The sequence below is a fragment of the Notolepis coatsorum genome (genome assembly GCF_963971535.1).
Source record: "Notolepis coatsorum genome assembly, chromosome: 9".
Taxonomy (NCBI): domain Eukaryota; kingdom Metazoa; phylum Chordata; class Actinopteri; order Aulopiformes; family Paralepididae; genus Notolepis; species Notolepis coatsorum.
Genome location: NC_140173.1, coordinates 104,261,650 through 104,333,738, shown reverse-complemented (window position 1 = coordinate 104,333,738; position 72,089 = coordinate 104,261,650).

The window sequence follows — 72,089 nt, the reverse complement described above, 5'->3', positions numbered from 1 at the left end:
CGTTGGAATAAATCACAGCAATCCAGATAGTGTACACATTAACTCCTCAAAAGTCCACCCCATGACATGTTCATTGTGTTCCACATTTGCTGACTGTGGGTATTATTTTGCATCACATGAGCTTCAATGTGCACATTTGATCAGAGTTTTTTGCAAATGTGTTTTAGCAAGACAAAATGTATTTAGAGTTATGAGAAAAGTTGAGTTTTGTGAATTGTGTCTACAGGTGAAATGTGTTTATGGTTTTCGCAAATGGTGGATAGCTTTATTAATGTGTTTAGGGAACTTGGGTTAGTGCAGTGGTTCTCAAACTTTTTACACCAAGTACCACCTGAGAACGTAGCTGGCTCTCCAAGTACCACCATATGACCGGTGTTAAAATACAGTCTATTCAGCTATGCACAGTTCACGCAGGAGGCAAATGTATTCCTAATACCATTATTTATTGTTAACTTTTGTCAGACACAGCCACAATATACAAAGGGATAGCACTAGAACTAGCAAACTCTTCCACACAACTCATACAATGCAAGGGGCATTGAGAACATAATAACTAACATTCTCACATAGCAAGTGATAAAATTAAGAACAACTGTATTTCAGCAAATGTACTTAATTCTCTCTCTCTCTATCTCTCTCTCTCTCTCACAGCAAGCAATTGTCCTTCATTCTCTCACACTCACACACACACACACACACACACACACACAATTATTTTGTTACAAAAACTTAATTTCCTGAATTCTGGTGCAGGCATTTTTGAATGTTTACCCTTTAAATGCCAGTGTTTGTGATGGGCATCACAAATTATTGTAAAAAATAAAAGAAAACACATATTCAATACATTTTTGAAAATGTACCCTTTAAATGCCAGTTTGTGTGATGGCATCACAAATTATTGTTAAAAAAAACACACATAAAGTTAAATATTTTCAATATATCAAATGCAAAGTACATTTTTCTGGCGGGGGGTTATTACAGGCTAGGCATGTGTCAATGATTAGCAACAACACAGATTTTGATGGATTTTTTGTAATGTCAGATTTAACACCAACTCTTTTCAGAAAAGTGGAAGTATTTCATTTTTTATCTGACATTACAAAAAATCTAAAAAAAATAAATGGTTATGATCAGGGCTGAAGTTGAATTAAAGATGTATGACTGTTTAGACTGCATTACTCTCTGTCACAGTGATCTCCTGGTTGTTCCCCACTTAGGTTATCTAACTATCGCACCGCCGCAACCAGAAACACTGGCCTGGCCTGCTTCTAAGTTCAGTGGCCTGACTGCAAAAAATATATATATATATATTTTTTTGTGCTTTTTTGTAAATGTTTTCAAGTACCACCAGCAGTACCACCAAGTACCACTAGTGGTACGCGTACCACAGTTTGAGAACCACTGGGTTAGTGTATTGGGTTTTGGGTTTTAGCAAATTATGAAAAACTGTAACAGGGGAATACCTCTGAAAATCAGGATTCACGAGACTACGAGCTATATATATGTGTATAGCCTATGTGTCAAAGCACATCTGACGTCCCCACCATGTGCTGGCAGGGCGACATCCGTTTATACTGGTTGAGCGATGCGTTCGCCTGCCCTAAACGATCTGCCTGTCGCTTCGCCCCACAGGAACTGTGTTTCCGCGTTGCCATGGCAGCATGTATACCTTAGGGTGGTGAAATGCATTCCAGATGGATAGGTGAAACCAAAACATGCAACAGGAACACACATACTCCCACAACACCACCTCCACACTGCTTACTTTGGATGACTGAAGACACTGATGATGTCCAGGTTTTCACAACAGTCGTGCTTTGATTTCTGGAAAGCTAGACCGCCCTCTTTTTCTTGGCTTGCTGTTACTCCTACGCTGACATGGTTGGAGTTTGTGGCTGCAAGCAAATAGGATGCGCAGTGGAGCCAGGCCCACCCACACCTGACAAACTGCCGTGATATCAATTAAAAGAACAAGACGTACGGAAAAAGGGCTGGATGTGCTGTAGTCGGGCGTCACATTACCACACTTATTCTAGAGTTATATAAGCCATTCTGCTCACCAGACCTACACACTGTCTTGGCTGAATGTTACTTAAAGAACTGAGCAGTGATGTGCAGCTTGTGAATATTCTTTTTTATTTGAACTAAACATTTATTTTAATAATAATTTCAGAATCAGAATCAGAAAGGTCTTTATTGCCAAGTAGTTTTCACATACAAGGAATTAGATTTAATCATTTTTGGTGCAACATTAACAGACAGATTTGTCTGAGTGATGTGTGAACGAGAGTGATGTGTGAATGAGAGTGATGTGTGAATGAGAGTGATGAGTGAACAAGAGTGATGTGTGAATGAGAGTGATGAGTGATGAGTGAATGAGAGTGATGAGTGAACAAGAGTGATGTGTGAATGAGAGTGATGTGTGAATGAGAGTGATGTGTGAACAAGAGTGATGTGTGAATGAGAGTGATGTGTGAATGAGAGTGATGAGTGAACAAGAGTGATGTGTGAATGAGAGTGATGAGTGATGAGTGAATGAGAGTGATGAGTGAACAAGAATGATGTGTGAATGAGAGTGATGTGTGAATGAGAGTGATGAGTGAACAAGAGTGATGTGTGAATGAGAGTGATGAGTGATGAGTGAATGAGAGTGATGAGTGAACAAGAGTGATGTGTGAATGAGAGTGATGTGTGAATGAGAGTGATGTGTGAACAAGAGTGATGTGTGAATGAGAGTGATGAGTGATGAGTGAATGAGAGTGATGAGTGAACAAGAGTGATGTGTGAATGAGAGTGATGTGTGAATGAGAGTGATGTGTGAACGAGAGTGATGTGTGAATGAGAGTGATGAGTGAATGAGAGTGATGAGTGAATGATGAGTGAATGAGACTAAGAGTGATGTGTGAACGAGACATTCAGTTAGTAAACAGTAAAGTTGAGAGACATGTCAGATCAGCTGAGCGATACTGTTGTGAAGGATCAGATTAAACCGAATATGTATATTTATTTATATATATATATTTAATTGTATTTGTATATCGTTTGATATCCCCTGTATATTCCTTGTACAATATGCATTGAATATCCCTTTAGTCTACTAAACAGCCCATAATAGTTTCATTCTACCATTGGACGAGAACCTGGCGCCAGGTTGCCATACCCCCTAGGTCCAAGTTCAATCGTGCCGCCTAACGTGTCGAGGCAAGCCCCGGTTCCGCGCAGGAATATGTCGGGCGAGGTACGAATGGTACTATTTGTTCATAGCGCATATATATATGGCGCAAGTAAAGTAGAACTTTCTTTTAGTCCAGTTCTTTACCCTCCAACAGAGTGACAGACGCAAAGCCTCCCCACGACGCACGTGCGGTGTAGTAAGGCCTACTTGGCCCAGAATAGGCATTGAGATATCGTGTAGATTAATAGTTGAATAGTCATAGTTTGGCACTATACCGTCGAGTTGGACGTATTCTATTAAGCTAATAATAGTCTATTTATGTATGGTGCATCGTTCGGTTAGAGTTCTAAAGTTATCAGTACCCCCATCGTTCCTGACGTTATCTGGACGCTTAACCAGGCTGGTCAGACCCCTAGTGGTGATTGCATCTGAGGAGCTCCGGGCCAAGAGCGACTGGACCTGTATATTGGATTACTCTACCCGGACGACGGCGAGCCTTCCACGGCTTGGATTATGCTTTGTGTGCTTTGATTATTCCATGGATAAAGGCCAACACTGCGGAGTGTTGGAATTACCCCCCGGAGAGGACTCCAGGTGAGACGGCGCTCTACACGTGAGGTCGCCTCACGTCTCTCCGTTGTGGACCGGCAGATACCGTTCCACAGAGGGTCCAGCTGTATTCGTCTGCGGTCTGAGGTTCTGTGGGCACCGTGTCCAAGACTTTGGATTCTCCCAAGACACCGTCGGCCAGATGGGATACCGCCAGCGGCTTCTCTAACCCCCCCCTCCTACTGTCTTACAACCAGCGGGACCCCCCCCCCCCTTAGTGTATCCAGCTATAATCATTTAAGTACCATCGCTATCGTTTTCCTAAATATTCCAGGTTGTATACTTACTCCCTGCGCAACCAGAGATTGGACATTCAATGTTGATTTACCTACGAATACTCATTTGCCATAAAAGTGCATATTTCATATTTCAAATCATAAATGTAATTAAGTGATCGTTGTATACACCTTTTGCTGTATTAAACCTTCGATTTGGTACATTTGTGTGGATTCGTTTCATCAGGTGGGAAAGTGTTCATCATACTTATATCTTGTACTGGGTGGCCAGAAGTTAAAGTACATGAGGTAGTGGTATTAAATATCATATCTAACAATACAGTCAGGGAATTGTACCCCTCAGTTACAATTGGTCCTTCGAGCCGGAGGGTAACTAGTGTAATATTAATATAGTGTTATTAATATCGAAATGGCCTATGATGAACACTCCACGAAACGATCCTCCTAACCTAGAACGCCCGCGGCGCAGACGACAGACACCTCAGTACTTAGAGGCTTACACTGTCAGTCAACTACCTAGCCTTCGACAAACGGTAAACGCGGTAAAAGTAGAAAGTAAAATTATGTCTGACCTTAACGACCAGGTTTCCCCGACCACAGAGGCCCTAGTAGGTCCTAATGTAACTGACCAAGCTCACGGTGGGGACCAGGAGGGAATTGACATGCCTTTACCCCCCGCCACTACTCAAGAAGTAGTCCCCGACCAGCCCCGGGAGGAAGACAACCCTACAGAGAGAGAACTCTGCACGGAAGAAGAGGAGGAGAGCGCCGAGGAACTAGAGCTCCAGGACTCCCCAACGAGTACCCCCAGGAGCGGCTCATGCAGGAGCGGCTCACCTCCACAACCGCCTTCCCCCAGCGAAGCGGAGAGGATACTACAACAGGCGTTCCCCGTCAGCCTGACAGCCTCTACCGAACGCGATCGGCTCCAAGCACAGACGCTTAGCGAGCGCGAACGTCTCCAAGCACAGGCGACCAGCGAGCGCGAACGCCTCCAAGCACAGCAACGGAGCGAAGAACAGCGCACACGTCTGGAGATGAGACGCTTCCAGACAGAAGAGAATATGGCAAGAGACCGGGCCGACGCCCAGCGTGCCGCTGCCGGTGCCCAAAGAGACGCAGAGCGCGACAGACTACAAGCGCAACTAATAGAGCAGCTGATCAAAAGGACAACACCCTCTCCCTCCGCTAGGGGTTCAAGGAACTCGTCGAGACAACAGTCAAGAGCAGCGTCACCACAACGAGCAAGCGACCCTGAACCTGAACCAACAGACCGAGTCTAGACCCCCCGCAGACCCCCTTCCCATACCGGTCCAAGCGAGACCCAGCTACAAGGAAGGAGCGGCATACACTGCGGAGAAGCTAAATAAACGATTACAGGATCTGGAAGATCTGATAGAGGAAGAAGAGGGAGAAGAGGAGAACCAAGCCCGACGACAGCACAGTACTCCACCGGACCAGGAGGTCCCATACAGTCCAGGCTATACCCCCGCGGCGCTGCGCTACAGACCCCCGACTCTATTCACGGGTGAGCACGACGCACGACCAGCCCCGAGGAACAGCACCTGGACCAGCGGGCCATGGTACCCTGCCAGTACCAGCCCACAGCGAGGCGCAAGAGGGGACTCGCCCAGGAGGTCTCTCCCCCAACGCTCGCCGATGTATCAGCCATCCACGGCGTCATACAATGCCACACCGTCATTCCCAGACTTCGCCTATGAGAGTCGAGCACAGTACACGGAGCTCCGGATGTGCTTAGAGACAATGATGGTGGATGTCGCTGATGAACGCCACAAGTATGCAATATTACTGAAGCACCTGAAAGTACCGCAAGCGCACAATATAGCGCTAGCCTATGCTACCTCTTCGACTCCATACACAGCGGCCCTTGCAGCGCTGGATCAGAGATATGGACGTATATGGGATTACGTAATCCAGGAGATAAGGCACATTGACCGCCTACCCCCAGCCACAGACAATCGCTCACTAGACGACCTGTCAATCAAAGTGCAGTCCCTGGTAGGGATGCTGGGAGCGCAACGGGAGAAGGGCATGCATGAGCTATACGCCAACTCTAACGTCGAGAGGATTTTGGAGAAGCTGCCACCCGCAAGACAGGAGCGCTTTAGGCGGCAGAGGGATTACCGGGATCCCGACGGCCCCGAGCCATCCCTCCTTGATCTGGCCGACTTCCTGGCGAGAGAGGTCAGCAGCTTACGACTGGACACCTTCGGGCGGAGCACGCCAAGCTCCAGAGAGGGACCCAGGAGAATAAATGATGGAAGAAGATCGGTGACTGTTATGCACCAATCAGAGTCAGTACCGAGCAGTAAGAGTCACAGCACCCCCTCGAGAAAAGAGAAGTGGAAGATAGCGTGTCCCTACTGTGAGAAAGAACACTGGCTGTCACAATGTGACTCATTCACAAAGATGAATGCAGAAGAAGTGAGTCAATGGATAAAGTCCAACCGGCGCTGTTATCGATGTGCGCGGCCCCACATGGCAGCCGAATGCCGCCTAAAGAAAAGGTGCAGCCGGTGCGATGGAGCCCATCTAGATATACTACACGATATTAACGGGAGACGGCCTATACCTGCACCACGGAGCGGCACCAAGGCAAGTGTCATGTACATTGACCCCGCCAGCAGCAGCGGAGCCCAAGTGCTCTTAAAGGTAGTCCGTGTGACATTGAGCTACCAAGATAAAGTCATGGACACTTACGCCGTCCTTGATGACGGGTCAGAGAAGACCCTTCTGCTCGCCTTCGCTGCGACCCAGTTGGGACTGCGGGGGAGCAAGAACGAAATGACGATTCGGACAATAAGAAGAGATTTAAAGACGATAAAGGGCGAGAATGTCTCCTTCACCATCGCAGCCAACGGGCAGCCAGAGCGACGGTACAAGATCACAAATGCTTTCACCAGCCAAGAAATAGGACTATCGCAGTACACCTACCCTGTCACCAAGTTGATGGATAAATATGTGCACCTGCGCCAATTACCTATCCCGCTCATAGACGGCGCTACCCCGACCCTGTTGATAGGCTCCGACCATGCAGAACTCATAGTCCCGATTGACCGGGTCCATACAGGCCCCCGAGGCTGTCCTGCAGCAGTCGAGACCCGCCTAGGATGGACATTACAAGGCCCCCTCGCTAAATCTCTCAACCGAACAGCAGCCACTAGCTGCTTCCACTCCAGAACCACAGAAGAAGACACCACTCTCCTGCAGCATGTCGAGAGGCTATGGACCCTAGAGACAATGCCCTTTAAGAACGAAAAGAAAGAGATTCGCTCTAAAGAAGACGTTTACGCCATCAACCTACTCGAGCAGGGGACAAAGAGAGTCACAGTCGGCGGAGTGATGAGATACGCAACTCCACTCCTGAGGCGAGAGGGAATGCCCACCTTTCACGCAAAGAAAGACGCCACGGAGCGCTATCTACTGAACACAGAGCGGCGCCTAGCCAAAGACCCCGCTCAAGAGAGTGTGTACCGAGCTGAGATTGAGAAGCTAATCACAGCGGGACACGTAACAAAGATTGACATTAACGAGGCCGATCAGACGACCGAATCATGGTACGTGCCGCATCACAAGGTCCATCACAACGGCAAGGATCGCATTGTGTTTAACTGCAGCTACCAGATCGGATCCCAAAATCTGAATAAAGAGCTCTTGCCCGGCCCCACACTCGGCCCCTCCCTACTAGGCGTGCTACTGCGCTTCCGCCAGGACAAGGTGGCTATAAGCGGGGATATCAAAGGGATGTTCTTGCAGGTGAGACTAGTAGAGGAGGACAAGCCTCTGCTACGGTTCCTATGGAGAGAGAAGATCGGAGATGAGAACCCATCCATCTACCAGTGGGAAGTACTCCCCTTCGGAACCACATGCAGCCCGTGCTGTGCTACATTTGCACTACAGAAACACGTCACAGAGGACCCAGCAGCAGATGAAGAGGTCCAACACAGTGTGAAGAACAGTTTCTACGTGGACAACTGTTTACAAAGCGTCTCGACCCAAGAAGAAGCCGAGGCTCTCCTAATCAAGTTACGCGCCTCCCTAATCAAAGGCGGCTTTGATCTCAGGCAGTGGGCCAGCAGCGACCCGCACGTATTGCGCAGCCTCTCCTCCGCGGACAAGGCTGCCAGCAGCGAGACCTGGATGGCGACAATCCCAGGAGAAGCCCAAGAAATGACACTAGGACTAGTCTGGCGCTTCAAAACAGACTCGCTCCACTATAGACACAAACCCTTGGCTCCAGAGCAAGGAAGGTCGGCGGCGATACCGACCACCAGACGGAGTGTGTACAGAACACTCGCCAGACAATATGACCCGTTGGGATGTATTCTACCTTACACCACCAGGGCAAAGATGATTGTACGAGCACTATGGGACAAGGACCAGGGCTGGGACGACCCAATACCCGCACACCTTGCCTCAACATGGAGAGAGTGGGAGACGGAACTCCGCTCACTCCCAGGTGTCAATATACGCCGCAGCTACTTCCCATCCACAGTGAGGCCAGAGACATGCGAGATTGAGCTACACGTCTTCAGCGACGCCTCCGAAGTAGCCTACGGATCGGTGGCCTATTTGCGTGCCCAAGAGATGGGAGGAAAGATACACACTGCTTTCATCCTGGCCCGCTCAAGAATAGCCCCACGTAAGCAACAATCTATCCCACGTCTAGAGCTCTGCGCAGCCCTCGCAGGAGCGCATCTAGCCACGTTAATCCAACGTGAACTCACCATTCCGGTGCATAGAACAATCTTGTGGTCAGATTCCACGACAGTACTCACATGGATCAAGTCTGATTCATGCAGATACAAGGTCTTCGTGGGAGTCAGAGTCACCGAGATTCAAGAATTAACAGAAGAAGCAAGCTGGCGGTATGTGGACACCAAACACAACCCAGCTGACGTCATCACCCGGAGAATGTCTCTGGATGACCTAACCCGTCGCAACATCTACAGTGACGGACCAGCATTCCTCAAGCTCCCGGAAGGAGATTGGCCTACGCCCACCCCGAGGGAAGCAAGTAACGAGGAGGCTGAGAACAAGAAACCTATGTTCTGTGGACTGAGCACTGTCGCCTCCACAGACCCCAACATAGATGACTGCATTACCCTAGAGAGTGCGCAACAAAGAACATTCCTGCGGCACCACCCAGAGATTCAGTCCACCACTGACATGTCAGCAGCTGACTACGAAGAAGCAGAACTTCTTCTACTACAACGAGCCCAGAGAGACTCGTTCCCCGATGAGCTAGACTGTCTACAGGGAGGAAACCCCGTCCCATCAGACAGCAGACTGATTCACCTGGCACCAGAGAGTGACGCCCATAATCTCATCAGAGTGGGTGGTCGCCTGCGGAGAGCCCCCGATCTACCAGATGACATTAAGTACCCGATCGTCTTGAACAGCCGACACAAGGTCACAGAGCTGATCATAAAGAAATACGACGAGGATGTACACCACGCAGGAGCAGAGAGAGTCTTCGCGGAGATCAGACGTCGTTATTGGATATTGCAAGGGAGAGAAGCAGTACGGCGCTTCCAGCTAACCTGTCTAGACTGCCGTAAGTGGCGCGCGCAGCCCAGCATACCACGGATGGCTGACTTACCCCCCTGTCGCCTCCGAATCGGCGACAAGCCATTCCACTCCACAGGCATGGACTGCTTTGGCCCGTTGTATATAAAGAGAGGAAGAGGCACCGAGAAGCGGTGGGGTATTGTATTCAAATGCATGACCACCAGAGCGATACATATCGAGCTCCTTCCGACCATGAGCACAGACTCATTCCTTATGGCCTTCCGGAGATTCACATCACGGAAAGGAAAACCGTCTACATTGTTGTCTGTGCGTGTGCATGTGCGTGCGTGCGTGCATGCATGCGTGTGTGTGTGTGTGTGTGTGTGTGTGTGTGTGTGTGTGTGTGTAAACCACTCTGCGATAGAGTTACTCATTTAGACTTTTAAGAATTCACATGAAGTGGATGGAGAGAGAAAGAAAGAAAGAAAGAAAGAAAGAAAGAAAGAAAGAAAGAAAGAAAGAAAGAAAGAAAGAAAGAAAGAAAGAAAGAAAGAAAGAAAGAAAGAAAGAAAGAAAGAAAGAAAGAAAGAAAGAAAGAAAGAAAGAAAGAAAGAAAGAAAGAAAGAACGAAACAGACTATTTGGTTAGTCTGTTGTGGTTCAGGTTTAGAGTCTGTCTGGGGGGGCTTGGTGCAGGTAGAGCCATGACATGCCAAGGTCTAATGTTCCTCCCAGGCTGGAAATATTAAGTGCTCTCACATTTACATGTTACATTGTTTCCAGTTCATTCTTTTCACCTTTTCAAACTTGACAACATAAACATTCGAAATGGGCCGAAATGTGTTCCGTGTTGCAGTGTTTGCTGATCAAGAGCTGACAGGAAGTACACTTGGGCCCAAGCTGTCCCACTAGGTAGGTCCCTAGAGCTGCACACATAGTTATGTTTTATGTACATAATTATGACATATTCACTGCTTGTGCATCAGTGTCACACAACAGATTCTGTGGCTGCTGCTCACGGGACAGTGGACGCAGACCGGTCTATCAAAGGGCATACAAATTATATATTTGAATGCTACAACTTTTTCCATTTTTATCATAATCTGCAGACTCATACCCCCCAGACAACCCACTAGTTCCACAACCGGGGGCATGTACTACAGCCAGCAGTTGGAGACTAATGGTGGCAGAACTTGAGAACTATTAGAAATGTCTGACTCTTAACCACTAAACCCTGCCTGGACTATAATGGACCATACTGTATATTATGACGGATAGGGCATACAGACCCTCATCTGCACCTTTGTGTATGGTGTTTCATTTATTCATATTTTACAAAAAAAATTGCCTATAATTTGTCTTTCATCTATTATTCTGCTCATACCTGTAACTCCCCTCTCCCCTCCCCCATGCTGCTATGATTCCTGAATTTCCATCAATAAAGGAATATCTTATCTTATCTTATCTTAGGTGTTGTGGGCCTAATTGAAAAACACATCCGTGTGGGGAGCTGCCCGAATTATAACCTCACTGCCATGTTTACCTTCCTTAGTGAGACTTGACAACAGCAGATAACCTCAGTACTATGTTTACCTTCCTTAGTGAGACTTGACAACAGAAGATAACCTCAGTACCATGTTTCCTTATTTGAGACGTGACAACAGAAGATGATTAAGTTGCATCTTCTACTAAGGAAGTCCCACCTGGTTCCTTCATTCTGTTCCTCATAGGTCAGTGGAAGCCATGCTGTCCTGCTGACCACACCTGTCTTCTAACAGCAGAACATGTAAAGATCTGAGCTCCTAGTCATCTCTGTGAGATCAAAGTCACCACGATTAGGTCCGGAAGGTCTGAGTACAAAACTATGACCTCAATAACCCTCCCCCTTCCCCTCCCCCTCCCCACACCAATCAGAAATGACTTGTTTCTTCATATCTCGATGACGCTCACCAGTTACAGTGTGTGTCACCAGTTACAGTGTGTGTGTCACCAGTTACAGTGTGTACAGTATGTTACCAGTTACAGTGTGTGCACAGTATGTCACCAGTTACAGTGTGTGTACAGTATGTCACCAGTTATATTTTGTACTAGCTCTGAAAGAATTTAGCTACAATGCACCTGCACCTGTCCAGCCACGCCCACTCTTGCCCATGCACTTAAGCAAGGGGTGTGACCGTACTTCCGCTCTTCCCTAATCTTTCACCACGGAAGTGTTTTTGCTACAGGCACACGTCAGCAGTGATAGTGTATTTTAGTTTAGGTTCTTGTGTTGCTATTTTTTTGTCAAAATGGCATCACCACCGCCTGGGAAACGCCAGCGGTCACTGTCATGACCGCCTCCATACACCACGGGGGCTCCCTAATCCCAGGCTTGTGGCGAGGGGGTGAGCTCCACCGGCATGCAGAGCTGGGTGCGCACCGCCCGGTTGCGGTGCAAGCCCCCCGTTTCTGCTCACTCCCACCATCGGTGGTGAAGCGGCTAGCGCTGGTGGTCTGGCGAGGCTCTTGCAGCGTCGGGGCAGCCCCCGCCTACCAAGTGGGCTCGGCCCCCCGACCACAAGAGATGCGAGCACGGTGGAGGAGAGAGCTCTTTTCCCGAGCTCATGGCAGCAGCAGAGCACCAGGGAGAGAGAGACGGGCAGCTGGACGCACCTCGAGGGGACGCGATACATGCCGTCAGGTAAAGGGGATAGGCTGTTGCCGTATCTCCCCTTTTTCTCCTTATCTATCTCCCTCTGTTGTTTCAATTCTTACGCCTAAAACCTCCATATTCCCCCTCGAAGAATGCAACTGCGTTTCCTTCAATGTAGAGACCCTCTTAGGGTGTTTTTTATTGAAGCAATGTGTAAAAGCTTTCACTGAATGTGTTGTGTATACCTCAAACGTAGAATGAGGGGTAACAAAAGGGCGGGGCTCATGCTCCCTGTCTTACAGTTAACCTCCTGTTCTTCTCCCCACCTCACTAGAGGGGGTGGGGGGCCCGGACCCTCCCCGGTGTTCTGATGGTTGTAGGGGACCTCAGCGGGTGCATTTGTCGGGCTCTCCGCCATGCTCCGCTCTTGTGTCCCACTAAGAGAGCAGAGCGCAGAGCTAGTACGAAATATAACGAAGGTTATCCTATGACCCTAGTTATATGAGTACTAGCGAGTGCTCTGCTCTCACTCACTGAGGACCCCTAATTGTCTTCCTAATAACGGTCAAGACTAGGGAAGAGCGGAAGTACAGTCACACCCCTTGCTTAAGTGCATGGGCGAGAGTGGGCGTGGCCGGACAGGTGCAGGTGCATTGTAGCTAAATTCTTTCAGGTTGCCCTAGGCAACAGTGGATTTCCAACTAAGAGAGCAGAGCGCTCGCTAGTACTCATATAACTAGGGGTTTAGGATAACCTTCGTTACAGTGTGTGTACAGTATGTCACCAGTTACAGTATGTACAGTATGTCACCAGTTACAGTGTGTGTACAGTATGTCACCAGTTACAGTGTGTACAGTATGTCACCAGTTACAGTGTGTACAGTATGTCACCAGTTACAGTGTGTACAGTATGTCTCCAGTTACAGTGTGTGTACAGTATGTCACCAGTTACAGTGTGTGTGTGTCACCAGTTACAGTGTGTGTATGTCACCAGTTACAGTGTGTGTGTGTGTGTGTCACCAGTTACAGTGTGTGTATGTGTCACCAGTTACAGTGTGTGTCACCAGTTACAGTGTGTGTACAGTATGTCACCAGTTACAGTGTGTGTGTGTGTGTGTGTGTGTGTGTCACCAGTTAGTGTGTGTATGTCACCAGTTACAGTGTGTGTATGTGTCACCAGTTACAGTGTGTCACCATTTAGTATGTGTATGTCACCAGTTACAGTGTGTGTATGTCACCAGTTAGACAGTGTGTATGTCACCAGTTATAGTGTGTGTGTGTGTGTGTGTGTGTGTGTGTGTGTGTGTGTGTGTGTGTGTGTGTGTGTGTGTGTGTGTGTGTGTGTGTGTGTGTGTGTGTGTGTGTGCGCGTGTGTGTGTGTGTGTGTGTGTGTGTGTGTGTGTGTGTGTGTGTGTGTGTGTGTGTGTGTGTGTGTGTGTGTGTGTGTGTGTGTGTGTGTGTGTGTGTGTGTGTGTGTGTGTGTGTGTGTGTGTGTGTGTGTCACCAGTTACAGTGTGTGTGTGTCACCAGTTACAGTGTATGTGTCACCAGTTACAGTGTGTGTGTCACCGTTACTAAGTTGCTCAGGGCCAAGAAAAACACGTACCCAATGTTCTGGTGAGATGTAGCAATGATCTAAAATTATGTTTCTGATGCATCTATTCGCAGAACAGATCCGCCCCTTCCTGACAAAAGAAGCCACCCAACTCCTCGTCCAATCAACAGTCATCTCTCGCCTTGACTACTGCAACGCACTGCTTGCTGGCCTTCCAACCACTGCCACCAAGCCTCTTCAACTCATTCAGAACGCAGTTGCCCCAGATCTACTCCTATCCGAGCTCCGGGAGGGTCATCAAAAAGAAGCTGCCTATTCTCTGTCCTTGCCCCACAATGGTGGAACGAACTTCACACCACAGTTAGGACAGCCAAAACCCGTCCAATCTTTTGCAGTCGACTAAAGACACACTTCTTCAATCAATATCTTTTTATTTATAAATAAACAAACCTTACTGTCATGCACTTGTCCTAATATACTAACCTACACTGTAGCACTCAACACTTTGATGAACATTGTTACTCAGCTGATAGAGTTGTACCATTCCTGCTGACTTGTTGTACAAAACTTGTAAGTCGCTTTGGATAAAAGCGGCAGCTAAATGACAAAATGTAAATGTATATGAGCGTGTAACCGATTTCAGCCTCACCCGCGAGAAATGCCCCAATCCACCGGGTCTGTTTATTAACGGCACAAGGGGTACATCAAATCCCGTATATCGATCATTATTCATTAAATTCTACATTACAACAATGATATGTACATTATGGTGCAGGACCATCACATGACAAATATGAAAGGGAAGGGCTTCAGTGCATTGCATCATGGGATGTATCAGCGGTTGAACGGCTGGCGCAGCCCGGTGTTGATGTAATATGGCAGCCATTATCTTCCACAATCTCTGCCAGAGAAGGAATACCCTCCCAAACATCAAGTTGGATCAGGCACTAGGAAAACCACAGTGACTATGAGAGCCAATTTGTCACATTAACATCATATGGCATCAGGACAGCTCCAGTAACAGTCACCATTGCCCTGATTGGCCCCATTATGAGAGGACATAAAAATGAACCGAAACTCCCTACAATCAGACTAATCACACCGATATTGCATTTATTTTTTCCACTTTTTTTATTGTCAGATTCAATTGCAGGGTTGGAGGACTGGATGTGCTCAGTCCCCGGTTCCATGGCAACAGCTTGTAATTCCTGCTGTCAAGTTCCTCAGACATATATGTTTTCTGGGGATTCAAGAGCAGGCGATAGAGTTTAGGTTTGGATGATTGAAGCGTAAGGGATGATGATGTGGTCTAATTTGAACTACAAACCCCAGGGTCTCTGAGTGCAAGTCAAACACTCTTTTTCATTTGAACTACAAATCCCAGGGTCTCTGAGTGCAAGTCACACACTCTTCTTCTCATTACCATTGTGGTTAAAATTGGTTTATACTGTAGAAATATTTTAATGAAAAGGGTATACCATGGTAATAAATTACTTTTACCATGGCAGTACCCTGGTCTAGTACCATGGTACAACTGAAATTACCACCAAACTACCATGATACTATAATTTGTAATATAACTCCAGTAAAAAGATCTATATATATATATTTATCATATATTACCACATAGCACTGTGACTGTATTAGGGCTGACTCCTATTAGTCGAATAGTCGACTAATCGATCGAAAGGAGCCGTAGTCGACTGCCAACCTCTTAGTCGAATACAAAAAAAAAGAGGCACTGAAAGAGGATTTCACCCATCTAATGAACACACTAGACTAGACAAATATCAAGATGTATCCATCAGTGGACCAATTGCATGCTTTTGCAGAGGACAAGAAGCCTTCCGTTGACTCCTTCAGACATTAAGCACCCCCCACAGCCCTAATGGAATGAAAAAATAAATAAATACAAAATAAAAAAGTATACTTTTTTTTTCTCAAATCTTTTTTTTTCATAGTCGACTATCGGCTAATTTCGGCCAATCATAGTCGACTATCCAAATCCTTAGTCGGGGACAGCCCTAGACTGTATACTGTATGTATACTGTATATCATATTACTACATAACACTGTGACTGTATATATATAATATATATGTATATATCATATATTACTACATAACACTGACTGTATATATATATATCATATATTAATACACAACACTGTGACTATATATATATTTAAAGTAACTGTATATCATATTACTAATATCATAACACGTAGGGCTGTCCCCGACTAAGGATTTGGATAGTCGACTATGATAGGCCAAAATGTGCCGTTAGTCAACTTTTAGTCTACTAAAAAAAAAGAAAAAAAAAAGTATAATATATATATATATATTTTTTTGTATCATTCCATTTGGGCTGTGGGGGGTGCTTAATGTCTGAAGGAGTCGACTGAAGGCTTCTTGTCCTCTGCAAAAGCAATACATCTTGATATTTGTCTAGTCTAGTGTGTTTATTAGATGGGTGAAATCCTCTTTCAGTGCCTCTGTGCCTGTTTTCTTAGGCAGTTAGCCTCTGGTATGCGTGCCATTAGCGTTAGCCACGTGTCTATGCCTCTTTTCTTTTGGAAAGAATGATAAAAAATTATTAAAATAAATATATATTTTTTATAATTTTTATTCTACTAAGAGGTTGGCAGTCGACTACGGCTCCTTTCGACTAATAGGGGTCAGCCCTATAACACTGTGTGATTCAATTTTCCCATGCCACTGTCACGATATGGTGCGGTGGGATAGGACCCGGGAGCAGACAAGACAAAGGCGGGCAGAGAGTACAAGGGTTTTTTATAGTGCTGTCAGGCGATTAAAAAAATGTATCTAATTAATTACAGAATTTGAAATTAACATAATACATACATACATAATGCACGAACATAAAAGGCGCAGCCGAGCTGGCACTGAGGGAAAAACAAAACCTGACCAGAAAACGGACTGAGAACTCGAAAACCAAAGGGCAACAAAACAGAACACTAACAAACACTTACTTAGACTGAAAACAACAACAGGGCAAGGATGACGTTGACAGAGACACGACAGGAAACAGGGGTACCGGAGACAATGACGCCACAATGAAGTGAGGGCAGACCACACTTAAACACTACCCTTGATTGAATTACTAACAGCTGGCGAGACCAGACAATAATATAGAAATGCAAAAATAAGAACACACTAGGAAAACTCAACTTGGACACAAAAGGCATAATCACATACAACAACCAGACAGGAGGACGAAATCAAACAAGGGAAGGAAGAGCCCAGGATAACATGAACGAGGAAATCATATCAACCAATTTTAACCATAAACATATAACAGACTGCATTATCTGACGTGTCCGCCAGAGGGCATCAGAAGACCACTGTTCATATTGTTGCCACTATCCCAGCCAGGATAGTGACAATTCTATTATTCTATAATCATATTTCAAATTGCATGTGGGTCCGGATGGCAGAATTCAGTACTGTATCTACAAAACCTTCTGTTTAATCATCTTCCATTTATTCATGGTCAATTTTAGCATGGTGTTATTCACAGTCAAAGATAAAAAAAAATGTCATTGATATTCTCATTTGGTTCATTACAATTTACTCAAGCCTAGTAACAGACACAGTATTTCTGACACTGGGAATACATTCCCTGAGATCCATAGATGTCCCTAGAATCAGATACCAAGAACATGCAAATGGCCCATATTAAAAAAGAGTTAAGAAATGTGTATTCTACGTTCTTATGGAATGAATGAATTTTGAGTTAATTTTCATAACACGATAATTTGCTGTGTAATTAATTAATTTTAATATCATAAGAATAATAAACACAAGAAAAGTAAACTAAACAACAAAAAAACTCAAAAACTCAGTAAAAACTGGAAGAGGGGGAAAAGGGAAAACACAATAACTAACTCTAAATAATAACTACTAATACTAACATCAAACACAGGAAACTTGGAACATAGACTGTGCAACATAGACAGTGCAACTTAGACCGTTCAGTTCAGTTCAGTTATTTTTTATTTCAGGTTTTGGACACATAACAATGGTCATTCCATATATCGGCAATGTTTTACCAGCTGCTATTGCTGACAGTGCCACAGAGACAGTGCAAATTAGACAGTGCAACATAGACAGTGCAACTTAGACAGTGCAACTTAGACAGTGCAACAGAGACAGTGCAACTTAGACAGTGCAACTTAGACATTGCAACAGAGACAGTGCAACTTAGACAGTGCTTGATTGAAAATGTATTGATTGAAAATTGTATTAACAGATTGCAGAATGGGTACAATACAGTACGGCTCAATACACACAATTGTTAAGGGGATGCAGACCAGAGAAAGACTTTCGTCATGTTTCCATCAGGGTCCCCCATTTTCAATTAATCATAACATATATTACATACATGACATACAGATTGTTGTGAAGGGCCAGATTAAACCGAATATATATATTTATTTATATATATATATTTAATTGTATTTGTATATTCTCTAATATTCCCTGATATCCCTTGTATATTCCTTGTACAATATGCATTGAATATCCATTCTAGCCTACTGAACATCCCATAATAGTCTCCATTCTACTATTGGTCGAGACCTTGGTGCCAGGCTGCCATACCCCTCAGACCCAGTTCAAACGTACCGCTCGACATGTACGAACAAGTCCTAGTTCCGCGTAGGAATTTGGCTACCGCACCACTAATGGGACTATTTGTTCATAGTGCGTATATATACTGCGCTACTAAAGTAGGACTTTCTTTTCAGTCCAGTTTCTTACCCTCCAATAGAGTCACAGACGTAAAGCCTCCCCGCGATGCCACGTGTGGGAGTAAGGCCAAGTTCGCCTACCATCGGTATTGAGACATCGTGTATATTAATATTTGAATAGTCATATTTGGCACTATATCGTCGAGTTGGACGTAGTCTATTAAGCTAATAATAGTCTGTTAATATATAGTGCTTCGTGCGGTGAGAATACTACCGTAGTCAGTACCCCATCGTTTCGGGCAGAGAACTGGCTGCTTACCCAGGGTGGTTGACCCTATGTGAAGCTGCACCCGAGGAGCCCCAGAGCCGACGAGCGAGTGGACCTGTATACCGGATTATTCTACCGACGACAGCCCGCCTTCCCAGGCACGGATTATGCTTTGGATACTTTGATTATTCTATGGATAAAGACCCCCGACACTACCGTGTGTTGGAACCCCCCCCCCCTGGAGAGGACGCGAGGTGAGGAGACGCTCTGCAAGACGAGGTCTCTCCACATCTCTCCCCCGTGGACCGGAGAGAGCCGGCCCACAAAGAGTCCACCTGCTTTCATCTGTGGTCCAAGGATCGCCGGCGCATTGAACGGCACTACAGTGGGTTCTCCTGGGATACCCTTGGCCGGACGAGGCAGCTGGATTCTACCCCCCCCCCCCCTCCTACTCCTGTCGGCTTACAAGCGACCGGATTAACCCCATCTAGTGTATCCAGCCTATAATCATTAAAGTATCATTGCTGTTATTCCTTAACTATTCCAGGTCGTATATTTACCACCTGCGCCTTCAGAGATTGGACATTATCTATTGATATACCGACGAATACTCCTTGCCATAAAAGTGCATACTATTTCAATTCATAAATGTAATTAAGTGATTAAGTGCTTATTCTACACACCATTGCTGTGTAGGAAAATAAAGACCTGTTTCTAATTCGTACATTTGTGTTGGATCCGTTTCATCTACGTGAGAGTGTTCATGATAATATATTTATGCCGTGTACTGGGTGGCCGAATATTAAGTACAAAGGTAGTGGTAGTAAGTATCATATCTAGTAATACAGTCAGGGAATTGTACCCCTCAGTTACAATTGGTCCTTCGAGCCGGAGGGTAATTAGTGTAATATTAATATAGTGTTATTAATATTGAAATGGCCTATGATGAACACTCCACGAAACGATCCTCCTAACCAACGCCCGCAGCGCGAACGACGGCTCCCTCAGTACTTAGAGGCTTACGCTGTCAGTCAACAACCTAGTCTTCTACTAACAGTAAACGCGGTAAAACTAGAAAGTAAAAGTATGTCTAACCCCAACGCCCAGACTACCCCGACCATAGAGGCCCCTACGGGCTCTAATGTAACTGACCAAGTTCACGGTGGGGACCAGTGGGAACTAGACATGACTTCACACCCCGCCAGTACTGAAGAAGTAGTCCCCGATGAGTCCCGGGAGGAATACAACGCTACCGAGAGAGAACTCGGCACGGAAGAAGACGGGGAGAGCACCGTGGAGATAGAGCTCCAAGGCTCCGCAAGGAGTACCCCGAGGGAAGGCTCCCCTATACAACCGCCTTCTCCCAGCGAGGCAGAGAGGACCCTACAGCAGGCCTTCCTCATCAGCCTGAACGCCGCTGCTGAACGCGACCGACTGCAGATCCAGCAGCGAAGCGAACACGAGCAGATACGTCTAGAAATAAGACGCATTCAGATGGAAGAGAATGTGGCCCGAGACGGGACGCAGCGCGCGACACAGACAGCAGTCGCAACTAATAGAACAGCTGATCAGACGGACAACACCCTCTCCCTCCGCCAGAGGCTCCAGGAACTCGTCTAGACACACCTCCAGGGCGGCATCCCCTAGCCGAGTAAACAACCCTGAACTTGACCAACAGACGAGGTCTATACCCCCCACAGACCACCTCCCCCCACCGGTCCAAGCGAGACCTAGCAACCGGGAAGGAGCAGCATATCCTGTGGAGAGGCTAAACCAGAGACTACAAGCACTGGATGACCTAACTGAAGACGAAGAGGAAGAGGAGGAGAACCGCGCCCGAAGACAGCACACCACTCTACCGGACCAGGAGGTCCGGCACAGCCCAGGCTATACTCCCGCGGAGCTGCGCTACAGACCCCCGACTCTATACACGGGTGAGCACGACGCACGACCCGCACCGAGGAACAGCACCTGGACAAGCGGGCCATGGTACACTGCCGGTACCAGCCCATACCAAGGAGCGGGAGGAGACTCGCCTAGGAGGCCTCTCCCCCAACGCTCGCCGATGTATCCACAGTCAGCGTCATACATTGGCACGCCTATGGTACCCGACTTCACCCAAGAGAACCGGGCCCAGTATACAGAACTCCGCATGTGTCTGGAGACCATGTTGGTGGATGTATTGGATGAACGCCACAAATACGCCATCCTACTGCAGCACTTAAAGGTGCCCCGCGCACATAATATAGCGCTCGCCTACGCGACTTCCACCACCCCATACACAGCAGCGCTGGTAGCATTGGACCAGAGGTATGGGCGCATATGGGATTACGTGATCCAGGAGATCCGACACATCGACCGCTTACCCCCAGCAATAGACAATCGAGCACTGGACGACCTGTCCATCAGAGTGCAGTCCCTGGTAGGGATGTTGGGAGCGCAAAGAGAGAAGGGGAAGTATGAACTTTACGCCAACTCAAATGTGGAAAGGATCCTGGAGAAGCTGCCGCCCGCTCGTCAGGAGCGCTTTAGGCGGCAGAGGGACCACAGAGACCCGAATGGCCCCGAACCGAACCTCCTCGATCTAGCAGACTTCCTGGCGAGAGAAGTCAGCAGCCTACGGCTAGATACATTCGGACGGAGCACCCCTGGCTCCAGAGAAGGAACCAGACGACTAAATGATGGAAGAAGATCGGTGACTGTGATGCACCAATCGGAGTCAGTACCGAGCAGCAGGAGCCACAGTACCCCCTCCAGAACGGAGAAGTGGAAGATAGTGTGCCCCTACTGTGAGAAAGAACACTGGCTAGCGCAATGTGACTCCTTCCCCAAGCTGAACGCGGAGGAAGCAGGTCAATGGATAAAGTCCAACAAGCGCTGTTTTCGCTGTGCGCGCTCACACATGGCAGCCGAATGCCGCTTAAAGAAAAGGTGCACCAAGTGCGATGGAGCCCATCTGGACATACTTCACGACAGTAACAGACGGCGCCCTTCACCTGCACCATCCAGCCGCAAAGCGAGCGTCATGTACATCGATCCCGCCAGCAGCAGTGGAGCCCGAGTCCTCCTAAAAGTAGTGCGTGTGACACTAAGCTACCAGAATAAAGTCCTGGACACTTACGCCGTCCTCGATGACGGGTCAGAGAAGACCCTGCTGCTCGCCTCCGCTGCGGCCCAGCTAGGGCTGCGGGGAAGCGAAACCCAAATGACAATTCGGACAATAAGACGAGATTTGAAGACGATAAAGGACGAGAATGTCTCATTCTCTATCGCAGCAAGCGGCCAGCCTGAGCGACGGTACCAGATTGCAGACGCTTTCACCAGCCAAGAAATAGGACTGTCGCGGTACACATACCCCGTCGCCAAGCTGATGGAGAAATATGCACATCTGCGCAAGTTACCGATCCCGCTCATAGACAATGCTATGCCGACCCTGTTGATAGGCTCCGACCATGCAGACCTCATTGTCCCGATAGACCGGGTTCATACCGGACCCCGAGGCTGTCCTGCAGCAGTCGAGACCCGTTTGGGATGGACTCTCCAAGGCCCGCTCGCCAAATCTCTCAACCGAAGTACAGCCACTAGATGTCTCCACTCCCGAGTCACAGAGGGAGAAACCGCACTCCTGCAACACGTAGAGCGGCTATGGAGCTTGGAACAAATGCCCTTTAAGAATGGAAAGAAAGACATTCGCTCTAAAGATGACATTTACGCCATTCACCTCCTCGAGACAGGGACCAAGAGAGTCCCGGTCAACGGCGTGTTGAGATACGCCACGCCACTCCTGCGGCGAGAAGGAATGCCTACTTTCCACGCCAAGACAGACGCCATAGAACGGTACCTGCTGAACACGGAGCGGCGCTTAGCCAAGAACCCCGCCCAAGAGAGTGTATACCGCGCTGAGATTGAGAAGCTCATCACAGCGGGACACGTCACAAAGATGGACATTAAAGAGGCTGACCAGACCACTGAATCGTGGTACGTGCCCCACCACAAGGTCCATCACAACGGTAAAGACCGCATAGTATTTAACTGCAGCTACCAGATCGGATCCCAAAATCTGAATAAAGAGTTACTGCCCGGTCCCACACTCGGCCCCTCCCTACTCGGCGTTCTACTCCGCTTCCGCCAGGAAAGGGTGGCCATCAGCGGGGACATTAAAGGAATGTTCCTGCAGGTGAGATTAGTAGAGGCGGACAAGCCCCTGTTACGGTTCCTATGGAGAGAGAAGCCAGGAGATGAGCACCCAGCCATCTACCAATGGGAAGTCCTCCCCTTCGGAACGACGTGCAGCCCCTGCTGTGCGACATTTGCACTACAGAAACATGTAGCAGAGGACCCAGCAGTGGACGAAGAGGTCCGACACAGCGTAAAGAACAGCTTCTACGTAGACAACTGTCTACAAAGCCTTTCAACCCAGGAAGAAGCCGAGGCTCTCCTGATTAAACTCCGCGCCTCATTGATCAAAGGCGGCTTTGATCTCAGGCAGTGGGCCAGCAGCGATCCGCAAGTACTGCGCAGCCTCTCCTCCGAGGACAAGGCAGCCAGCAGCGAGACCTGGATGGCTACAATCCCGGGAGAAGCCCAGGAGATGACCCTGGGATTGGTGTGGCGATTCAAAACAGATTCGCTTCACTACAGACACAAGCCCCTGACTACGGAGCAGGGAAGGCCGGCGGCGGCGCCGACCACCAGACGGAGTGTGTACACAACACTCGCCCGACAATATGACCCGCTAGGATGTATTCTACCGTACACCACCAGGGCAAAAATGATTGTACGAGCATTGGGGGACAAGGACCAGGGCTGGGACGACCCCATTCCCGCACACCTTGCATCCACCTGGAGAGAGTGGGAGATGGAGCTCCACTCACTCCCAGGCGTTAATATGCGCCGAAGCTACTTCCCACCCACGGTGAGGCCAGAGACATGTAAAATGGACTTACACGTCTTCAGTGACGCCTCAGAGGTCGCATACGGATCAGTAGCCTACTTGCGGGCCCAAGACCAAGGGGGAGAGATCTACACAGCATTTGTCCTCGCCCGCTCGAGAGTAGCCCCACGCAAGCAACAGTCTATCCCACGTCTAGAGCTCTGCGCAGCCCTAGCCGGAGCGCACCTAGCCACGCTCATCCAACGTGAGCTCACCATACCGGTGTCTAGAACAATCCTGTGGTCAGATTCCACGACGGTACTCGCCTGGATCAAATCGGACTCATGCAAGTACAAAGTCTTCGTGGGAGTCAGAGTCACCGAGATTCAAGACTTAACCGAAGAGTTAACCGGAGAAACAGAGTGGCGCTACGTTGATACAAAACAGAACCCAGCTGACGTCATCACCCGGGGGATGCCCCTGGATGACCTCACCCGTCGCAATGTCTACAGTGACGGCCCCACATTCCTAAGACCCCCGGAAGGACAGTGGCCCAAGCCTATCCCGAGGGAAGCAAGTCCAGAGGAGGTGGAAATTAAGAAGTCTGTGTTCTGTGGATTGAGCACCGTAGCCTCCACCGACCCTAACATAAACGATTGCACGTCCATAGAGAGTGCACAACAAAGAACATTCCTGCGGTACCACCCGGAGTGCAAGTCCCCCGCTGATATGTCAGCAGCTAACTACGAGGAAGCAGAATTGCTTCTACTGCAGCGAGCCCAGAGAGACTCGTTCCCCGATGAATTGGCCTGTCTACAGGGAGGAAAGCCCGTCCCATCCGACAGCAGATTAATTCACCTGGCCCCCGAGAGCGACGCTCATACCCTCATCAGAGTGGGTGGTCGCCAACGCAGAGCCCCCAATCTACCGGATGACATTAAATACCCGATCGTATTGGACAGCCGACACAAGGTCACAGAGCTGATTATAAAGAAATACGATGAGGATGTACATCACGCAGGAGCAGAAAGAGTCTTCGCGGAAATCAGACGTCGTTACTGGATCCTACAAGGAAGAGAGGCGGTACGACGCTTCCAACGAACATGTCTAGACTGCCGCAAGTGGCGCGCGCAGCCCAGCATACCAAGGATGGCTGACCTTCCTCCATGTCGCCTCCGAATCGGTGACAAGCCATTCCACTCAACGGGCATGGACTGCTTTGGCCCGCTGCACATAAAGAAAGGAAGAGGAACCGAGAAGCGGTGGGGTATTGTATTCAAATGCATGACCACCAGAGCGATACACATCGAGCTTCTCCCGACCATGAGCACAGACTCATTCCTTATGGCCTTCCGTAGATTCATATCACGGAAAGGAAGACCGTCTACCCTATTGTCCGATCATGGGACAAACTTTAAAGGCGGCGAAAGAGAGCTGAGAGAGAGCTTCCAAGCTATGGGCCCAGAACTTAAGACCCACCTCGCTCCAGCACAGGTTGATTTCCAATTCAACCCCCCAAACGCACCCCACTTCGGTGGCACTTGGGAACGAGAAGTGCGCTCCATAAAGACAGCCCTGTACGCAGTACTTGGGGCCCAGACTGTGGCGGAAGAAGTCCTAATGACAGTCCTCACGGAGATTGAGGGAGTACTTAACTCGAAGCCCCTCGGATATGTCTCCAGTGATGTGGCGGATATCGACCCAGTTACCCCCAACACACTCCTGATGGGGCGGCTAGATCCTGCATTACCCCAGACAATGTACCGGCCTGAAGAAGCGAACGGCCGACAAATGTGGAGGTACAGCCAAGTATTAGCCGACAAGTTTTGGAACAGTTTCCTACTGCACTACCTACCGTCTCTACAGACCCGCCAGAAGTGGGTAAAGGAGAGAGACAATTTGACAGAAGGAACAGTCGTCATGATTATTGATCAATCACTGCCCAGAGCTATGTGGCCGGCCGGCCGCGTAAGCAAAGTGATCACCGGTGCCGACGGCAAGGTCCGAGCAGCTGAAGTGCTCGTCCAGGGTCGCACTTACACCCGTCCCGTGGCAAGGCTCATAGAACTGCCTCGACTCCCAGACACAATCGATGATGACCATGACCCTACAACCCTATGACTTTTTGAAGTTGACTGACCCCTACAGCAAACCCTTATGTGTAAATAGACAACGCGATTAATCTGTCTCCGTTTAACTGATTAGGTCTGGGACCTATTCAGGGGGTGGCTGTTGTGAAGGGCCAGATTAAACCGAATATATATATTTATTTATATATATATATTTAATTGTATTTGTATATTCTCTAATATTCCCTGATATCCCTTGTATATTCCTTGTACAATATGCATTGAATATCCATTCTAGCCTACTGAACATCCCATAATAGTCTCCATTCTACTATTGGTCGAGACCTTGGTGCCAGGCTGCCATACCCCTCAGACCCAGTTCAAACGTACCGCTCGACATGTACGAACAAGTCCTAGTTCCGCGTAGGAATTTGGCTACCGCACCACTAATGGGACTATTTGTTCATAGTGCGTATATATACTGCGCTACTAAAGTAGGACTTTCTTTTCAGTCCAGTTTCTTACCCTCCAATAGAGTCACAGACGTAAAGCCTCCCCGCGATGCCACGTGTGGGAGTAAGGCCAAGTTCGCCTACCATCGGTATTGAGACATCGTGTATATTAATATTTGAATAGTCATATTTGGCACTATATCGTCGAGTTGGACGTAGTCTATTAAGCTAATAATAGTCTGTTAATATATAGTGCTTCGTGCGGTGAGAATACTACCGTAGTCAGTACCCCATCGTTTCGGGCAGAGAACTGGCTGCTTACCCAGGGTGGTTGACCCTATGTGAAGCTGCACCCGAGGAGCCCCAGAGCCGACGAGCGAGTGGACCTGTATACCGGATTATTCTACCGACGACAGCCCGCCTTCCCAGGCACGGATTATGCTTTGGATACTTTGATTATTCTATGGATAAAGACCCCCGACACTACCGTGTGTTGGAACCCCCCCCCCCTGGAGAGGACGCGAGGTGAGGAGACGCTCTGCAAGACGAGGTCTCTCCACATCTCTCCCCCGTGGACCGGAGAGAGCCGGCCCACAAAGAGTCCACCTGCTTTCATCTGTGGTCCAAGGATCGCCGGCGCATTGAACGGCACTACAGTGGGTTCTCCTGGGATACCCTTGGCCGGACGAGGCAGCTGGATTCTACCCCCCCCCCCTCCTACTCCTGTCGGCTTACAAGCGACCGGATTAACCCCCTCTAGTGTATCCAGCCTATAATCATTAAAGTATCATTGCTGTTATTCCTTAACTATTCCAGGTCGTATATTTACCACCTGCGCCTTCAGAGATTGGACATTATCTATTGATATACCGACGAATACTCCTTGCCATAAAAGTGCATACTATTTCAATTCATAAATGTAATTAAGTGATTAAGTGCTTATTCTACACACCATCGCTGTGTAGGAAAATAAAGACCTGTTTCTAATTCGTACATTTGTGTTGGATCCGTTTCATCTACGTGAGAGTGTTCATGATAATATATTTATGCCGTGTACTGGGTGGCCGAATATTAAGTACAAAGGTAGTGGTAGTAAGTATCATATCTAGTAATACAGTCAGGGAATTGTACCCCTCAGTTACACAGATAGACAGTACTGTTACATCCAGACATTTATGACACACCAGATCTACAAATATACAGTACTATACAGTACAACGGCTGTCATATAGACCCTGGCGTTGGAAACTCTGATTAATAGACAGAGTTTCTAAGAAGAGAGTATATACATTATATACATTTGAGAGTATATACATTTGAGGGAGAAGAAACTGTACATTGGAGGCGGTTGGGTAGGTGGGGTGGGGGGGGGGAACTGTACATTGGATGGGGTTGGGTTTGGACATTTACAGGGGCCAGTTTCGAATTGCAGCCTCCCGTAGGTGCTCTTTAAGAGCGGTTTTGAAGGTGGGTAGTGATTCACATTCCTTTACAGCTGTGGGTAGGGCGTTCCACATTGATGTGGCATAACTGCGAAACATGTTTAGTCCTTTGTTTGAGGCGAATCTGGGTTTAACATGATTTGTGGAGCTCCCTCTGGTGTTGTGGTTGTGGTATTCACTGACCTTTGGGAAGTATTTTGACATGTACATGGGTACCTTAGTGGTGTAGTGTATCTTGTAGACCAGGCCCATTGCAAGTTGCTGTACTCTGTCTTCTACTCTAAGCCATCCTAGGTTGTCAAAGTGGGCAGGGGTGAGGTGGGTTTTAGGAGTGAGGTTAAGCAGTAGTCTGACCAGTTTGTTTTGTGATGTTTGTAATCTTGTTTTTAGTGCCTTTGATGTGCTTTGGTACCATGAGGTGCAGGCATAGTCGTAGTACCCTTGAATGAGTGCTCCTGTTAGAGTCTTCAGGGTATTCTTGTTTACCAGAGAAGAGATCCGGTACAAGAATCTTGTTCGTTGGTTGACTTTTTTGATTACATTGATTGCCATTTTGTCACAGGAAAGATTTGCCTCTAGGATGGAACCCAGGTATGTCATTTCATCTTTCCTTGTGACAATGTTACCCACTGTAACAGAGAAGCCGTTGGTCTTGCTGAGTTTGTTATTTGATCCGAAGAGAATGGACTCTGTTTTGCCCAGGTGTAATGATAGTTTGTTATCAGCGAGCCAGGTGCAGAATCTGCCGAGTTCAGAGCTGAGGGTTTTTTCAACCTGCAACTTGTCCCTGTCCGAGACCAGCAGTGCTGAGTCTTGCAACATGGACAGTGCAACTTAGACAGTGCAACAGAGACAGTGCAACTTAGACCGTGCAACTTAGACAGTGCAACAGAGACAGTGTAACTTAGACAGTGCAACAGAGACAGTGCAACTTAGACAGTGTAACTTAGACAGTGTAACTTAGACAGTGCAACTTATACAGTGTAACTTCGACAGTGCAACTTATACAGTGTAACTTATACAGTGTAACTTCGACAGTGTAACTTAGACAGTGCAACAGAGAAAATGCGCCGACACAGAGAACAGGAAACAAGGAACTCAAATACAATAATAATAATGCAGGACCTGTCGCAGAGGTCTTTAATTGGCATGCAACGACACTCAATGTTAGCGGCACACAGCGGTTAGTTAGCACACACACACACCGGAACACACACGCATGCATTGTTCGTAGGATAGCCGATGCGATACTCCTCTGCGCATAACCCATCCCGTCCCCCTCCCCCCCAAGGGCAGCCGGGAGCAGACGAGGGCTGTGGCGTGAGCCACACCCAGGGACCATCCAAGTGCTCCTGCCCGTCTTCGTCACGGACGCGACAACGTTAGAGATCTGTTGTTTTGCATGTTTTTCCATTGGGTTTCTCTTATGGGGGGGGGGGACCCTTGCGAGCACGGGGAGAACATGCAAACAGGAACAAATGACAAACGAGAAACACCTGGGATGATTACACTGGAGACACCTGGGAGGGGAAACAGACTGACAAAGAACTACAAGAAAACAACACAATGAACTACAACTATGGATGACTAGACAAACACCAGACACTGGGACAAAACAAGCAGACTACAGACACTAAACGGAGAACCTGATACCAGACAGAGAGAGAGAGAGAGAGAGAGAGAGAGAGAGAGAGAGAGAGAGAGAGAGAGAGAGAGAGAGAGAGAGAGAGAGAGAGAGAGAGAGAGAGAGAGAGAGAGAGAGAGAGAGAGAGAGAGAGAGAACACTAAGGGACAGAAATACAGGGAACACACATACTGGGACAAGAATAGGTACTGTAGAGCAGGGGAGAACAGTCCATGGACCGGTGGGACGTTACACCCACATTGTTTTGCCTCCTAGCAAGTGTTGTCTCTTCCAACATGGAGGACAAACAGGCATTCTCAAGGTAACATTCGGCAGCTGTTTACCGTGGAGCGTGTGTGTGCATAATGAATAATGTGTTCAGTCTACAAACCACAGCTGTGCTCGTAGGAAAAGTCTTCATCTTTAGTTGTGTTTTAAACTGGGTGGATTAATTCTTACGTTGGGATGTCTTGGGTTTGGCTGACGTCTACAGACGAGATAGTTTGAGTATTGAGCAGGGTGCGTGTGTGCAAACGAGTGCAGGAAATAATGAGAGAGACAGAGAGAGAGAGAGAGAGAGAGAGAGAGTGTGCACGTGTGTCAGGGGCGTAACTTAGGCGGGGGTCCCCGGGAAATGTCCCCCGCATGATTTCAGAATAGAGTTATTGTCCCCCCCACGTTTTTACCATCCAAAAACAATGTTACATGATAATAAACGGTGACGCGACGCGGCGCTAACTGCTTGTTCCATCTCTGAGCTCAGGTCTTCATCATATCTATGTCTGTCACTATAGCCAATTGAAATGCTAGAAATGGTCACCTGGACTGGGAGAACCAACGAATTTCAAACAAAACAAACGTCTTTGGATAGCTTCTTTGCAACGGGGAAATACCAACTGATGAGCCAGAAGAGGATAAAGCTTCTTTTAATAAACAGGAGTCATGCTTAAAATACAGGTTTATCGCAACAGGTGACTCTCGCGTGTTGACATGGCAACATGAGGCAATGACACAACTGTGTTCAAGTTGCAGAAGATAAAGTAGTTGCATTCAACGCGAGTGGACATTTGACATCTTTCAAAGTTGGGATTTTGGAGGACCGAAACAATAATAAGCCCAGGGCAGGGCTGCATTATGGTGAGTTGTGTTTTAATAATAATACATTCGATTTATAATACTCCCGCCGAGGTGCTGCAAATCAAATGCCCACCCGTGACCCTACTGATCTGTTCATGTGTTATAATAATAATAATACATTCGATTTATAATACACCCGCCGAGGTGCTGCGCTTTCACTATCATTACAAGAGGCGCCACCAAGGGCGGTTAGGTGGCCGAGCGGAGATTGCGTTCGTCACCAGCCCCGGAGCTGAGCTGGATTTGCCTGTTCGAATCCAGCTCACAGCTCCGGGGTTGTCACCAGCTTGGCTGGCCGTCTGCACTGATACAATTGGCTGTATCAGAGGGTGGGAGAAGCTGGCGGGGTGGGTCCGGGTCGTTGTAAACAGCGACTCCTACAGTTCGGTCGGGGCGCCTGCTAAGCGCGGATTGGACGTGAGGGGGATAGTGTGGTCCTCCCACACGCTACGCCCTCTCAATGAGAATCCGCGCTGCCAGGTGAAAAGAAGCGGTGATTGGCTGGACGTGTGTCGGAGGAAGCACGTGGTAGCCTCCACTCTCCCAGATGATCTGACTGTGGGGGGTAAGTGTGCAGCGACCAGGAAGGGACTGGGAATTGGCATACGACTAACATTGGGATGGGAGAAAATCGGAGGAAAATGGAGGGGGAAAAAGACAAAAAAAAAAAAAAACAAGAGGCGCCACCGCCTGGGAAAATGCATATTGCACACCTGGTATTAGAAAAAAAAATAGGTAGCCTACCCCCCCCCCCCCCCCCCCTGTGACGTCACTGACCACGCCCCCTAATCTGTCCCCCGCACCACTAGCAACAGAGTTACGCCACTGACGTGTGTGTAAGTGTGTGTGTTGTGTGTGTGTATACTCATGTGTGTATAATGACTATAATTCGAATAACTGTGTGTGTGTGCGCGCGTGTGTGTGTGTGTGTGTGTGTGTGTGTGTGTGTGTGTGTGTGTGTGTGTGTGTGTGTGTGTGTGTGTGTGTGTGTGTGTGTGTGTGTGTGTGTGTGTGTGTGTGTGTGTGTGTGTGTGTGCGCGCGCGCACGTGTGATTGCCTATTACAGTCTCTCTTTACCACCCAGTCGTTGTGAAGACTCATCCAGCCTGCTGTACGTCCCGGGGGAATGGGTGGGATGGCGGCTCGTCTTGGGAGCATCCGGAACCTTACCTTGCTGTTGTGATTGGACTAAGATTAAACCTCTGAGGCCACAGACACACATGTAGGTCAGATATGAATGAATGCAAACTGCAACCATATGAACGTGATGGCAGAGAAATGAAAGGAAGGAGAAGGAGCAGACAATGACTGTTCTGTTGTAATGAGAAGCAGTGATAGTCCACTGGGACTGATGACAGGGAAACTGTCTCCTAACAGAGAGAGACACAGAGACTGTCTCCTAACAGAGAGACACAGAGACTGTCTCCTAACAGAGAGAGACACAGAGACTGTCTCCTAACAGAGAGACTGTCTCCTAACAGAGAGACACAGAGACTGTCTCCTAACAGAGAGAGACACAGAGACTGTCTCCTAATAGAGAGAGACACAGAGACTGTCTCCTAACAGAGAGAGACACAGAGACTGTCTCCTAACAGAGAGAGACACAGAGACTGTCTCCTAACAGAGAGAGACACAGAGACTGTCTCCTAACAGAGAGAGACACAGAGACTGTCTCTTAACAGAGAGAGACACAGATACTGTCTCCTAACAGAGAGAGACACATAGACTGTCTCTTAACAGAGAGACACAGAGACTGTCTCCTAACAGAGAGACACAGTGACTGTCTCCTAACAGAGAGAGACACAGAGACTGTCTCTTAACAGAGACACAGTGACTGTCTCTTAACTGAGAGAGACACAGAGACTGTCTCTTAACAGAGAGAGACACAGAGACTGTCTCTTAACAGAGAGAGACACAGAGACTGTCTCTTAACAGAGAGAGACACAGAGACTGTCTCCTAACAGAGAGAGACACAGAGACTGTCTCCTAACAGAGAGAGACACAGAGACTGTCTCCTAACAGAGAGACACAGAGACTGTCTCTTAACAGAGAGAGACACAGCGACTTACTGTCTTAACAGAGAGAGACACATAGACTGTCTCTTAACAGAGAAACACAGAGACTGTCTCCTAACAGAGAGACACAGTGACTGTCTCCTAACAGAGAGAGACACAGAGACTGTCTCTTAACAGAGACACAGTGACTGTATCTTAACTGAGAGAGACACAGAGACTGTCTCTTAACTGAGAGAGACACAGAGACTGTCTCTTAACAGAGAGAGACACAGAGACTGTCTCTTAACAGAGAGAGACACAGAGACTGTCTCTTAACAGAGAGAGACACAGAGACTGTCTCCTAACAGAGAGAGACACAGAGACTGTCTCCTAACAGAGATAGACACAGAGACTGTCTCCTAACAGAGAGACACAGAGACTGTCTCTTAACAGAGAGAGACACAGCGACTGACTGTCTTAACAGAGAGAGACACAGAGTCTGCCTCCTAACAGAGACACAGCGACTGACTGTCTTAACAGAGAAAGACACAGAGACTGTCTCTTAACACATTCCCCGCCAACAACGATTATACTCGTTATTCGGCGTCATCTCTTGAATGCCAACAATGAGTATACTCGTTATTTGATCGTTATTTCTTTTATTCAATATTTCTATTCATTACAGGCACACAGACTTGGGGTTAACATGGGGAATCATCCTGAGAATGCCAAAGTTCAATACCGGCCGCATCCAGCTAGACGGCGGTATCGAGCACCCTTTGTAACCTTATATCTTGGCCTGTACAACGGTCAAATGTCTCCGGGCGCAGTTTTCTTGGTCGGGCCAGTCGAGCAATTCTCCCGGTTGCATTGAAGCGCGTCAAATATCCCCGATCCATATGTTGTGGTTAGGGATGCTCGATATTGGCTTTTTTACCGATACCGATATACCGATATTGTCCAACTCTTAATTTCCGATACCGATATCAACCGATACCGATATATGCAGGGTCCCCCCCCCCCAAAAAAACTAAATAATTTCAGGTAATTAAAATTACATATCTTGTCGTGTAATTAACACAACATTATGCATACTTTGACAATAAATAAAATAATAATTTGTTCTTACTTGCTTGCCTGTGTAAATAAAAGTTAAATACAATTTTTATTTTTTAAACCGATACCGATATTTTCCGATATCACATTTTTATGCCAATATCGGTAGGCCGATAATATCGGACATCCCTAGTTGTGGTGGGTTATGTCGTGAACCAAATGGACATCGGATGTACCAGATGGCGATCAAACAATTGGAATATTATTTTTGGAATACTCCCGATCACAGGTAAGGACTATCTGACGTCAATTTTAGCTTGATCGTGCAATGCATTTATACCAATCGGGCTGATAAGCATTTTTAGTGTTCAATACGAATGCTGTTACTGGCAATCAAATCATCAGAAATGACCCCCCCCCCACCCTTTCATGCATTCATGATGAAACATAATACCTATTATATAGATTTGATTTGGGAATAGTAGCGTGTCCAGGCAAGAAACGGCAACGCTTATAGTAGGATTCACATATGAGGCTATAACACAGCCTTTCGGGAATTACCCCAGACCACTCTAAAACCATACTTATATTCACCACTGTATAACACAGGAACGTATGGATGAATTTTTTTTATTTTTCACATATTGAACAATAGATAGGTGATGTCAAATGGGCCATAGTATTGTATCCATAGCTATAATATAGAATAATAGTTATAGCTCTACAAACAAGGTGACGCACTCCTATCTTTGCATGGCATTGCTACAACGGGCCCCGTCTAATAGCTGGCGCTGAATGAGTTAACAGAGAGATTAATTCATAGTGACATTTATGACATACACAACATACATGACATCATGACATGTATACATGACATGACATGACATGACAACAGCTAATCAGGAGGATCTCACTCTCTCTGTCTCTCTCTCTCTGTCTATATCTCTGGGGGCTTTCTCATTAGGAACGGGTGCTCCGCTCCGTCCTCGCTCTGTCTTTGAGTGCAAACTCCCCCCCTCCCTCTCCCCCCTCTGGTTTGTGTACACACTGCAGTCTTGGTTCGCTCCGGGTTTTGTTTACGGTTTTGCGTTTTGAGCGTGTAAGCTGCCGTAGGCGATGATGTCACATTCGAACGTCAACAACACACAGAGATGGAAACTGGACGCCCGATATAAAGAAACAAATAACCAATAAATATGAAGTTATCTTTGAAACTCTGTTGTCAAGCTTTGTCAATATAACCCACCCCTTTTTTCACGAATGGAACTGGTGTCGTGGAGTCCGCTTTGAGCGTGTTCCAGGGTTAGCGGCTGACGCTAGTTAGCGTAGTCTAGTTATGGGGTAACTTAGTTAGCAGCAAACGTTAGCCCATTGCTCGCGTTAATTATTATATTGCATGTCATTGAAGGTCTGCGCTGGTCTGTGTCTATAATGAAATGAGAGGAAAGCTCTGCGCTAAAGCAAGTCTCATCTCAGCCGCGACGTGACAACATACTCGATGTTATATAAAAATTATCTCGCGGTCTACTTGAAAATCAGCCTGCAATCTAATTTGGGTGGCTGGAGTCTTTGATAATTCTCTTAGCCTTACCCATGCACCGCTTGTTGTAAATGTTCTGGAGAGTGGGAAGCCCCCCTCCAATAGTGCGTTCGGCTGAACGGGCCAGTCTCTGTAGTCTGCTACGGTCTTGCGCGGTGCTATTCCCAAACCAGGAGGTGATATTGCCAGTCAGGATGCTCTCTATTGTACATGAGTAGAAGTTCTTAAGGATCTTCTGACTGACGTAGGCGTTGTCGTGCCTTCTTCACAACATGTGTAAAAAATGTAAAAAAAAAAAAAAGAAAAGTTTAAATTCTGAGGGAGGAGGAGCATAACCGGCTAGACTTCAGAGAGTTTTTAACAGAAAGAGACATATAGAGAGACACAGAGACGTGTGCATGGATACAGGCACATACACACACACACACACATGCAGGCATACATGTGTGCACACATTTAAACGGAAAGACACAGACACAACCACACACAAAGAAAGACACGAAAATACACCCATGTATGCGTGCACACACACACGCATACAGACACACACACGCATACACGCACACACGCGCGCGTGCATACACACACATGCATACACACACACAAATACAAAACTCTGGAGGATTTACTTTTCCTGCCATTAATACCACACTACTTTTAAATACTGAAAAAAGCTTGTACTAAAACTTCTCCATTCCTGCCAATAGCTGCTGCAATTCTACTCTCATGCAAAATTCTAATTAGGCAAGAGGGAGGGTGCATGTACGAGGTGGAAAGGAACTAATTACATTTACTGTAGTTAGAATCAGAATCAGAAAGGTCTTTATTGCCAAGTAGGTTACATACACAAGGAATTTGATTTGGTCATTTGGTGCAACATTAACAAACAGACAATAATTTAGTAGATTTGTAAGATAGCTAAAAATTCCTTTTTTAAGTTTGTCTAAAAGCCTGTACTTGTACATCTACTTGAGTACATTTACTCATACTTTTACTTACATTAACTGTCATTTACAGCAGAACACAGTCATTCCTGTCAGGAGCTTCATTTAAAAAGCTACAGTACAGATCTGGTGCCTGATATTATATCACTATCTATATTATCAGTGATATGATTTAGGTGAACGTTATCGCAGCATGCACAAAATGTTTTAAGATTTTCATTGAAAAACTTTTTTGGGGGGCTGCTTAGGAACTATATATCGCAGTACTCTTTCCACCTCAATACAGACATACAGTATAAGAATGTCACCAGCAAACATCTCAGCTGCTAAAAAGGTTTTTTATTATAGAAAACAGACTTCGCTGCCTGACAACCTCACTGGCAGGAGGGAGATCTACTCCTTGGATCTGCCTCCTAACTGGACATCATCCACTGCTTCCTCAGAGCTTATTTGCTCAATTCCAGCAAGTACAAGGTTCTTAAATGGCGATGGTTTTATTCACTGATGCAGAAATAAACAACGGTAACACTTTAAAATAACACTCAGTTATAAGACCTTTATAAGGTATTTGTAGACTAATCATGAACAAACCATTTATATAAATTTTTTCATCACCTGTTACAAATGTTGTAGACAGCTTTTGGATACACCCTTCTTTGTGACATCAAACAGTGACAGAATTAGGACTATAGATAAATGCAATTTTATTAACATATACAATACATGTGCACTGCACATATAGTGTAACTGGGAGGGCACTAGGACCCAGGAGTACCCTGGCCAGGTATTGCCAGAGCATGTAGAGGAGGTCTCACACGAGTGAGACTTGACTTCACGTTTGTTGCCGTCTGTTTGAATGGAAGCACAATATATATTAGCAGAGCCAAGTTATTCCTGCTGCCCCACGCTTTTAAGGTATGAGCAGGCTAAACACCTTTTTTGTTGGTAAATCTATTTAAATCTAATAATTTCCGACCTACAACTCTTATATTTTGTGTAGACGTACTTGATGTGGTGGGCGCTAACGTTACATTTGAATTATGTGTTCGTTCCTAATGTGTGCTCAGTATATTGCGGTATGTGCTGATGACATGAGGGTAATCATTATTTGTATTTTCAGGCTGTATAGGCGCATGTATTTTATATGTTAATAAAATTGCATTTATCTATAGTCCTAATTCTGTCACTGTTTGATGTCACAAAGAAGGGTGTATCCAAAAGCTGTGCACAACATTTGTAACAGGTGATGAAAAAGTCAACAAATAATTAACTGTATTAGACATTTGTTAATGATGAATAGGCCTCACTTTAGATTAGGGCACACAATAGCATCTGTAAATGATTTATAGATGTTTTATGAATGTCTTAAAGGTCCTGTGTCTTGCTATTCCTTTCACTATTTGGGCAACTTTACACAATTCCTGTGAGTCTATGGAACACATCTGTAAAGTAAAAATTGCATTGTTTTGTATTTCTAATCAAGTACTCTAAAGCAAAATTTTTACACTTCAAGATTTCAAGCTGTTTTGGGCTGGGCTCCGCCCATAAGCGCTTTGAGTGACAGTCACCCACAGTCTGCACTGGCAGACAGAGAGAGACATAGAGAGATTGAGGGGGATACTAATTAATTTCACCGCTGGGGCATAATCCCACGGGACAATGCATTGGTAACTTGTTTCAAATGACAATATATACCCCTGTGAATATTATTGCATGGACGGATTCGCGCGTGGGAGTGTGCACAATGATATTTTGACAGTGATATGCGAGTGCTCCCGACTGCGTGTGTGTTTCCCCGAGAGAAGCTCCTGCCCCGCCTGAACGTGCGGTCGGGAGTGTGTGTAAATGCTCCGTGTCCCTCGCTCTCTTTCCCTCTCTATCTCTCTCTCTCCCTCTCTCTCTCTCTCCCTCTCTCTCTCTCTCCCTCTCTATCTCTCCTCTCTCTCTCCCTCTCTATCGCTCTCTCTCCCTCTCTCTCGCTCGCTCGTTCTCTGCTATCACTGTCGGCACCCATGCACACACAGTCGGGTTTGTGTGTAAATGCTCCGAGACAAGGGAGAGAGAGAAAGGAAAGATGCGTCCCGAAAACACACACACACAGTCGGATTTGTGTGTAAATGCTCCGAGACGAGGGAAAGAGAGAGAGGAGAGATGCGTCCCGAAAACATACACACGCAGTCGAGTTTGTGTGTAAATGCTCCCGTTGCTCCGTATCCCTCTCTCCCTCTTTCTGTCGGCACATGCGCACGTCAACCCGTTTGAGGAAGTGTCAGTATTTTCAATCACTCTGTTGTTGAGCGAATTGTTGATTGTGGGCGGTGACTACAACCAGTGCCTTACTCACGTCAGCAAAACAGTCAAATCAGAATGGCTTAGTTCAGTGAGGGAGGATCTCGTGAACTCGAGAATAGACTGATGAGCCAAAATGAGAATTAGAGACACAGACCACATTGATACAAACCATTGCTAGAAAACAATGCTAAACACTGGAAAATGCCATTTATAAGACAGGGGACCTTTAACAAATCATTTGTTGAACATGAACAAATAAATGGAGGTAGGGCCTACAGTATAGTTGTTTTTTCATATCCATTTTTCAAAGCATCTACAAATGTGTTACCATTAAACAACATTATTTGATGATGAACAAATCAAGTACAAACAATGTTGATAATGAGTTATAAATAATGTAGAACTAATTTGTAAATGTTATACAAATATAGTTATAGATTATTTAATAATAATTTATGAATGTATATAAATGGTTTGTTCATGATTAGTTCATTATCTACAAATACCTTATAAAGGTCTTATAACTGAGTGTTATTATGAAGTGTTACCTCCTAAACAACTACTGGAGCGCTGACCGGGACCAGTGTTTGTTTCAGTCACTTAGGTGAAACACTGGAAAAGCATGATATTACTGTTCCACTGTGACTTGTTTTCAAGATCCAGTTATATCATACCTAATTATTGCATAACATCACATAGCAACCCTTGTTTTGCACCTAGCAACCATTGTTTCTTCCAACATGGAGGACAAATGGGCCTTCTATAGACCTGGGGAGGTAGGTTCCACTGTTCCACTTCTCCCATTACAGTCTCCCAGTAATCAGTAAATACAGCCATACCATATTGTCATAATCTTTGACAGAGGGATCGATCATTTCATTATTTTATAATGTAATCTTTATCTGTTTCCATGGTAACTACTGCAATACCCATAAGCCTTGCCAATCATCGACCAATCACAAGAACATCATTACTCTCACGTTAGTATCCCTTGTCATTCTCATTTGCTATCTAACCATCGTGCCACTATCTCACTATTATCAGGTAATCATGAGCGTGTAACTCCAATGGTGTATTCCGTCTGTTGTCTTGACTATTTTTTTGTATCCACTTTTTCTCCAATTTTTTTTTCTATATTTTCTCCCATCCCAATTTTCGTATCATCCAATTCAACCCTCCCCTGTCACGAACGCTGTTTCTTGCCTCCCACAAGCCGGCTGCAATGTGGACTAAGTCATACATAGCACAAGTCCCCTCCGGTACTTGAGGTAACAGCAGTCGCATCTTTTCACCTGCGCAGCTCGATCTCTCAGTGGCGAGGAGTAACGCGTGGGAGGCTCACGCTGCCCCCGACACTTCCTGATTCTACTGCGCAGGCGCACCAACCGACCTGTAGGAGTCGCTGTTCACAACGCCCGATCCCCACCCATCAGTTTCCCACCCCCTAATACGGCCAATGTGTATTAGTATGAACGACCAGCTAAACTGAAAGCAATGTGGAGCGCTGGGCTCGAACAGGCAAGCCCAGCGTCTCCGTCATTCGTGGCGAGCGCCTTGCCCACTACGCCACGTAGCCGCCCCTGTTGTCTTGACTATTTTGGTTTTGTAGCGTTGGAGGATGGATGGACTGCATAACAGCTTTTTATCTAAAGTGCTTTACAACAATAAGCACTTTGATTTGATTTTTTATTTGATTTTATTGATGGATTAAAACACACAACAAGGATCAAAAGGATAACATGAGAAAGAGTAAGACCCTTAACTCGGACATTCACACAGTGACCGGGAGCGGTTTTAAGTGTCTTGCTCATGGAATGGAAGTGGGAACCTTCCGATGACCGGACGAGCGCTCTGCCTCCTGATGACCAGACGCGCCTCCTGATGACCAGACGAGCCTCCTGAGGACCATCTACCTCCTGATGACCAGACGAGCGCTCTGCCTCATGAGCTGTTGTCCTCTCAGCCACACAGTGCTTGCTCAGACAGGGCTTGTGGTGTACGATGGAACAAAGCTTTGTCCCCGTTACTTAAATCTCATTTAATTAGGCTCGACTCTGCTCCTGTCAAATGTCAGACTTACTAAATAAGTGGAACCATATTAACCAGCTACCTTGAGAAACTCCTTGCAGAACCAGAACCAGGCGGGTCTCAGAACTCTCATATGACCCCAGGTCTATACATTCTGTCAAACGGCCTCTGTTGACATTAAGACGCTCAAGATCACCACTTTAGAATTTAAGCTCACAATCTAAACCTGTTTTTCAGTGATCCAAAGGTGTCTATAATCTGATTCCGGTGTAGGGTACAAACGTAATGTACCGTTTTGTAATCAGATTACTGTAACCCAATCGCGAGTGATGCTTTACTTCCCCCGGCCCTGCGAGCTGGCCTGTTGAAACGCAGCTTGTTAAACATGCTCTCAGCTAAAACAACTGAGGGAAGTTGTCTGATGTGTGGGAATGCAGAGCAGGGGGCAGGCGTGTTTCTGAGGGAGAGCCCGGCCTTGATTTGCCTTTAGTAAAATAAACTAAGTCGTTTCTGAAAAAGACAAGCTTCACTCGTTCAGGTCTGTTCAGCTAAAGACGTCTGCTCTCAGTGCTTTCCCTGGCAGCTGGCAAGCTGCAACACACACCTGGGTAAACACACACATATGCTCCCCTGTTGTTCTGTCCCTCTCTCTCTCTCTCTCTCTCTCTCTCTCTCTCTCTCTCTCTCTCTCTCTCTCTCTCTCTCTCTCTCTCTCTCTCTCTCTCCTCTCTCTCTCTCTCTCTCCTCTCTCTCTCTCTCTCTCTCTCTCCCTCTCTCTCTCTCTCTCTCTCTCTCTCTCACTCACTGCTCTCTCTCCTCCTCTCTCTCTCTCCTCTCTCTCCTCTCGCCTCTTCTCTCTCTCTCTCTCTCTCTCTCTATCTCTCTCCCTCCCTCCCCTCTTTCCTCACCCTCACTCTCTGCCTCCTTTCATTCTCTCACTCTCTCTATCTCTCCCCCTCCCCTCTTTCCTCACCCTCACTCTCTGCCTCTCTTTATTTTCTCTGTCTGTCTATCTATCTATCTATCTCTATCTATCTATCTATCTATCTATCTATCTATCTATCTATCTATCTATCTATCTATCTATCTATCTATCTATCTATCTATCTATCTATCTATCTATCTATCTATCTATCTATCTATCTATCTATCTATCTATCTATCTATCTATCTATCTATCTATCTATCTATCTATCTATCTATCTATCTATCTATCTATCTATCTATCTATCTATCTATCTATCTATCTATCTATCTATCTATCTATCTATCTATCTATCTATCTATCTATCTATCTATCTATCTATCTATCTATCTATCTATCTATCTATCTATCTATCTATCTATCTATCTATCTATCTATCTATCTATCTATCTATCTATCTATCTATCTATCTATCTATCTATCTATCTATCTATCTATCTATCTATCTATCTATCTATCTATCTATCTATCTGTCTGTCTGTCTGTCTGTCTCTTTAATCTATCTCTCTCTCTCTTTATTCTCTCTCTATCTCTCTCCCCCCCTCCCCTCTTTCCCCCACCCTCACTCTCTCTCTCTAAAAGATGAGGCTCATTGGCCCGGCGGCGTGAATATTAAAGGCAACCAACTTGTGTTCAGCCTTTCGTTCAGCGTTTCTCTGATTGGCCACACGGCCACGTGACCGCGCTACCGCGCGGCAGAGAGTTGCGCCTCCCGCGGTAGCGGCCGTCTTCCGTTGTAGAATTGTTTACATCAGGGTGAACGCTGTTGTATTCGCAAATATGAGAGCCAGCAATACGCAGCTCCAGTTAACCTAATTTATACCGTAATGAATCATTAAAAAAATATACCGTTAACTGGAATATGTTGTTCTTTACACATATGTTGGGATTATGTAATTGGTTTGTCATGACAAAACAATAGAAATCGCTACTTTACATCAGGGTGAACGCTGTTACGCTGCCACCACCCACTTCAATGACAGAGCTCTCATATTTGCGAATGCATAAAACTATATCTTAAATTATGGCTATGTGTCTAATATGGCTGTCGCGAAGTCATTGATAAGCGACAGCCATATTAGACACATAATTTAAGATATAGTTTATGCATTCGCAAAATATGAGAGCTCTGTCATTGAAGGGCTTCTACACGGAGCACGGCCGCTGCTGCTGGAGCTGGACCGAGTCAAGCCGGCGGCGGCGCGCGGAAGCCGGGGAGAAACCACCGCATCGCCCCGCTGGCGCTTCAGCAGCCTCCACTGATGGACAGTGACGAGTGAATCTGGTAGTTGGTTTATGACTTTAAAACGCGAAATAACATATAACGTTACAGCGTACAGTTTCTAGTAGCCTCCACACTGATGTACAGTGACACCCAGAGTTTCTAGTTACAGTAGTGACGCGTGAATCGAGATAGTCCTAACAGTGTTTATTATTAAGAGTCAGATAGTCCTAACAGTGTTTATAGTCCTAACAGTGTTTATTAGTAAGAGTCAGATAGTCCTAACAGTGTTTATTATTAAGAGTCAGATAGTCCTAACAGTGTTTATTATTAAGAGTCCTAACAGTGTTTATTATTAATTAACGTCATAAACAGCCTCCACTGATGTACAGTGACGAGTGAATCTGGTAGTGGTTTATGACGTTAAAAACGCGAAATAACATATAACGTTACAGCGTACAGTTTCTAGTAGCCTCCACACTGATGTACAGTGACACCCAGAGTTTCTAGTTACAGTAGTGACGCGTGAATCGAGATAGTCCTAACAGTGTTTATTATTAAGAGTCAGATAGTCCTAACAGTGTTTATAGTCCTAACAGTGTTTATTAGTAAGTGTCAGATAGTCCTAACAGTGTTTATTATTAAGAGTCAGATAGTCCTAACAGTGTTTATTATTAAGAGTCCTAACAGTGTTTATTATTAATTAACGTCATAAACCAACTACCAGATATATTTTGCACCAGGGAACTTGAAGGTTCCTGCCGCGCTCGCGGCAAAAGGGGCGGGCTAGCGGCGTGGGGTCGTGGCCAATCAGAGAAAAGCTGAACACAAGTTGGTTGCCTTTATTATTCACGCGGCTCGGCGGAGAGGCCTTCCGTCTGTCTTCAGTCGGGTGACCGCCAGGGTCGCGGGGGCGCGGGCTCCGACCACATATCCGTCTCACTTCCCCAGCGCTGTCCACACAGACCAGAGACGCCAGCGGCCGACAGGCCCAGCCCCAGAAAATCCCCCCCCCCCCCCCGAAATAATCCTTGTTGTGTGGAGCTCCAGCCCACAGCCATGTGCATTACCTCAGGAAGCTGACAGAGCCCAGCATCTACAACCACCAGCACTCACTGTGTCAGCTCACCATGATGTCAGCCAGCCAGCCAGCCAGCCATCTCTCTCTCTCTCTCTCTCTCTCTCTCTCTCTCTCTCTCTCTCTCTCTCTCTCTCTCTCTCCTCCCTCCTCTCTCTCTCCTCTCTCTCTCTCTCTCTCTCTCTCTCTCTCTCTCTCTCTCTCTCTCTCTCTCTCTCTCTCTCTCTCTCCTCTCTCCTCTCTCTCCCCTCTCCTTCTCTTCTCATCGCTCCTCTCACTATCTCTCTCCCCTTGTCACCCCCCCTCTCTCCCTCTATCTCTCTTACTCTCTCTTTCTCTCTCTCTCCTCATCAACCCCCCTTTCTCTCCTCATCGCCCCTCTCTCTCTCGTTCTCTCTCTCTCCTCATCAACCCCTCTCTCCCTCATCGCCCCTCTCTCTCTATCTCTCTCTCTCTCTTCATCAACTCTCTCCTCATCACCCCCCTCTCTCTCCCCCTCTCCTTCTCTTCTGATTGCTCCTCTCACTATCTCTCTCCCCTCGTCACCCCCCCCTCTCTCCCTCTATCTCTCTTACTCTCTCTTTCTCACTCTCCTTATCAACCCCCCTCTCTCTCCTCATCGCCTCTCTCTCTCTCTCTCTCTCTCTCTCTCTCTCTCTCCTCATCAACCCCCCTCTCTCTCCTCATCGCCCCTCTCTCTCTCTCGTTCTCTCTCTCTCCTCATCAACCCCCCTCTCTCCTCATTGCCCCCCTCTCTCTCCCTCTCTCTCTCTCTCTCTCCCCTCTCCCCTACTCCCTCATGTATGTTTACTGGCAGACTTGCTGGTGGACTGTATCCATATCTATACAGCAGACAGTGATCATTCTCTGAGCAGAGGTGTTTTTGGCCCAACGAGAGACTGAACTGCCAAAAGCATCATGTACAGTGTCTCCATGTTACAAGAACCCGTTATCCTCCCTGATGCTGCACGGGCAAAGATAAAAACCAGGACTCTCAAGAACAGGCAGACGCACAGTATTTTTCCCGGTTCCCGGTTTGATTCCTGCTCCTCCCAGGCAGCGTGTCGAAGTGTCCTTGAGCAAGACACTTAACAGCCTAATTGCTCTCGATGAGCAGGTTGGCTCCTTGTGTGGTCGCCTCCACCGTCAGTGTGTGAGTGTGTGAGTGAATGGGTAAAATGTGAAGAACAAATTGTAAAGCGCTTTGGATAAAATAACTATATAAATACACCACCTCTGTTCATAACCACACCACCTCTGTTCATAACCACACCACCTCTGTTCCTAACCACACCACCTCTGTTCATAACCACACCACCTCTGTTCATAACCACACCACCTCTGTTCATAACCACACCACATCACCTCTGTTCATAACCACACCACCTCTGTTCCTAACCACATTACCTCTGTTCCTAACCACACCACCTCTGTTCATAACCACAACACCTCTGTTCATAACCACACCACCTCTGTTCATAACCACACCACCTCTGTTCCTAACCACACCACCTCTGTTCCTAACCACACCACACCACCTCTGTTCCTAACCACACCACACCACCTCTGTTCATAACCACACCACACCACCTCTGTTCCTAACCACACCACACCACCTCTGTTCCTAACCACACCACCTCTGTTCCTAACCACACCACACCACCTCTGTTCCTAACCACACCACCTCTGTTCCTAACCACACCACCTCTGTTCATAACCACACCACCTCTGTTCCTAACCACACCACCTCTGTTCCTAACCACACCACACCACCTCTGTTCCTAACCACACCACCTCTGTTCCTAACCACACCACACCACCTCTGTTCCTAACCACACCACCTCTGTTCATAACCACACCACCTCTGTTCCTAACCACACCACCTCTGCACAAGAGGCCCCAACATTTGTATTCTTTTCTTTTAACTTAAAATGTTTATTATTTTGGAGGCCCCTCGTCACTAGAGGCCTTTTGGAGGCCCCTCGTCACAAGAGGCCCCAAATTATTAAAAAAAAAATTGAACTCTTATTTTGAAAAAATGTAGGCCCCTCGTCACCCGAGGCCTTTTGGAGGCCCCTCGTCACTAGAGGCCCCAAATTATTATTATTCTTTTTTTTACTTTTATAAAAAATGTTTGGAGGCCCCTCGTCACTAGAGGCCCCAAATATTTGTTTATTTTTTTTAACTTTTATTTAAAAAAAAATTGGAGGCCCCTCGTCACTAGAGGCCCCACATTTTATTTATTTTTTTTTCTTATTTTGGAGATCGATGTCATACTGTGACACTGAAATGAAAACATATTTCATCAACTAAAATATTTAGTCAACAAAAATATTTCATCAACAAAAATATACAGTACGTCACACCCTGCCGTCTGCAAGTTGCTAATCTTGAGTATTTTTTCTCATCTTCATAAGAGTTTGAGGTTTTCCATTTGAGGTAAAAACAGCAATAAAAAGTCAAAACTTGCATCTCCACATCCCAGCCCCGACGCCTGAATACTTTTACCAATGGATTTCCAGTTCCGCGTTCTGATTGGCCACTGACCTTTCTGGTAGCGCCAATCGTGTGATGCCTCTTTCTTTCACCGGTTAAGCTTAGGCACTCTTTCGAAGTTGGTTAAGGTTAGAGTTTGTCTTAGAGCAGGGCGATAGAACACCAGCCCTGATTCCATACTCTAACCTTAACCAACTTCGAAAGAGTCGCCTAAGAAACGTCAGTGGCCAATCAGATCGAAGAACGCGAACGTGGAACTGGAAATCCGTTGGTAAAAGAATAGACACAGCCCCGACACGAATAAGGCAGATTGGGATCATTATTCATGACAGACAGCAGAGACCCGCCGGTGCTGATAGTGGATATCATCGAGCTCCCCCTAGTGACTAGGGGGCAGGCCACGTGAGCGGATCGGCGCGGGCGAGAAATCCGCTCTTCGCTCTTTAAAGCTTGGTCCGCTCCGCTAATCGCTCATGTTGACCCCGCACCCAAGTCGATCTCCGCTCGCTCACCGCTCACCTTGAATCGAGCGCTCCCCGCTCCCCGCGCCACATCGCTCGGCAGATTATTTTTTTTTGGAGCATGGTGTAAATTAGCTCAAACTACAACAGTCTACACCCCCTGGGCCCCTTAACAATTGTTTGTATTGACTTACTTACTTACTTACGCCTATCGCTCCTTTTGGGGGAGCATAGGCCGTCGACAACAGTTCGCCAGGGTCCTCTGTCCTGTGCTTTGCTTTCCAGCTGTTTCCATGTCAGTCCGCTCTGTGTGATGTCTGTCTCCAAGTCCCTGCGCCAGGTGTTCTTGGGCCGGCCTCTCTTCCTTTTGCCTTGGGGGTTCCATCTAAGGGCCTGTCTGGTGGTGCTGGTGTTTGGTTTGCGTAGTGTGTGGCCGATCCATCCCCACTTTCTTCTCTTGATTTGTTCTTCCACTGGTTGTTCGCCCGTTCTCTGCCAGAGATAATTGTTGCTGATGGTATCTGGCCAGTGGATGTTCAGGATCCGCCTCAGGCATCTGTTGATGAATGACTGCACTCTAGTCATTGTGATCTTGGTTGTCCTCCACGTCTCTGATCTGTATAAGAGTACTGGCTTGATGTTGGATTTGAATAGTCTGATCTTTGTCTGCTGACTGATAACCTTGGAGCTCCAGATGTTCTTTAGTTGGATGTATGAGGCCCTTGCCTTGCTGATTCTTGCTCTGACATCTGCCTCCGTGCCACCCTTCTTATCTATGATGCTACCTAGGTAGGTGAAGGATTCTACTTCCTCAAGTGCTGTTCCCTCCAGGTTTACTGGGTCTTTGTTGTTTGTGTTGATCTTGAGTATTTTGGTCTTTCCTTGGTGGATGTTGAGGCCTAGTTGTGTTGAGGTGTCTGCCAGTATGTTAGTCTTCTCCTGCATCTGTTGTCGACTATGGGATAGTAGGGCAAGGTCGTCTGTGAAGTCTAGGTCGTCCAGTTGTGTTGTGAGTGTCCACTGGATCCCGTTTCTCCTCTGTGCTGTTGTGGTCTTCAATATCCAGTCGATGGCCAGGAGGAAGAGGAAAGGGGACAGGATACCACCTTGCCTTACTCCGGTCTTCACTTGGAAGCTTCGTGTGAGCTGTCCGCTGTGTATGACTCTGCAGGTCATACCTTCATAGGAGTTCCTCATGATGTTGACAAGCTTTTCTGGTATGCCGTAGTGTCGAAGCAGTTTCCAGAGGGTGTTTCTGTGGAGGCTGTCAAATGCCTTCTCATAGTCTACGAAGTTGATGTATAGTGGAGAGTTCCATTCCAATGATTGCTCGACTATGATTCGGAGGGTTGCAATCTGTTTGTATTGAGCCGCATTGTAATTGTACCCATTCTGCAATGTTAAATAATGTTGTTTATCCATTCACTAGCTCTATTAAGCGATGATAGCTAGCCTAGCCACAATGCTATGGTCGCTGCCATTAACGTTAGCATGTAAGCTAACGACAACAACAATGGCGTCAAAACTTTTTCTAACAGGATGTGAGTGACAAAGCCTGAACAGGATATCACAGGTTCACCCTTCTCATTGGTTGAAAATGGCCTTCATGTTTGTACATCGCCATCTGTTGCTTTGGCATTGTACTACATGTATATTACATCAGTGTTAAACCACTGTGAGCGGCCTGGAGTGGATTGGAGCGGAGGAGAACTCTCGCTCCGGACGTCGCGCCGACCCATTTTAAAACCCACTCCTCGCTCACGTCAAAACCGCCCCCGCTCCGCTCACGTGCACTGCTAGGGGGCGTTATTTCTAAACCTAGCCGCATTTTTGGCAGACGCTCTCTGATTGGCACTGACTGACGCTCTCTGATTGGCCACTGACATGTTTGCCCAATCGCGTGACGAGCTGTGTCTTTGCCCATTTCCGCGTCGAACAGCCTGCAAACTACCTGACAAACTCTAACCTTAACCAACTTCGAAAGAGTGCCTAAGCTTAACCGTCGAAAGAACTTGTCGTCACGCTCTAAGACAAACTCTAACCTTAACCAACTTCGAAAGAGTGCCTAAGCTTAACCAGTGTAGAAACAAGCGTCGGCCAATCAGAGAGCGTCTTGCCAGAAATGCGGCTAGGTTTAGAAATACATTTTTTAATTAATTCATTCATTCACAGACAGTAACACAGGACAAAAACACATTTCAACCCCCTCCCTTCCCTAATTATAATTTAAATTGACATTCACGTAAAAGTAAGCTTACTATTCTAACATTATATTCTTGTCTCCAAAGTGTGTGCATGTTTTTTTTCTTCCTGAGGATGGCGCCATCCCCCCATCTAAACATGATGTGTTTCTTTTCTCTTCTTGATTGATTGATTGAAAACTTTATTAACAGATTGCAGAATGGGTACAGTACAGTACAGTACAGCTCAATAATTGTTAAGGGGATGCAGACCAGAGAAAGACTTTAGTCTTGTTTACATCAGGGTCCCCCATTTTCAATTCATCATAACATATATGACATACATGACATTAGGGTGACCAGATGCAAAAAGTCCAAAAGCAGGACAACATTAAGATTTTGGTGGGACAAAGTGGGACAAAGTGGGACAGATAGATAATGTAATTTTTTTTATTAGAATAACTCGTCTTCACCGAATAGATAAAGGTTAAATCAAAATAAATACAAATTAAATACAGAATTATTATACAGAACAACTGTACAAGCAAAACTGTACATTGGAATATTGACAACCATACTTGGTCATTTACTGTACATTGGAGGGGGTTGTGTTAGGACATTTACAGGGGCCAGTTTCAAATTGCAGTCTCCCGTAGGTGTTCTTTGAGAGCGTTTTTGAAAGTGGGTAGTGATTCACATTCCTTTACAGCTTTGGGTAGGGCGTTCCACATTGATGTGGCATAATTGCTAAACGTGTTTAGTCCCTTGTTTGAGCCAAATCTGGGTTTAACATGATTTGTGGAGCTCCCTCTGGTGTTGTGATCGTGGTATTCACTGACCTTTGGGAAGTATTTTGACATGTACATGGGTACCATGGTCGTGTAGTGTATCTTGTAGACTAGGCCCATTGCAAGTTGCTGTACTCTGTCATCTACTCTAAGCCATCCTAGGTTGTCAAAGTGGGCAGGGGTGATCAAAGTCCTTTTAGCTTGGCCCTCAGAGCCCACCACTTCTAAATATTCGATATATTTTTTAAAGTGACATATAAAAACGCCACTGTGCGTGCGTGCACGTGTATGTGTGTGTGGGGGGGCCTCCACAAGAATCTGGCCCAGGGGCCTCTGAAGTCTTAATCGGCTTAAAGTCTAGGTCGGCTTGAGAATCATGTTGGCATTCGGGGTCTCGCACTAGCTTGGTTTAAATCCTATTTAACTGATAGAACACACTGCGTGGTCTATAATGATTTAACATCTGAGACCCTCCCAGTGCAATGTGGTGTCCCACAAGGCTCTGTCCTGGGCCCTTTGCTATTTTCGATTTACATGCTACCCCTCGGCGATATCATACGCAAATTTGGCATAAACTTTCATTTTACGCTGATGACACCCAATTATATATACCTATTAAGCCAAATGATTCCTCCCAACTACAAAACCTTGAGGCCTGCTTGCTTGCCGTCAAAAAATGGATGTCGCAAAACGTTCTACTCCTTAATGCAGATAAAACTGAGATGTTAATTGTTGGCCCCCCAAACCACAGAGGCCTGTTTCAGGACATCTCCCTCAACTTTGATACCTGTCATGTATCCCAGAGCTCCACCATAAAAAACCTCTGAGTCATTTTTGATTCCTCCCTCTCATTTAATGCACATATAAAAAATGTCACCAAAATTGCATTCTTCCATCTTCGTAATATCGCAAAAATACGCCCCATTTTAACTCTGGCTGATGCTGAAACCCTGATTCATGCTTTTGTCTCATCACGTCTGGACTACTGTAATGCACTTTTTTCAGGCCTACCTAATTCAAGCATAAAAAATCTTCAACTCGTGCAAAATGCGGCTGCACGGATACTAACTAGAACTAGAAAATTTGATCACATCACACCAGTTTTGTCCGCCCTACACTGGCTTCCTATCCAAGCCCGTTCTGACTTTAAAGTGTTACTCCTCACCTACAGAATTTTAAATGGGCTTGCACCGCTCTATCTATCCGATCTCATCTCCCGATACTCGCCCGCTCGTGCTCTGCGCTCACAAAATGCGGGGCTTCTATCGACCCCTAGGGTTAAAAAGAAATCCGCCGGCCACAGAGCCTTTGTCTACCGCGCTCCCTACCTGTGGAACAAATGACCTGCCGTCATCAGGGGCGCCTGCTCTGTCGAAGCTTTTAAATCCCTGCTTAAGACTCATCTTTTCTCTCTCTCCTTCAACCTACCCTGATCTCACCTGGTTGGGGACTGACCTTTAGATTAATCTGTGTAGTTTAGTTATGGTACAGGGTACTACATGGTACCACTGGGTAGTTTACTACAGGGTAGTTTAGTTAGGGTACAGGGTACTACATGGTACTACATGGTACTACATGGTACTACATGGCACTACAGGGTTCTACATGGCTCTACGTGGCACTACAGGGTACCACAGGGCACTACAGGGTACTACATGACACTACAGGGTACTACAGGGTACTACATGGCACTACATGGCACTACAGGGTACTATAGGGTACTACATTGCACTACGGGGTACGACATGGTACTACATGGCACTACAGGGTACTACATGTCTGCTCCTTTGCAGCACCACAAACATGGGAACTCTCTAACTCTTCCCCCCCCCCCTCTTCCCCCCCCCCCTTCTCTCTGAGTGCCCGTCTCCTGGCGCTGACTAAGGTGATGGATGCCTCGGGGTCTTGGCCAAGATTGTAGTGACTGCTCTACATGCACCTCCGAGGCCTTGGATCAGTTATTCACCGCCGTCTGTCCGTGGTCCTGTCAACTGATTAACAGTATTAACAGACTGTTAACAGATTAACAGTCAATGCGGTTTCATTGCTGGGTTAAGTACTTCCATTTCTATTCACATAATACGCCTACTTCATATATCTACTCCATTCACATATATGCCTACCACTTGTATCTATTGCTATGTCCGCCTACTACAATCTCATGAGCTGTCTAACGCCTGTCCCGTCTCCCTGTCTCCCTATGACTTGCTGTCCTGGAGTGTTGACCGGAGTGTTGGACGTCCCGTGACGAAGGCCGGGAGGTTGCGACCCCCTCTGCGTGCCCCCCTGTCTCCGGAGGTCTCGTAGTGGTGACCGGAGTGCCGGATGTCCCGCGATGATGTCGGGGAGTTCGTGACCCTCTCTGCGCCGCCCCCTATCTCCCTGTCTCCGGCTGTCCCTGAGCAACGACCGGAGTGTTAAATGTCCCTTGACTAAGACGGGGAGGACGTGACCCTCTTTGCGCCGCCCCTGTGCCTCAAATAGATTGCTATCAGCTCTATCTTTAATCTTTCAAAATGTTCAGTTGCTATCGCTATTAGCTCTATCTTTAATTTTTCAAAATGTACAGTTGCTATTGCATGCACTCATCTGTGTTCCACTACACACATGAGTGCATGCTTACCAACTGTCCGTCTGCAACACTACTATCACCAACATCTAAGAAGGGAGATCCCCCCTTGAATGGCCCTTCTAAGGTTTCTCTCCTCCACACTGCCTGTGGAGCTTTTTTCCCTATTGTTAGGTTTTAGTGAGTTTTTCCTTACCTTCGCGTGGGGTATGTCTGGGAGTGCTTGCATTCTTTCATTTATTTGCATCCATCTAAAAATGTTTGCACCTTATGGTGTTCTTGTTCTGTTCTTGACTTATTGTTATGTTTTCTTCTTGACTTGTTTAAAGAAGATCTGTACGGCCCATGGGGACATTAACGTGTGTTGTCGGGCCCTATAAATAAATTTGATTTGATTTGATTTTGATTTAATCTGGCCTTGAACAACACCACCTCTGTTCCTAACCACACCACACCACCTGTGTTCCTAAGAATTCCACCTCTGTTCCTAACAACTCCACCTCTGTTCCTAACCACACCACCTCTGTTCCTAACAACACCACCTCTGTTCCTAACAACTCCACCTCTGTTCCTAACCACACCACCTGTGTTCCTAACAACTCCACCTCTGTTCCTAACAACTCCACCTCTGTTCCTAACAACTCCACCTCTGTTCCTAACAACTCCACCTCTGTTCCTAACAACTCCACCTCTGTTCCTAACAACTCCACCTCTTTTCCTAACAACACCACCTCTGTTCCTAACAACTCCACCTCTGTTCCTAACAACTCCACATCTGTTCCTAACAACTCCACCTCTGTTCCTAACCACACCACCTCTGTTCCTAACAACTCCCCCTCTGTTCCTAACAACACCACCTCTGTTCATAACCGCAGCACCTCTGTTCATAACCACACCACCTCTGTTCCTAACAACTCCACCTCTGTTCCTAACAACACCACACCACCTATGTTCCTAACCACACCACCTCTGTTCATAACCACACCACCTCTGTTCCTGCTGGTCAGACAGAAGGCAGTATGAAGCTGTTCCATGGGACCGGTGGTGATCATGTTCAGTATGAGGTAGAAGGTCACTGGAATGTCTATATTGATAAATTCACTCAGAGAGACAGGGACAGGGGTTAAAATTATCCCATGTCTGCAGAAAAGCAGACATGGGAGCAGATAACAGACATCACTAAACTAGACAGGGTCCCCGACCACCGACTCCCATTGAGTGCAGGACTATCTCGCCCGCTCCAGAGTCATTACTGTTGTTTGATCCAAACCATTTCACAGCCTCAGAAGTTCGCTCTTGGCTTGAACTCCCCTCGATCGCAGCGCGGGGCCGTTCCAAGTGCGAGTGACTTAACCCTCACCCTGGTAAGCAGCAATAAGAAAACACCCTGGTCATGATTGCTCTCCTGGTGGCCTCGTTCTCCCGGGAAGCAGATCCTTGGCTTCAGCTCCGCGGTGCTCCAGAGAGCCAGGGTGGTATTAGTGGTAAAAGTTTTTCCAGGGGGGGGGGGGGTGTCAGACCTCTGCTTTATCCCCAACCCACTCAACCAAGCTATATACCCCCGCCTCTGACCCTCGCAGTGGGGAAACTCCACGCTAGGTTTTTTTTTGTTTTGGGTCTCTCTCTGTTATTTATTTATGAGTGTTTTAATGCCACTGCAGCCTGGCACAGACTTTAATGGAGGTGAGGAGGAGACACTCCCCTCTGTAAAGTTCTTCAGCGTCCCACCGCATCGCTCCGAAGCGGCCGGGGAGAAAGTGACGCCATCAGCCTCCCAGGAAAACACTCTGTACTCCGGCCTGGGCCGCATTCTTGTTTGGTTGAGTCTGGGGCGGTTAGGTGGCTTTTCTTCAGGGTCGTGAAAGTCCCAGAGCTTGGAAGGGGCAGAGTGCTGTTTCTTGATGTTCCTTTCAAACAATCCCTGTCACCATGGCCATTACTGTGAGTCAAATACTGCGCTGTAAAAATGAATAACAATCGAGCTGTTAATGTGAGTGACTACAACGTACGCCCCAAATAAATTCCTGGCTAAATCAATTCTGTGTAATTCTATCAACTTGTCTTTATTGACGTGTCCATCAATCTAGAGCCACTGTGGCCTCCGTAAAGATACAGAGTGGCTTTTTGGGAAACGCCAACCCTAGAGGTTGCCTCAACATCAGTCATATAGAAAAGGCTCAGTGATGTCGTCACACTGGACAATATTTCTGGCAACATTGCTGGGTGATATCCGGGCGAGATAGGGGGTAGAGCGGTCATCTGGCAGTCGGAAGATTCCGGGTTCTATTCTGGCTCCTCCCGGCGGCCTGTCAAACTGTCCTTGAATGAATGAATGAATGAATGAATGAATGAATGAATGAATGAATGAAAACGTTTATTTAAAATGGACACCACAGCTACATTGGACCAGCCACAGTGGACAGACCAGATGCGTTGTTTTGCGTGTTTATAGCAGAAATGCTAGTTTCCAACACTAGTCCATTGAGGCTTTTCTAAAAGATATAATAAAATTAACAGTAAAATACAGAATTAAAATCACAAATCATAACAAATAATTACCAGAGCAAGAGTCCATGATCAAAACAACAAAACCAGTCCGCGTCTACATATGTGAGCACTGCTGCTTTGATTTTGGCCATACCTTGAGTCCTCTGCTGAAGACGTTGGCATTGGACTCCAGTTTTAAGCCAGTAGGCAGAGAGTTCCATAAGTTTACCCCGTTAACAGATAAGGCAGACTGTCCAAACGAAGTCTTGCACATGGGAACAGTACAGTCACCATTATTGGAAGCTTATGTGTTTGCTCTACTAGAGCTCCAACGTCTAACCACCAGTCCAGAAAATAATGATGATACGTGATTGTGCAAACATTTAAAAACTAGTCTAATATTACAGAAAATTACAAAATTGTCAAACGTGAAGAGATTGTGCTTACTCAAAACACTGCAGTGATGCCATCGCATTGGTTTACGGTCCATGATTTTTATAGCCTGTTTGTATATTATAGTTATGGGTTTTAGTATGGTGTGTGAGGTTTGTGACCATGATGTGATACAATGAGCGAGACCCTTGACTCCTAACAGATGAGCAGGTTGATCTACGTCCTCATTGGTCAGCAGGCCAGGGCCAGGATCTACATCCTCATTGGTCAGCAAGTCAGAGCCAGGATCCACGTCCTCATTGGTCAGCAGGTCAGGGCCAGGATCCACATCCTCATTGGTCAGCAGGTCAGGGCCAGGATCCACATCCTCATTGGTCAGCAGGTCAGGGCCAGGATCCACGTCGTCATTGGTCAGCAGGTCAGGGCCAGGATCTACGTCCTTATTGGTCAGCAGGTAATAGGTTAGCCGGTAATAGGTAGGTAGGTAGGTAAGCAGGTCAGGGCCAGGATTCCAACATTGTGGGGAATGAATAGTTAATGAAATTTAGACAATAGTGGCAACAGCGGCTCAGGAGGTAGAGCGGTCATCTGGTAATCAGAAAGGCTCCCAGCAGCGTGTTGAAGTGTCCTTGAGCGAGACCCTTCACTCCTAACTGCTCCCGATGAGCAGGTTCGCATCTTGCATGGTTGCCTCCACCGTCGCTGTGAATGGGTGAATGTGAGGAAAGCACTTTGGATAAAATTACTATATAAATGCAGTCCATTTACCACTTGATATTGCTCAAGGAGTAGCCTACAGTACACTCAATATCCTTGTTTAGAAAGAACCTTCTCATTGTCTTGTGTTACAATTAGCTTCTTTTTCCAGTCACGTTGCCCCCCCCCCCCCCCCCCCCCCGGCCCACGTATCATAGCCTTTATCTCCCTGATTCTCCCTGTAAACCGGCCCCCTCGTGTCCTTGATGAGATCCAGACCCCACGGTGGAAGCGTATTAAACTGGCCTAACACTGTCGGCAGGGGAGCTAAATGGAAGGTAGTGAAATCTTTTGAACCTCTGTTACATTATAACCGTCCTAAACACATCCAGCTGGGTCCAGAGTTCAGGGGAGACATGAAAGCCAGCGTTTTGCATGTTACCTCTCGGAGGATGATAATAGCCCCAACGCCACTAAAACTACTAAGACTCTCCGCAATCAAAGTACCCCGGAGGACCAGACTCCCCGCACTTCTTACTGGCTGCTAATGGCCTGTGTGTGTCGGGGGAACAACAGATCTGACGCTCTTTATGTCTCCTGGAACACAGGGATTGTAAAGGGAAGGGACGTTTTCTGTGTTAGTGATTAAACTCAATTACGCTCCGGGGTTAATTAAAATCCCCCAAAAAGACTCAGTGCCGCAGTAATTACAGGTTAGTCGACCTGTAAACAGGCGGCGGCGCTCTGATCTAGATGGGAGGCAGAGGATGGTGTCACCGTGTTTTGTGTCTTCTAAATCCATCCAGAGTTATTTTTTTTATTTTTTTCTATCTTTTCCTCCCATCCCCCAATTTAGTCATTATGCCAATTCCCTTCCTGGTCGTTGCACGCATTGCCCCACCGTCGGTCTGGGGAGGGTGTAGGCTATCACATGCCTCCTCCGATACATGTGGAGTCGCCAGTGGCTTCTTTTCACTTAACAGCGAGGAGTTCCACTGGGAGAGCGTAACGCGTGCAGAGGTTCACGCTATCTCCTCTCCCTGCTGTACAGGTGCCCCGACCGACCAGTAGGAGTTGCTGTTTGCAACGACCAGGACCCTATGGCTTCCCACCCGCGAGCACTGACAATTGTGTTTGCAGGTACAACTGACCAAACTGGAGGTACCGCTGACAGATGGATTAGATCCCAGAGTCTCTGCGGTGGTAGGTGAGTGCTTAGACCTCTCTATACGCTACCCAGCCTCTACGCTACCTAAAGATGGACAGATTATTCAAATCTTTTGGGGGGGGCTTTCATAAACCATTATAATTCAAAGCACTTTAATGTTTACAAACATTACTAACATAAACAAACATATTGCTTCCAAACTCAGTCATCCGTAAAATAATGAAAACACGTCCTTAACTTAATTAGATTCTTTAATGACCACCCAGCCAGGCTGGTGGAATTTGTTTTCAGTGCCATTACAGCATGAAATAACCCTTTCACTACCACACTACCAAAGGGTTAAACCTGTTTTGATGTTCCGGTTACAGGACTCTCCTTTTGTTCACGTTTGAATAACAGATTGGGCCTTTTTAACGGAAAGGAAAAGCACCACTGCGATTGACAGAGTCGCTGATACTGTTTGATATAACGCTGTAATGTGTAAGAAGAGCGAGCGCACGGTACATGTGTGTGTCTGCCTCTTAGACCATGTGTTGGCTGTGGGCTCCTCTGTGGCGCTTCAACCACACACATGATAAATATGAGCTTGTGGTCGGGCCGCGGTGCCCCCGGGAACGCTCACATGTGGCGGGGAGACTCTCACCACCATTGACAAGAGGGTTAGGTGGCTTTTGGTCATTGACATTCCTGGTGGGAAGCTACATAGGAGGGCATTTAACTTCAAGACTTGAGGCTGTGGTTGTGGGGCCAGTTTCCTCTCTGGCTCAAGCCTCTCGCTAAAGCGTGTTATTTGTTTATTCCAAATTCTGACGCAGCAACCAGTTGCAGTGTTGTTTACTGGCAGGCTGATCCCAGGCCAGGGCGCTTCCAGGACGCTTCCAACCAGTCACAGTGTTGTTTACTGGCAGGCTGATCCCAGGCCAGGGCGCCTCCAGGACGCTTCCAACCAGTCACAGTGTTGTTTACTGGCAGGCTGATCCCAGGCCAGGGCGCTTCCAGGACGCTTCCCTCCATTGGAGACAAACATGGAATGGCTAAGTTGACAGGCACTGTTCCCAGATCCAGAGTAATTCGGTGAATGTGTTGCCATATTTATCTATGTCACTCAGAAGTTCTCTCGCAGCGACTACAACGAGGCCAGAATTAACTCAGACACAACTCACATGCAGCATGCAGAGGGAAAACAACTGATATGGGAGTGATCGGGAGCAAGTGAGCGATTTCAGTGCCATGCCAAGCAAAACCTGAGCTGCGATAAGATCAGTCAACACTCCCAGGCTATAAATCAATCCAGAGCCAGTTTGATCCGGTCCAATCAAAGCCAGGTACTCATCGTGCCCATCAATCAGACCGGTTCTGGAACCCTTGTTTCTGCTGCTGCTCCTAATGTTTACTGTCATCAGACGTGCGGAGGATGAACTCATGGTTTCACCACAGATTGTACCATGCCCCCCCCCCCCCAACCCTGCCCGTTTCACCACAGATTGTACCATGCCCCCCCCCCCCACCAACCCTATCTGTTCCACCACAGGTTGTACCATGCCCCCCCCCCCGACCCTATCCGTTTCACCACAGGCAGACCACACTGACAGGTTACTGTGATGTGTAACTTAATGCAGAGCTGACAACCATCTCATAACAGCTCGACCTCCACCATCCGCACTCCACTGACAGTCACAGAGGAAAGCCACTCTCCCTCTCGGCCGCCTGGCTCCCATACATACTGCAGCACTCGGGTCGACTGTTGTGTTATGATCACTATCTGAAGATAAAGATTTTCTTTTGTCATAACTCTAAGATAGATAAGCAGAGGCAATTTGTCCTCCAAACCAAATATGTCAAAATATTTGCACGGGCCTATTACTCAAACGGTAACGAGACATTCTCAAACTTGTGATTCATTTTGAAAATGCGTTTTGGAACAACGTTTACCAAGTGTTGCATTACAATATAATAAAACATCGGTATACATAATCAGCCTTGTGGGATTTGGAAAGTATTCCCCGGTATTTCCCAAGCCACAGTGGGCAAACAAATGGTCACATTAGAGACAGCAAAAATGATGGAACACAGATGTATCTTTTATCTAGCTGTATCCTCCTGTTTATTCAGTCTTCAGCCAAAACTGAAAACATATCATAGTTATAAGAGAGTAAGACTGGTTATAGCAATAATTCATCATAATAATTCATTCAATCTTTATTGCAATGAAGTCGAGCATACATACATAATAAATACATAGAAAAACATGAATATACAATAAATACAAAACATAATAGAGTAAGTACAAGTGATTAAAATGAATGATTAATGAATTTATCATTTAAAATATTTTTGAAGGTCCAAAAGGAATGTTGTGCGCTGTGCGCATGTATGCAGAACATGGTGGTTAAGTATTTAAACTGACCCAAAGAAGACCAAAGTATTGAGTTTTAGAGTTTGTTGTATGATGTTCCACGTGTCAGGAGCACAGAGGCTAAAAGCAGATCTGCCAGGTTCAGTACAAACTCTAGGTGCTGTGAATGTGAGAGCCAATCATTGGAACGTGTACCATAGGGTCCAGATGTTCACTCAAGCAAGGTAATTTAGGGAAGACCATCCAACTCTACTATACAGGTCACAATGATGAGTACCATAACTGATAGGGCATACAGACCCTCATATGCACCTTGATCACACTGCCTACTTGGTTATATGCGTATATTCAGAGTTAATTATATTGTTTACACTGCCTATTTTTTACTTTCCTACTGTACTATAATTGTATTGCCTGTATTATGTTTTCTACTATTACCCTGCCCATACCTGTACCCCCCCCCCCCCTCTATGATGCCTGAATTTCCCCAATGGGATCAATAAAGGAATATCTTATCTTATCTTAACCATCACCAGTGATAAATCGAATGGCTGAATGATATACAAGGGAATAAGGGAATACAGTAAGAGTGGAAGCCGCCACACATCTGTAAATCACATCTCTATAGTCAGTAACAATAGGTAATGATTATCAGGCTAATCAAATATAAATCATGGGACTATGAGCTGCCCGCCTGCCCGTCCCTGGAGTCTCCCATGAGCTGCCAAAGGTCACGGCCTGAGGCCTCCTTAGCAGATTCTCTTCTGTGGACTGAGGCTGCAGTCTGAGGGAGGAGGCCGGATGCCCCCCTACAACCCCTGCCCTCCCCTCCTGACCCCTCTCTCTCTCTCTCTCTCTCTTCTCTCTCTCTCTCTCTCTCTCTCTCTCTCTCTCTCTCTCTCTCTCTCTCTCTCTCTCTCTCTCTCTCTCTCTCTCTCTCTCTCTCTCTCTCTCACTCTCTCTCTCTCTCTCTCTCTCTCTCTCTCTCTCTCTCTCTCTCTCTCTCTCTCTCTCTCGCTCTCTCTCTCTCGACCACAGGCAGAGAGGGGGGTACTGGGGTTGTGAGGGATCCTAGGTACTGGACACATTGCGGTATTAATTACACACTCAGTTAACATGCAGCCTGATGCACGGCCACTCCCCTGGGCCCAGCTCCTTCCTGATGCACGGCCAATCCCCTGGGCCCAGCTCCTTCCTGATGCACGGCCACTCCCCTGGGCCCAGCTCCTTCCTGATGCACGGCCACTCCCCTGGGCCCAGCTCCTTCCTGATGCACGGCCACTCCCCTGGGCCCAGCTCCTTCCTGATGCACGGCCACTCCCCTGGGCCCAGCCCCTTCCTGATGCACGGCCACTCCCCTGGGCCCAGCTCCTTCCTGATGCACGGCCACTCCCCTGGGCCCAGCTCCTTCCTGATGCACGGCCACTCCCCTGGGCCCAGCTCCTTCCTGATGCACGGCCACTCCCCCTGGGCCCAGCTCCTTCCTGATGCACGGCCACCCTCCTGGGGCCAGCTCCTTCCTGATGCACGGCCACCCTCCTGGGGCCAGCTCCTTCCTGATGCACGGCCACCCTCCTGGAGCCAGCTCCTTCCTGATGCACGGCCACCCTCCTGGGGCCAGCTCCTTCCTGATGCACGGCCACACTCCTGGAGCCAGCTCCTTCCTGATGCACGGCCACTCCCCTGGGCCCAGCTCCTTCCTGATGCACGGCCACCCTCCTGGGGCCAGCTCCTCCTGGGGCCAGCTCCTTCCTGATGCACGGCCACCCTCCTGGGGCCAGCTCCTTCCTGATGCACGGCCACTCCCCTGGGCCCAGCTCCTTCCTGATGCACGGCCACCCTCCTGGGGCCAGCTCCTTCCTGATGCACGGCCACTCCCTGGGAAACTTGAACTTGTGTAGTGAATGAAAAAAAACACTGTTGAGCAAGCACTTCAGTGCGTGTGTGTTGTGTGTTGTGTGTTGTGTGTTGTGTGTGTGTGTGTGTGTGTGTGTGTGTGTCAATACATTTCAGAATGAACTAAATATCTTCAATCCAATAATTTACGACGTAAACAGTATTGGGGCGACCGTGTTCCAACAGGGGGCACCAGATTGCAATCATAGATTTATCCTATAAGTGGAAGTTTCATGACATCAAAATATCCATAAAATTAAGTAGCCACAGTCACCGAGCAAACTGACACCAGGCCCTTTCAACACTTACCCCGGAGTTGTTGAAATGGTCCTATTTCTCAACATTTCAATGGAGAGTCTGTCTGTTTACTGTGTGCTGCCGTGATGAATCGAATGCGACTTGGAGTGAAAATAACTAACTTTACGTTCTAATCAAGATGTCAGCCCCCAGGAAACATGTTCTGATCAAGATGTCAGCCCCCAGGAAACATGTTCTGATCAAGATGGCAGCCCAGGGAAACATGTTCTGATCAAGATGTCAGCCCCCAGGAAACATGTTCTGATCAAGAGGGCAGCCCCCAGGAAACATGTTCTGATCAAGAGGGCAGCCCCCAGGAAACATGTTCTGATCAAGATGGCAGCCCCCAGGAAACTGTGACTGTAATGTTCTGCTGCCTGAATGAATGAATGAATGAAAACTTTATTTAACAGATTGCAGAATGGGTACAAATACAGTATGGCTCAATACACATAATTATTAAGGGGATGCAGACCAGAGAAAGACGTTTGTCTTGTTTACATCAGGGTACCCCATTTTCAATTCATAGTGACCTGGTGACCTGAGAGGAAGTAGAGAGAGGGGGTAGAGAGAGAGAGAGAGAGAGAGAGAGAGAGAGAGAGAGAGAGAGAGAGAGAGAGAGAGAGAGAGAGAGAGAGAGAGAGAGAGAGAGAGAGAGAGAGAGAGAGAGCGAGAGAGCGAGAGAGAGAGAGGTGGGACCCTTGCAGATGTCCTTGGATGAATAAAAGATGAGCTCCCCTTGATCTCTGGTTGGGTGGTGTTTGGGCTGCTCACTCAGAGCTCTTCCCCAAAGGAAGCTAAGCGCCGCTGGCTACGACTACAATCAGAGGCTCGGCCTGTTGCTACAGTAATCCCTGTTCTGGTGGCAGGGAGTGGAGCTGGTAATCTGATAGGGGAGTACTTTACAATATCAAGGCTTGTGTTTGGTTTGATTAATTCGTGGCCTACAGGATCTGTGTGATATGGAAGGGACAGAGCAGCATGAGATCATCACCATGGAATTCTAAACAATAACCATCTGTGTGTGTGTCTCTCTCTCCCTCTCTCTTTCTCTCTCTCGCTTTCTCTTCTTTTGTCTCTCTCTCCCTCCTTCCTTCTCCCTCCTCCTCTATCTCAAAATATAAACTACTATACACATACCTGTTTAAGACAACCCGATTTCTAATCAAACACACAGACACACACACACACACACACACACACACACACACACACACACACACACACACACACACACACACACACACACACACACACACACATACACATTACACATACACACGCACACACACACATAATATATACACACACACAGCATCTCTTGGCCTAGAGGCATGTACCACCATAACACCATGCCACCATATCACCATATCACCATACCACCATACCAACGTATCACCGTACCACCGTAACACCATAACACCGTAACACCCTATCACCCTAACATCCTTTTCACCATATCACCATAACACCATAACACCATAACACCATAACACCATATCACCATAACACCATAACACCATACCACCATGAATAGAATAGAATAGAAATACTTTAATTATCCAGAGGGAAATTTGACACTACAAATCGCTCACATTAAACATTTAGACAGAACAAAGTCACGAATAAGAATAACAAAACAAATTGCCTAAGAATAATAATAAAAGAAAATATACAGTAAAAATATACAGAAGTCTAATATTGCACAATGTTGTTTCAAAAGTAAAAGTCCAGGAAGATGGTAACTGTCACTCTGTGCTCAGTGATGCACAGTGATGCATTGTAAAGTCTGATGGGTGTCGGAATGAAGGACTTCCTGTGCCGTTCAGTGCTACATTTAGGGAGTGTTAGCCTAGCACTGAACATGCTCCTCCTGTAAGCCAAGTCCTGTGTATAGTGGGTGGGAGGGGTTTTCCCTGATGGCCTGGAGCTTAGCAAGGCTCCTCCTCTCCGCCACCCTGGCTAGAGAGACCAGCTCCACCCCAACCATGCTACTGGCCTTCCTGACCAGCTTATTCAGCCTGTTTGCGTCCCCTGCTCTCAGTCCGCTGCCCCAGCAGGTCACAACGTACAAGAAGGTGCCCGCCACCACCGACTCATAGAACATCCTCAACATCCTTGTACAGACATTGAAGGATCTCAGCCTTCTGAGGAAGTAGAGTCGGCTCTGGCCCTTCTTGTAGAGTGCCTCTGCGTGTTTTGACCCGTTCAGTTTGTTGTCGATGTGCACACCGAGGTATTTGTAATCCTCAACCATGTCCACATCGACTACCCTGATGGAAACGGGGGTCACAGGTGCACTCCTCCTCCTCCCCAGCTCCACAACCAGCTCCCTGGTCTTCGCCACATTTAGCTGCAGGTGGTTTTTATCGCACCATGTGACGAAGTCCACTACCAGTTCCCGGTATTCCCTCTCATCACCGTCCTTTATACATCCCACTATAACAGAGTCATCAGAACACTTCTGAAGGTGGCAGGACTCCATAACACCCTATCACCCTATCACCCTAACACAGTGGAGGCTGCTGACCAAATTTTTAGGTGAAGCACAAATTATTATATTATATTATATATTAAATAATATTTTTAAAACATCCCCCACTGTGTGTCAGTGGTCAGTGGACACAGATGAAAACATATTAACATTAGGTGACAGCGGACCTGACCAGATGAAAACATATTAGGTGACAGCGCACCTGACCAGATGAAATCATATTAGGTGACAGCGCACCTGACCAGATGAAATCATATTAGGTGACAGCGCACCTGATCAGATCAAAACATTTTAGGTGACAGCGCACCTGACCAGATCAAAACATATTAGGTGAAGGTGACAAGGAAGCCACAGACTCATACCCCCCGACACTCAACTAACCGCCTCGGACAGTCCTTCATACCAGTGGCCATCAGGCTCCACAACAGTGGGCAGCGACTGCTGCCAGACATCGACCTAGAACTAATAGGAACCCAAGTAGGACAATAACACTACCTTATGCATACTGCACCTTATGTGGATACTGTGATACTGTGAATAATGAATAATGTATATTTCAGTTAGTTAGATAGTAAATTATATTGACCTATTTGTTTACACTGCTTGTGTTGTTTTCACTACCTGTACCCCCCCCCCTTCCCCCATGCTGCTATGATGCCTGAATTTCCCCAAGGGGATCAATAAAGGAATATCTTATCTTATCTTAAAAGGAAAGATGAAATTACCTACCTGGGTTCCATCCTATAGAGGCAAATATTTCCTGTGACAAAATGGGATCCAATGTAAGTCAACCAACTAACTAGATTCCTGTACCGGATCTCCTCTCTGGTAAACAAGAATACCTTGAAGACTCTAACAGGAGCACTCATTCAAGGGTACTACGACTATGCTTGCACCTCATGGTACCAAAGCACCTCAAAGGCACTAAAAACAAGATTACAAACATCACAAAACAAACTGGTCAGACTACTGCTTGACCTTACTCCTAAAACCCACCTCACCCCTGTCCACTTTGACAACCTAGGATGGCTTAGAGTAGACGACAGAGTACAGCAACTTGCAATGGGCCTGGTCTACAAGATACACTACACCACTAAGATACCCATGTGCATGTCGAAATACTTCCCAAAGGTCAGTGAATACCACGACCACAACACCAGAGGGAGTTCCACAAAACATGTTCAACCCAGATAAAATAATTTAAAAAGTAAAAAAAAAAGAAAAAAAAAATATATATAATAAAAGAAAATAGTCATAACTTAGAAATGAGATTGCATAGGTCTATGAATCGATATCGCGATTCTGTTTCGATTAATTGCCCAGCCCTACAGAGTGTACAGTAAGTTAGCTTGGTGATTATCATTGTGATGTAGGCTAAGCTGGCTAGCTACTGTTAGCATACAAGCACTGTAGCCTACTTACTTTTTCATCCACAACGTTTTTTCTGATCCAGATGCATAAGTCCACTTCTTCATGTTGCTCAGTTGCTGGTTTATACTTCGGTCCTAATGTTGGCGCAAAGTTTAATTTAGCCTGACTTGACTTGTTATAGCTGTACATCTTACTAACTACTAAACAACAACTTTCTCATAGTCTCAACTTTCACATAGTCAAAACGGGACCAGCTGCATGTCCGGAGGATAGGTTTAGCTCGGGCCAATCTCAAGTTTCTCAAGTTTCTTTATTAGTTGTCATACAGAAGTACAGAATACTTTTATACAAAATGCTTCTTTATGTTACATTTTGTATAAAAGTATTCTGTACTTCTGTATGACAACTCCAATGGCAAGAGTTTAACTGCACAGACCGTGCTTAGATGAAGTTAATAGCCTATTTTGATTCGCTGTTATTTATTATTTATTTAACAATGGGTCACACCTGTGAAGTTTTCTTCACGAATAATTACTGCAGGCAATACTGCAGTGTAGGCCTGCTCAGAGCTGTCAATTTTGGCAATTTTTGAAGAAAAAAAAATCACTGGAATTTTTTTTACAGAGGAAAATATTTATAATAAAAAAATAATAATAATAATAATTTTAAAAAATATATATATATATATTTTATTTTAATATTTTATATATATATATATATATATATATATATATATATATATATATATATATATATATATATATATATATATATATATATATATATATATATATATATATATATAGGCATGGCCGCCTAGTTATAGTTGAAAGTGGGGGTGCAATTTTTTATTTTTTTTTTATTTTTTTATATATATATATATATATATATATATTTTATTTATTTTTTTTTGACAGGCAATGGGTGGTTTGGAGGGGGTCCGGCACATGGAAGATATTTTTTTCATTTAATGAACCTGTACGTGCAATTTTCTGCAATATAGAGCCTTCAATCTTGACTAATAAAGCTGCTCTTTTCACTATAAAACTCAGTTTATATTGCAGTATGATAGCCAATTACTATAATAATAATAATATTAAAAAATGGAATTAACATATTGCAGAATGGGTACAATATAGTACGGCTCAATACACACAATTGTTAAGGGGATGCAGACCAGAAAAAGACTTTTGTTTTGTTTACATCAGGGTCCCCCATTTACAATTCATAATGAATTGTAAGTAAGGGTGCAATTAACACCGTGCAATCCATTATTTGTGGAGCCCGCCCTTTAAGTCTTTGAGCTATTAGGCTACTAGGGTTCTTACTTTGCGTTTTGGTGTACTGAAAAATGCTCCGATGTCTGTATTCTTTCTTTTTTCTGCCATGTTACCTGGTTGGCTGGACACACACACACATTTTCATTTCAGGTATTGTACCTTAAGATAATTGAACATCTTGATTTACCGTAAATCCTCAAATATAGGACGGGTCTTCTATTTACCTCAGCTGCAAAGAGCACCAGGCCTTTATTAGAGAGGCTTATATAAGAGGCAGGCCTTAATTTCTAAAAATGACACTCATGGACATAATCCCTACATTTTCAGACTTTTATTGCATTATTATTATAATAAAAAAATAAATAAAAAAAAATTTGGGGGGGGGCCCTCGTCACTAAAGGCCCACGGGCCGCGGCCGTCGTTAATCCGGCCCTGCTCGTCTGCCATAGCAAACGTTAAAATTTGCAAACGAAGTCAACGTTATCCAGCTGACGACACCACATATCTAGATATATGACAACGTTAGCTAGCGGCTAGCACTAAAGCTAACGCCAACCAGAGGGAAACTTTGTTATTATTATTATTATTATTGGTATGACCAGATGGCATTTCGGACCGTGAAACAATTTTATTGTATTGCGTGGTAGAAGTTATACCACTCAATAGTAAAGATGATGTCTAACATAATAGTTTGTTCGAACAACTGAACTTACTTAGTGGAAGATCCTGCTGTTGTGACAAAGTGTTCACGCTGCCTGCCTGCCTGCGTACCAGCTTACACCTGGAGGCTGCAGCGCTGTGAGACTGGAGTGCGCGTCGCTCTGTCTGCTGGGGGCTGGATCAAACCATATCGGGCAGGGGGGTGTCGCAATCTTTGGAAACTTAAAAACTTGCTATTAAGTGTCATTGCGTATTATTAATTTGATTGAAATTACATAGTTATGGTTAGATAATATTTATATATTGGGGGGGGATATATCATATGATCAAAAAGTGAGGGAGCAAAGAGACAAGTTTGCTCCCCCAAGTTCAATACTGGTAGAGCACGCGCTTCGCCTGCTCCATTACGTAGGCGGCTATGTATATAGGTATATGTAAATTAATAATAATTATGAATTATGAGTGAATTTGTGTTTCACGTGTTGTCATAGAGAAACCTCCACACCATATCACCATAACACCATATCACCATATCACCCTAACACCATATCACCATATCACCATAACACCATAACATCATAACACATTATCACCCTATCACTAGGGATGGGTACCGTTCACATTTGAAACGATACCCCGGTACCTGTGAATTGATACCGGTACCCAACGGTATTTTTTTCTGTACTTTAGTCTAAAAAAAATTAATCTACATAATTTACATCTCAGTTGTAAAAAAAAATTCAAAACAAAAAATTCAAAACAATATTTAATAAATAAATAATTACTTTATTATTATTTACATCTTACTGATGTAAAGCGCTTTGAACTGCAATCCCCTGTATGAAAATGTCTATACAAATAGTTATTATTTATTTAGAACAACATATATATATATGTCAGTCACACACATATCTTTAAATAAATGTTATGTTTATTTAAAAAAATATGTTTAACAAATTAACTAAAAAAGGTACACATCTATATATTTAAATACAAAATAAATAAAGGTATTGTATTTTACAAAATAGCAAGTATAAAACAAGGGTAAACAAACCACTCTAGCAGCAATTAACTATTCTGCTGATAAAAAAATTGTCAAATACACATCTATATATTTTAATAACAAATGAAAGTATTTTACAACTGATTAAACAAACAAACAATCTAGAAGCAATGAACTACTCCACTGCTGATTGAGTATTCTAGCTGGTCTTTTCATTCCACCCCCGCTTTGGAGAAGACCCACTCTGCGGTGTGTTTGGTCTTACATAACAGCCTGTGGCTTGTTTACGCTTAGCCTACGGAGCTAACGTTATGTCCGACGATTAGCTAATGTTAACTTAACGTTAAATAAGTTACAAATATGTGAAACTATATGGAAGGAGTAAGCCGACCGCTAAAAAGAAAACCCACCGCAGCAGCGCAAGCACATAATAAAATAAAGTTTCGAAAGGAGTGGAAGTTTGGAGATAGTAGCAAAGAGCAAGAGCTGAGGTGGAAAACTGAGCTACATTTATAACAACCTGCCCACTGTACCAAGATATCAGAGACATAACAACCTGCCCACTGTACTAAGATATCGGAGACAAGTATACTCCCCATGAATTGCAAACACCCAAAGAGAGTTTGAAAACACATCATACCACCTTAATAAGACCCTATCACCATAACACCATAACACCATAACACCCTATCACCCTATCACCATAACACCATAACACCATATAACACCTGGAGACATGTATAACCATAACACCATGTACCCGGAGACATGTAGGCCTATAACCATAACACTGTGTACCTGGAGACATGTATTACCATAACACCATGTACCTGGGCCCTATTCCCCGTACCTGGGTAACTGAGTTAGCCGAATAATTTTCAGCATAGCTTGACTTAAGCCAGACATTTCCGTTCCCCGACGTCGGATATTTTAAACCGCCATGGTAACAGATCAGAAAGTTTGAACCTGCTCCGGAGCAGGGTTAAGTTCAGTTAGCTGGATGAACCATGGCCACACCCTCGCAAAGAAATGCCAGCTTGCTTCCTGAAATAATTACCACAGTGTAGATCTGCATTATACCATTCTAAATTATGTTGTTGTGCTTCGTTTTCCTAGAGGGGGCTTTTGAAATGTAAAATAATAGACCTAAATGCTGATAATAAATCATATTCAGCCTATAGATTTACTTTGTCCTAATTAAATAATGCACGTCATATTTATAAGGATACGGCACTCGGAGTCACGATACACACTGCATGTGGTTATTTTAATAACGGATCATTGCAAATGTGAATCCCGCGGGGATATTTTTAATGAATGAAACCTACCTTTGACGGATTTGAGAAATTGAATGAGCCATTGACATTAATGCATTTGAGAAAATGCATTTATCTGTTCAAGCACTGTTATCTGATGATGAACATGTGTCACTGGTATAAACCAAAGGTTAATCAATTCAATGCATATGGATTATGTCCGAAACAGATTAAAACCTGTATAGCCGGCTCCAAGCCTCTCTGACACGTTATTTCGGGGGTCGCAACTTGAAAACTGTATTTATATATAAAGTATATGTTACCTAAGCCGAGCGCATACAGTACAGATATCCTCATAAGCATCTACTAATTCGTATCAATTAGATACTCTTTGGGCTTGTTTGTATCTACTTATTCTGAAAGAGTTTAACTAATTATTTTCGCTAGCAATAGATCTCATTCGATTATTCATTCCATTAAGCCTACTGCCATCAGGCACATTTAAAGAAATATAATCTGATTGATTGGGGTAATGAGGGACTTAACATTAGCCTATAGATTATGCATTTAACTTGTCGGCGAGGCTATTGCGCCGTACTGTATTGTACCCATTCTGCAATATGTTAATAAAGTTTTAAATCAATCAATCAATGCCGTTAGAAAATCAGGATTTCTGCGATCGACACCTGCTGTCTTTTCAGCTGAGGCGGCCGCATCAAGTCTGGTTCGAATTAACGAGACTGAATCCACCTTCGAGGAACAGGGAAAGCATGGATTCAAACATCAGGTTAATTGAATCTGGATAATGGGCCTTTTGATCGACTTAGTTGAACCAGGTACGGGGAATAGGGCCCTGGAGACATGTATTACCATAACATTGTGTACCTGGAGACATGTATAACCATAACACTGTGTACCTGGAGACATGTATCACCATAACATTGTGTACCTGGAGACATGTATAACTATAACACTGTGTACCTGGAGACATGTATAACCATAACACTGTGTACCTGGAGACATGTATAACCATAACACTGTGTACCTGGAGACATGTATAACCATAACACTGTGTACCTGGAGACATGTATAACCATAACACTGTGTACCTGGAGACATGTATAACCATAACACTGTGTACCTGGAGACATGTATAACCATAACACTGTGTACCTGGACACATGTATAACCATAACACTGTGTACCTGGAGACATGTATAACCATAACACTGTGTACCTGGAGACATGTATAACCATAACACTGTGTACCTGGAGACGTGTATAACCATAACACTGTGTACCTGGACACATGTATAACCATAACACTGTGTACCTGGAGACATGTATAACCATAACACTGTGTACCTGGAGGCATGTATAACCATAACACTGTATAACCATAACACCATGTACCTGTGCTAACATTTGTATTGTGTGTATACACGATGCCCTGGCTGACTCATCTTGATGATGTGGGGAGCAGGAGGGGTTCCTGATTCCTGTTCTTTCTTTAGAAGACTGTGTCATTCAACAGTCACTTAAGCATAATGAGTTTGGCACCAGTGGTTTGCTGGTTAACAGCAAAGTAAACATCTCCAGTTGCACGTTGCAGTAATGAAGGAACCCGTTGTGTCAAGTCAAGTCAAGAGTTTTATTGTGATCCGTGTGATCTGTGGGCTCTGACATTTACAACCGACTTGAAGATCTCTCCTCGCTCTTAATGTTCCACAAGAACGCAAACAACATCTCTGTAAATGCCAAAGTTGTTATAGCTTTCTTTTTCTTTTTCTTCTTCTTCTTCGTGGGTTTGGGAAAAAGGCGAGGTGTTTCTTCTCTGTCAGCCGGCCGCCACAGGGCTGGGAATGAACGATGAAGTGTTACTTCTTCGGCTATTTTTAACTTTTCCAAAGCAGCGCTCAGACGTCCCATCTGGACAGGGTTAGAGGCAAAGCATTGGGTCCCTATGACCTTACTTACTGTACAGGCACAGACAACATGACTTGTCCTCTGAGATCTGAAAGCAAACATGATGCATATTTATGTGACAGGTGGTAATGAATACGGCCTGGCTAATCACCGCCCATGGGCGTTTAAACGCTGTTTGTTTGTCTTACTGTATACGGTGGACAAAACCGTGGCATGTGCTGCAGAAAAAAAGCATTAAAAAAGCATTAAGAAAGGTATGTGTCGCTTTGCCTTAAAGGGCCACTTCACCAAAAAACAATGCTGATTTATTTTGCACATAAACTCACACACGTCCAAAAGCTCTAAACAGTTTTGCACACATTCATTTAGTTTGACAGTTAACGAGTTGGCAGGACGTACATGGAGGGACAAACCTTAGACCACCAGTGATGTCATCTGGGAGAATGAATCCTTGTGTTGTGTTAATCACAGATGTAATGATAAGGTATCAGTCCCTATAAGACAAGGTATTGCTGTTTTTTCATTTACATCATTTCATTGAGCTGTAATTAACACAACATAATGATTAAATGTCCCCAATGACATCACTGGTGGCCATATTCAAACATATTTACTCTCAATAACTGTCAAACTAAATGAATGTGTGCAAAACTGTTTAGAGTTTTTGGATGTGTGTGAGATTATGTGCAAAATAAATCGTAGTCTTTTTTGGTGAAGTGCCCCTTTAAAGTTAGAATGGAGTTGAGCTTCCAATACAGTGGTTGGTGTTTCATCAATTATCATATAGGGTGCTTAGGAGAGTCATCCAGCTTTTAAACACACTGTGTCCATGGAAACAGCGGGCGGCTGGCTGTGCGTTAT